Below are 72,089 nucleotides of genomic sequence, written 5' to 3' on the forward strand. Positions count from 1 at the left end.
ATGTAGGACTGAGTAGAACTGACATCATTAGAGAAGAAAGACTGCCATGGAATGTCAGCAAGATAATTTTTAAATCCATCCCAGTTTGCCCCATCAAAGTGCCATCAGGTCACCCTGACAGGTTCAGAACGAGGCTAACAAATGAGACTTTGATGAGATTTTGGTCAGAGGATCCAAGTGGTGACAGTACCGCTGTATTGATCTGTATTATTTATCAGGAATAGATCCAAGAGATAAGCATTATGATCAGCGTTACCTTGTACTCTGGTTGGTTGCTTTACCAACTGTGTTTGATTAAACGATACTGCAAACAGCTCGCACTCTAGACTAGCATCGTCAGTCCTGGCAGAATGCATTAACCATTCAATATTATGTACATTAAAATCACCCAAAATGGAAATTTCGGTGCTAAGGGCAACGTTAAGGTTACACAACTGTGGGTTATGGAGTCAAATTACACTGGGTTCTGAAGAAGCATTGAGGGAGTGGTAGATGACACGGATATATTTGGTAATATTGAGATAATTTAGTTTATACAGCGAGTAATCAAAATTCGTTGAAGTGAAATTTAAACAGTGTCAACTGTTTATTCGGATTTGATATAACAACATGTGCCGCCTTTGTTACGGAAGTTTGTGAGGAGATGGTAGCCAGGAAAGCAAAAGGGGGATATGTTGGTAGAGGAGATTTGTGATTCTGTGAGGAACAAGGCCAGAGGGGATATGCACTGTAGGAAAAAATGAACTGAATTTAGACCGATGCTGAGACCACGGATATTGGTGAATAATTAGGCCACACCTGAACTTCTTTGCTGGCAAGCATGAAAGGAATCAGCAACAGTCGCTCTCCAGAAGGCCATAAATTACATCCTTCTCAAACTGTCTGAGGGATGTGCTGGTCTGTGCAACATCCTTGTACAGAATGAAGGCACTCAGTACACAGATGTCCAGTACATGTAAGAATGCCTTCTTATACCACTTACAGCACCTCCTCAGACAGTCAGTGGTGCCAATCTGCATATCAGATTTATCGACAGGTTGCATGTTCACGATATAGTAGATAACGGCATCAGGCTTGAAGACTGGGTGCCTTGTTCTCCTATTGACCTTGCCTGTGTCAATCATCTGATCTCCGTGGATGGTGAAGAGGACATTTACCTTTCTCATATCATACCAGCAAATTGCAAGGAGTTTACCTGATTTCAAGGTCCTGCACTCCCCCTCACGGTGCCCTTGGGAAAGGATGGCCAATGTTTCTTCTTTGCATGGACAGTGCCACACGATCCAAGTATGTGTTCTTGCAGGTACTTTGCAAGACTTAGTGCAGTGTAATAATCTTTGGTGAACAGGATATGGTTGCCACCGAAGTACTTGCCCATCAGCTTCTTCACAACTGAGCCAACCTATGGGGATTGTCCCTCATTTATACCACATCACTCACTGTATACACAATAAAATCTAACATGTACCCAGTCTTGCAATCACACAAAACAAAAAACTTTATTCGAAAACAATGTCTCTTTGAGGCAATGTACTGAATGAAGGCAAAACGTCCCTTGAACAGAACAAGTGATAAGCCGATAACAACCTTCTGGAATGGCCTGAAATAGGATGGAAATTTCTCCTTCATCTTTTCCAGAATCGATTGAATCTTCCACAGCCTATCGTTCAGATGTGGGCCCATATTTGTGGAAAAATGCAGGTACCTGAGGATGTCAAAGTGGTGGTCCAGTGGCATATACTTACCGAATACGGGGGCTATCTGTGATATCATCCACGAGCCAATCATCATGAATATTGTGCTTTTTTATATGAGGCATCAATACAGCCAATGCTAGCCAAACAGACATCTCACTAACATTTGTCACTGTCCATTCTTTCATTTTTGCACTCTTATATGCAAGGTTTCACTCCAATTGCAGCAGAATTCCCTGAATGCATTAACTTCTCTCACAATGAAATCCATCACTGCTATTGTGAAAAAAGCAAGAAAGAATTTCACTGCAGAAGAAGTTTGATTGCAGAGGACTTCTGGCTGCACACCTGCAGTTGTGTCATCAAACACAGTTACCCCATGCAGATACCCCGTCCCTACCTCACAGGCAAAAGTTTTGAATCTACCCACCCGTGGTTCCTACCTAGTCTGCCGTGCACGTGGTCTGCCCCATGCCCTGCCATGGCCCACTTGCATGGCAGTATGGTGGTGAGTCTGCTGACTCATCACTAAATGAGGCACGTAATGGTGATGATGCTGCTGATGGTGATTGTGGTGGTGATGGCGAGATAGCCATGGACAGACATGTGCCTGCTGGCGTGCACCTGCTCCAACATAGTCCGACGTACTTGGCCGTGGTGATGAGGCACATGGTGAGGCAGGCCGGCATGGCAAGGCAAATAGTGAAGCAGGCCAGTGTGGTGAGGCACATGGTGATGATGATGATGCAGATACAGACCATGTAGAAGAGGCTAGTGTTCATGGAGGGTGGGTTGAAAAATCCGTGGAAGGCTATGATTCACACTCTGGTGCATGTTCTCAGCCTGCGGCATTTCCTCCTCCCGCCATCCTCCACCTCCTACCTCTCTTCACTCCCTACCTCCCCTTCCACCTTCTCCACTGTGTGAATACCCTCCTCTGCAGGATCATCAATAACATCTGACCCTTCTTCATCATCAGAAAAGACTGATGAACATGTAGATGGAAGGTATCACCACACTATGGAGAATTCATGGTCACTCTCCTCCTCTGATGCATACATTTCCACACTCAGCATGGCCAGGTTACTTATGTCGAAGAGGAATCACCTTCCTCATTCATTATTGGCGATAATGGCTGCTCCAACTCTCTCCCTATTGAACTGTCACTAAGGCCTTTCATTTTTGGATCTTCAGACCTCACTGGTGTTGGAGTCAGTGGCTGTGGGCACTCACCTGAGGGTCTAAATGCAAGGAAAACTTTTTGTATAGATCTGTCTATAATGGAGGTACACAGGCAACTGGAGCATGACTGGAATGTGTGCCGGAGGGTTGCCAGTCTCTGCGTGTGGTGGAAATAACCAGCTGAATATTCAAACAAGGGTGCAGATTACTAGATCCATGTCGCCCACATGGCCTTGGGAGGGCATGTATACATGACACCTGGACGGGATGGGTAAAATTACAACAATGTATTTACATTTTTAAAGTTTTTCAGCAGTGTCTAGTGGCATTTCTTTATGCATACAAAACACACCCTTTACATCAATAATTGACCATTCCAGTTCTATTTATGTCATTGATCACATACTATAACTGGCCCTGTTTTCAGTCAGACACTTGAAGTCAAAGTGTTATCAACAAGTGCAGATATAATTATATGGACCCTATTTCCCATCATTTCCTGATTTATGGACAACTACCTCCTTCAAAGAGTTTACTCTGTCAATGCATACTCATACCTGGGTTTGTGAATGTCAGAGATGCTCAGAAATCCCGTCACCACCTCTCAGGTTATATTACTGCAACACCATCACATCATACACTCCAAATGTCCTTGAAATTTTTCTGTTCTTATATTTCCTTTTGTTGTTCTTTCAGATGTTTCCCACTTTACACAATTGGGCTGGGTCTTGGTTCGGCGGTGTATCCTGATCATAGATTTCTGACATTTTATTTGCACAACTGATCTTTGACGTCAGTATTCAAACATTAATAGAATCATTCTTGTAAAATATTGCTCTCTCTCTCTCTCTCTCTCTCTCTCTCTCTGAGAGTGTGTGTAAATATGATTTTGTACACACACTTGCAAACGAATATTTCGTCCTTTTGAAGATAAGGAGAACCTCAAGATCCATACTGGTGGTGGTGATGAGTGACGACCCAGCCTTCCTTGTCGCCTTTGCTGAGTGGTTATTCAAGGGCCGCCTCAAGGTGTGGTCAACAAGGTTCCTTGTCCTCACCCACCATCCTCTCAACCGCCTCCCACACTTGCGCAGCACCCTGGCAAAGACCAACTCCATGCTTATCATCATAAACCATGAACCCTCTCCCAGGTAAGTCTTTTGCTGTGCATACTATTTTGTGTGTAATACTAATGCATGGTTCTCAAAATGCTGAACATTTTTTTGCAGCAGGCTCAGGAATGAATCCATATAATAGCAAAAAGCATTATATATAACTTGATAAGCACTCTACCTGTGTTACCAGCTTGTGTTGCAAACACAGCAAGTAAATACAAGTTATTTATTGGCTATTGTTTGAAGATGTGCTCTGTACATTAGCCAGTAAAGTGCAGGTCAATGATTAGGGTGAAAAGTGGGAGAGTTGGATGGAAACGTGTGGAATATATTGAATATAATTAAAATCTGGCGGCACAACTGCCAGGGTCATATGCCGCTGGAAAGGTGCAGGTAATATAGCATGAGTGTGGTGGTGGTGGTCAGAGTGGGACGAATATGCCCTCTGAAGACGGGAATGATATGAAGATATAGACTAATATTGGGAATGTTTAAGTTTTCTCATACACCACTGATGATAAGAGTGGTGTTCGAGTAGGAAACTAGAGCCATCTCATGGTGGGATCTCACGACCCACATAGATGGGAAATTTTTCCTTGATACATAATTTTGCACCTCCATTTCTGAGTTGATGCAAATTCGTGGTGTCAAACACACAAACAAAGGCAGCCAGCCAACCTCAGAACTGAAAACATTATCACTCCACTCACTTCACAGCGTGGGTGGTAAGCGAGCGGAGTGGTAATGTTTCCATTTCAGTTGTGAGGTTGGCTGGCTGGCTTTGTGTCTGGGTAAACAAGATATCTCATGAACGACCTGAGCTATCAACGTGAAACTTTCTCAGTGTGAAGATATGGCGTTGGACGAGTTCGAAAATGGGCACTGTACATTATGGTCAAGGTCACCAAAGGTCAACTGGTTGACCTTTGGCAGCCATTTTGGTGACTTTGACCTTGACCCAAAGTGCCCATTTTTGAATTTGTCCAAGATCTTGGCCATACCTTGATACCCTGAATGTTTCATGTTGATACCTCAAACTATTGTCAGGAGACATCTAGTTTATCCACACACAAACAAAGCTAGCCAATCAACCTTAAAACTGAAAACATTACCACTCTGCTTGCTTCATAGTTGGTGGTAAAAAGTAGCATGAGTGGAAAAGTTTATGAAAGTCGAGCTGGGATGACGATTTTTGGGAAACAGGGTGGAGCACACCAACAACAACACTTAAGCACACCTAGCTTCCATGTTCCTCATGTCTTAAGACAAAGGTAACAAATCCTGGTAATTGAATGCACCAAAGATCAACCTGTGTCAAGAAACGACATAACGGGATTAACTCCTTAACCGCGGGACGTCACTTTCGTGACACTTGGGAGCAAGGGATCATACAGCAGGGCATCACTTTTGTGATTCTGTGTTATTTTGAATTCGCCCGGGCTTTCAAGTGGTGGCTTGTATGATCTATCAGTACTGCCAATGTCCAACACTAGTCAGCACTCCTAATCTCATCTGTACTCCCATCCATTGTTGATAATTTAACCATTTCTCCCCATTCTTGACTCCCCTCCCTACCTTCCCTCCATTACCCTCTCCTCTTGCCTGCCCGGCCGTATTATGCCAAGTAAATCTTCCCTGGAATTTTCCATTGATTTCATCCATTGAAATAAGCCCTATGCCCTATTCTTATACCAAATAATATATACCAAAAAGAAATAAGGTAAGTGAGAGTGCCATACACCTGGAATTGGCCAATTATCAACTGACAACACCTCACGTGAGCTCGTTCGCTAATTTTTTTTGTTTATTTCCTCTTGAAATGTGCAGTATAATCTATTCTCGTAATAAAAATATATATAAGATAGGAAGGGAGAAGCCTAAGAGATATTTACATTCACCTGGAACTACCTAATTTTTGCAAGCCACCACACTGTATTCTACTCTTAGTAAATCTTCCCTGGAATTTTCCACTGATTTCATCCATTGAAACAAGCCCTATGCCGTATTCTTATATCAAATACTATATACTAAAAAGAAATAAGGTAAGTGAGAGTGCCATACACCTGGAATTGGCTAATTATCACCTGACAACACCTCACATGCACTCGTTCGCTAATTTTCGCCTTTTATTTCCCCTTGAAATATGCCGATTTCCCCATGAAATATGCCGTATAATCTATTCTCGTAATAAAAATATATATAAGAAGGGAAGGGAGAAGCCTAAGTGATATTTATATTCACCTGGAACTACCTAATTTATAATGTATTGTCTAGATTTCCTGCCAATCATTTCACAGCTATATATTAACAGCTCTCAACAGGCTGACGTTGGCAGTAATGCATTCTCACTAGGTAGGCCACCCCAGCCCACCACTATCAGTTTACTGTCGTCTTCCAAGGTGAAAGTACATCGGATTTGCTCCTGCTAACTTCCGGCACTTTTTAGCCCCATGCAAAGGGCCCTGTGACATTTACCCCCTACTAAACCTCGTGTGGAAAGAGGTAAAGGGCTGACAATTGATAGAGTGACTACGATCTTTCTGTTGAGTAAAACAGTGCAAGTGGAATTGTAAATAATGTGTAAATAATGTGTAAACAGCAAGTGAAAGCAATGAATGTAAATATAAGTGAAGAGTGGAAAACAGTTTTATAAGTTACTTCAAGTGACAGTGCATAACACAGTGTAAATAAAATAGAAATGTAAATAATGTAAATAAAATAGAGAACGTAAATAGAAATGTAAATAAGCAGTATTATAAGAATACGAGGATGTATACTAGGAGTAATGAAAGTGAAAGTTTCACTCTAGCATGTATGAATACTATGAGTTATGAGAGTGAAGGTGAAAGTGACATTGACTCTCAATGCTAGTATACAGGACGAGAAAGTGAATGCTACGTATTTTACTGAAGGAGAAATTGAATCCCTACAGTGACATTAAACTACTATTACTGAAGGAAACTTATGGATAAACTCTGTAGATATATATAAGTGCTATATAGTAATAGAAATATAAACTGTGAGTATTTTTTTGAATAATAAATGACAGAACACCAGTGGCAAACGATCGGAAGTGGAAAGGTCATATGCCCTCGTAATTTTCATTGCTTTCACAGTGTTTTTTTTTGGGAGTATGGATTCCAAAATATTTGAGAATCTAGAATTGTGTTTTTAGTGATAATGTCAGGGTGTGGTAATCATATTACGGGTTGTCGGGAAGTGTAAAGTGGAGACTTCATTACCCAACTTCAGAGGTCTCCACAAGTCCTACGGTACTCGACGAAGGCTCAACAAATACCCCAGGAGAAAGCTGACGGTATGTGCCATAAGCATATGCGATTTTAAAATTCTAGGACTAATAACTGATTTTTGGCAAATATTTTTAGAGTCTGTCAGAGCGCAAATATGCCCATGGGAGCTGCAAGAAAAAGCAAAACAAGCCCGTGGTTAAGGGGTTAAAGACAATAATGAATGACATCAAGGATCCAGTGAGCTATTTCTTATATTTCTTAAATGCACTTAACCCTTTTGCACACCATAAGTTTCCAATAAAGTTTGGAGCCAGGCACAAAATCAAAACCTCACTTAGGCTGCCTCTGCTCAGGAAGAAAGGAAAAAAAATCCAAGGCCAAATTTACCCTCGGAAAATGCATATATTGTTATAAATTGTAGCCCTTCATCTTCGCTGATGTTTATCCAGTACTATAAGAAAAGAAAAAAAAAACATGAATAAATGTACAGAAATAATGTGAGAATAAACCTTATTTAGGTGAAAACTAGCTTTTAATAACTTCCCATCATCACTGCACAAAATTTTTCCCGAGACATGCAGTTGCAAAGTATATATCTATATGCAGAATTTCACGAGCTTTCTAATGAGCCCAATGGCGATTTGATATACCCAATAGTTTTAGAGTAAATCGAAAATAAAAAAATGTTTAATTTGTTTATCATTTCGTATGTTATTATTGACACTGTAACAAACATATATGTAAATTATTTCCAGCTTTGTAGTCCAAAGGTTAAGGAAGCCCATGATATAATAGACATTGTTATAACCGTTATTGTTATTGAGAAAATGAATTTGGAAAAGTTAGGACAGGTTGCGCGTGGTAAAAGCACGTAATCTTTTGCCCGTATGCTTGAGTTTTGGAACTTTTCCCAAAATAATAATTTGCACACATAGGTTATTTTGCTTTACAAAAGAATGCATAAAAACTCATCAGCTTGCTCATGCTTTCTTGGGATGTTTTTTGCGACCTATACTTTACAAGTAAAATGTTTGCGAAAAAAACAATGAAATGCACCACATTTTCCCAGTGAGAATATATAGCAAACACACACATTTTATACTTTATAATACATAGTATAAAAACTAAATAAATAAGCTAGCTACTCACATCCTCTAGCAGTGTTGTAATGCTTCTGGAATGTTGAGATGGAGTTGCAGAGAGGAGAAAAGGTATGATCACAGCCTATGTGTGTGTGATTATTTGTGGTGTGTGTGTGTGTGTGTGTGTGTGTGTGTGTGTGTGTGTGAGGTGGCAATAAGAGGCAGCTGTCTTCGTTGTGATGGTGGTAGTGGAGGTGATAGAGGTGGTAGTGGTTATGATAATGAACGTGGCCTTGACCGTGGAGGGCGGAGGGAGGTTTATGATGTCGCCTCACTCTCTTTCCCTCTCCTCCTCACCCTAGTCAACCTCCAAATCACTCTCCCCAGATTCTTTGACTGTGTCCTCCTCACTCTTAGTTTTACTGAATAAATATTTTAGGTAATCCTCCTTGGATAACCCCTTCCCCGCTGTTGTGGTTACTTTCAGTATTGAAAGGGAATGGTCACAAATGGTTATAGATTTGAAGTTTGGATTTCTCTGAAAATATATAAAAACACATACACCTTCTTCACTGACACACTGCACTATATAACACATGATCACTATAATACACATAAGGTATCGACGGGTGACTAAATAGAAAATGAGGAATAAAATGGCCGGGCATGCTAGCACACACACCTTGCCTGACTGCCAAGAGGACACTGACATAATAACAGGCCGCTTGTCCTTGTGACAGGCTTGTGAGTGTTGCCATATATTTTGCACAGACCTGGCCAACCTCACCTATGACTCACCAAAATTTGACGCACTTTTAGCCACAGGAAAAGTTTCTACGATCATTTAGAGGGAAATTGCGTCATAGTGCATCATCGGTTTCCCTTCAAACTGCAAGCACTCTGACTTGTATTGAAACATCGTGTGTTAGGGCGTTAACTGTGAATCTAGAGGAAATGGCAACTTTTTACTAGGGGAAAAGACAAATTTTGTGAGTGCTTGACTTTTCTCCCACATAACCGTATAGCCACGTAAGCCAATCAATCTCTCTGTGGGACAATTGTAGGCAAATACACAGGACAAGGGAAGATCCGCTAATTTACTTGTATATGATACAGAATACTCATGATTAATAATTGTGATGCTTGTGAAACTTGTGGACTATGAAAGTTAAGACAAGGAGAGTTAGTGTCTTGAGTGCTAAGATGATTTGGAAAAAGTATAAGAAGGAGCTTTGCAATGTGGGTTATTCTTTAAGTGATACTAAGAAGTTCCTTGGATAGGCTTAGAAGTTAATAAGAAATATGGACTACATCACTCAGCATTCTGATGTTAACCATTTGAATCTCGTAATGTATTATGATAGCATATTCACACCATACTCGTCAGCAAAGAACCGAAGGTTTGGCCCTATACTTCACCAATATCTATGGTCTTGTACCAATTTGAATAGTTCACTTTATTCCTCAGTATCCCATCTAGCCCTGTTCCTCACAAAATACCAAATCTTTCCCTCTATTGAATATTTCCATGTTCTTTTCCTAGTTACCACCTCCTCACAAACTTTCATAACAAGGATGACACCTATTTTTATATCAAATCCGAATCAGCAATTGGCACCATTTTGAACTCCACTTTAACAAATTCTGATTATTCCTTATAAAAACTAAATTATCTAAATTATCTGTACAGTTTACTGTTCCTCCGATGCATCTTCAGAACCTAGTGTATTCGACTGCATATTCACACAGTTGACTACTCTTAACCTCACCTTTATCACCTGAAATTACTATTTCGGGTGATTTTGACGTTCATAGTGTAGATTGGTTATCACATTCTGCCAGGACTGATGATACTGGTCTTGAATGCAAACTTTTTGCAGAATCATATAATCTCATGCAGTTGGCAATGCAACGAACCAGAATACCAGATAATCCTGATCATTATGCCTATCTCTTGGATTTATTCCCGACAAGTAATCCAGATCAGTAGAGGATAGAAGTACTGTCACCATTTGAATCCTTCGATCACAATCTCATCAAAGCCTCATTAGTCAGTTCCCCCAAACCTCCTTGTTCTGAACTTGTGAGGGTGACCCAATGGCATTTTGCTAGGGCAGACTGGGATGGATGCAGAAATTACCTTGCTGACATTCCATGGCAGTCTTTATTCTCTAGTACCATCAGTTCTACCCAGTCTCACATTAAGGACTTATACAAGCTGATATGGAATTGTTAATACCATGTCAACATTTCAGTAAGAGATCGGACTCCCCAAAATGGTTTGATAGCTATTGTGACAGAGCAACAGTCCAAAAGTCATTAGCATATAACTCTTACTTAAAATTTAAAAAATGACTGAATCATTCAATCAATTTAAAATTGCTACAAACCAGGCAAAAGCAGTAATAAATCTTGCAGAATCAAACTTTCTTCACAACCAAGCATCCAAACTACTAAACGGTCCTAATGACAATAGAATATTCTGGTTAACTCTCAGTTCCTTCAACAGTAACTTTAACAAGTCATCACCCATTCCCCCACTAAAATCTTCAGACGGTACTACTACAAAAAAGCCGCATGGTAAAGCAAATATTATTTGCCAGTATATTTACCAGATATTCTTTGTTAGAGGAAGTCAGCCAGAATGTCCCAGTACTAGAACTTGACACTCTCGACACTGATCCTCTTAAAATACAGGCTAGATATGTGAAAACCATCCTAGACAACTTAACAACCAACAAAGCTACAGACGCAAATGGAATTCCTCCAGGTGTTTTGAGAAAGTGCTTCCCAGGACTTGCTTCTGTTTTAAGGAAACTATTTAGACAATGCATTCGTACTTCTTCGTTCCCTAATGCTTGGAAAGAAGCCAATATCCATCGAATTCCGAAGAAAGAAAGTTTCTCTGACTCCTCTAATTAGAGATCAATAGCTATCACATCTTCTCTTGGTAAAGTATTTGAAATCGTAACGAATAAGCACATAGTCAATTATCTTGAACCCAACAAGTTAATAAGTGATAGACAGGATGATTTTCGCCACGAAAGATCCACCATTGATATATGTAATCTCCTGACTCACACCATCCATCAAACAGTTGACCAACATTGAGAAACTCATGCAGTAGCCCTTGGTATTTCTAAACCTTTTGACAGAGTGTGCCACCATTCCCTGCTGTTCAAACTCCCTTGCTATGGACTAACGTCTTTTGATCCACTGATTTCCTGATATCTCAGCAACAGAAAGATAATACTAAAAGTAGATGATGTATATTCCAATTTCCACTCAGTTAACGCCGGCGTGACATAAGGATCAGTTCTGCTTCCAACGCAATTCCAAATTCATATTAATGATCTTTTATCTATCATCCATAATCTCATCCATTCATATGCAGAGGAGTCAACACTTCACAGTTCATTCACACTTAAACACCCATTCACAAAGTTCAATAACTCTCACTCACAACTCAGTACAGCCATTTCTATAAATCAAGTCTCATGTGGGATCACCGAATGAGGACAAAATAACCTTGTCTCATTCAGCGCTAGTAAAACCAAGTATTGTATACACAGTTTACTAATAGACAGATATTACTAATAGACAGATATTACCTTCAATGCTACAAATATTCCTATCTCCAGAAGTAATGAAATTATCTCTGTTTCAGTTAACAATAACCTCAGCTTGATCTCTCATGACAGATCACTTGCTAAAACCGCCTCAGAGAAACTTGGATTATTGTACAGAGTTCGTAGCTTCTTCACTGAGGAACAGTTGGCTATAGTTTACATGAGTCATGTGCACTCCCAGTTGGAATATTGCTCACAGTTGTGGAGAGCATGCGGGGAGGTCGCACTACGGCAACTAGAATATTTTCAGAAAAAAACCGTTAGAATAATTAATAACCATGCTAATATAAATAAACTACATAACCTACAGGTAAAAAGAAATGTTGCCTCCCATGCATTATTTTGCAGATGCTTGTGTGGTAAATGCTCAGACGAAGTTGCATCTGTTTTTCCACCTTTCCATGCCTTCCACTGTGCTACACGGGCATCTGGTAGTGCTCATGACTAGACTATCACACTGCCATATTGCAGAACTTCCGGCTATCATAAATCTTTTATTCCCCGGAATGCATCTCTTTAGAACTCGCTTTCCTAGAGTTGTTAACACCCAAACTTCAACCTACAGCTGTTCAAGTCCGACTATTACAGATTTTGTATGAATGGAGAACACCAGTAATCTGGTGTATGGATACCTTATCTTTTTTTTTTTTTTAGTTCATTTGTTTTTCCTTCCTCTGTTCTGTTATTAAAAGAAAAAAAATCTTCAGAAGGTAGTTTAGGAGGTACTCATCAGATTGGAGGCTTCTTAACATGAAAAAAAAAAAAAAAAAAACTGCCACTGGAATTTCCCTTACTAATCTCTTAAATCCCGTGACGTATTATAGCAGTATTCTCTCACTAATGCCAGGCGGTAGCTTAAGAGATACACATCATATTGGAGGGCTTCCTAACGTGAAGAAAATCGTCCGATTATAGGTAGAACAGGATACAAAAGACGCCAGAGCATCGTATGGATTAAGTGTTCATTCTTGTCTATGTTCCTTTTCTTGTATCTGTCTACTCAGTATACTGAACGGACATATTGAATGGGATGGAAGAAAATAATAAGATAAATTTGATATGCTTAAAGGATAAAGTCTTCAGTTCACCCATTAACTGCAAGTGTCAGACGATTTAACAACACTCAAGGACAAGATATACACACTCAAAACGTAAATAACTATCGAGATTAACGTCCGCTAAAGCAAAAGAAATATATTAATATTTGAGGCTTTTGTCTCTTTATTACCAGAAACCTTAATCTTGCAAGGGATGGACAGAAACAAATCACCTGCACATCGCCTTTTCCTCTACCGTTTGGCTGCCATCCCTCAAATTCCCACCCCATCGCATATATCTCTCCACTCCATCCCCCCCACCTCCCTTCAGCTAAGACAAAGTTCTGTTCAGCTTATGGAACCTCACCATAGCCAGAGAATTAATTATTTGTATTTACTTTCAAAGATGCAGCATGTTAGTGGAGTTGCCCTACAGCTCGGAAGACTCACAGCCACAGAAGGTTGCCTGGTGGACTCCCTCACGTGGTCTGGCTCCCACCTTCCGCCTCCCACTTTTTCCCGATAAGTTTTACAGGTAAGCGTACTAATTGCGTTCTCTTCATTACTAGGCTTTTACCTAAATTAGAGACGAAACTAACATTAGCTGATAATAGTAACAATCTTAACCTTTTCAGTATATTGAAGCGTTTATTTTTTTTTATACCTTCAGGCAAGTTTATTCAGCTTAGGGATCCACTTTTCTGTTAAGTGGCCTGTGAAAAAGAGCTATAACTGACCCTTCTACGAGGAACCCAATAAAACAGGATAAAAACGCATGGGGATGAGAAAGTTAGTGTATAACTTAAATAAAAACTCGAGGCAAAACTGCCAGGGTCTTGTGTTGCGGATAACTATGAAAAAGGCGACAATATAAAGAATACAGTCGATATTATCATATGATAATGGGTAAAAGTAAGACACTAAAACCACTAAATATAATATCTCATTAAGGAATTTGGGTACCTCCACAAAGAAGAATGTTCCCCTTCCCATAGCACAGGCATCATCCTCAAGCGCCTGCAAATGACAGTACAATCCCTCACCAACTCTGTGCTTTGAGCTGTCTGGAGATGGCAAGGAAAAAATAAAAAATAAATAAATGTCAGAAAGAAAAAAATACAAATTGTGAACGTGTTATGACGAAGTGGCCAGGAGGTTTAGTCAGATAAACTTAAAAATCATTGTAATGACCATTATACTTATTCATGTCACTAAACATGTATTCAGTTTAGCAGACTTCTTCTTTAAGGCCTTTGAGATATGTTGGTACTACGTTTAACAAACTGGAAGAAGGGAAAAGATGGAGTAGGGATGTATAATGATATAAACCCAATTATGAAGAAATTATTTAATCAGCAGGAGGTCAGTAGTACAGATATGTATGTGAGAAGTTGGTAAGGGGTTCTATGGGAATATTAGGATAGAAAAAATGACTTCCTTAATAACTCTTGCAACCAATAGGCATAAATCTGAGACATATTTATCAAACTGGTGACAGGATTTTAAAGGTAGGTAAGGACTTGGCAACATTTGGTTGGACATGGCAAATACTGATCTTTTTTCTTAATGTCCCTTGCGCAGTCGAGCCATAAATCTAAGTCTTCCCCTTCAGATTGGCAACGGGTCCACGTCTGCTGGTGGGTATGGTTCCACTAGCGGTGTTCAACAAAACAAAGGTGGTCGACGACCCCGATGCGCCTGGGGGGAAGCGGGTCATCTTCTTGATCCCCAGAGCCAGAATGCTTGAAACTGTTTCAGACGCTATGAACTTCACGTAGGAGATCTGACATGCAATCAAGTGCGTGTGAGCGGGTGTGAGTGTGACGGTGACTGTGACTGTGAGTGTGTGTGTGTGTGTGTGTGTGTGTGTGTGTGTGTGTGTGTGTGTGTGTGTGTGTTAAAGTAATAGCATGAGTCCATTATCTTCTTCCTGTAGAAATACGTAAATATTATAGATGGTTGTACTGTACATGAAAACACCCTCATATCAGCATGTCAGACACCAGTATTGACATATTCACACCTTTGAATGAAAAAAAAAAAACGTTTTTTGAATTTTTACTTGCAATCGAGCTCCAGATACATCTGTGAAATAATAATTCCCATGACAACCCTATTGAAAATATGATGCCACATCTTTGGCAAGTGCTTCTTCTTACTTACTTCCTCCATCCAGTTTCATCCTCCTATCAGTTTCTTAGTTTTTTCATACATTGTTTTCTTGCTAGGACATCCACGTCGTCTAAATTGCTTGAAACACTGAAGCAAACATTTATCTACATGCCAGAAACTTGATGCCAATTCGGCACATGTTTGTAGCAGTGCTTCAGTTTTATCGGCAGGAGAAATTCTGTTGTTTCCTGCGGCTGCCACGATGGTACATAGTGGACAGGAAACAAAACTTCTGGGCCGATATTAAGTATGCCAATCGTGAAGTGGTAGAAGTGGGTACAGACACAGTGTAATCAGTGATATAATACATGACGATGCTGTATGTGTGTTGAACATGTAAATGCCAGTGGGTTATTCAGTTTTTTTTTTTTTTTTAACGGAAGTTCAGCATCTAATGTGGCGCGTGGTTTATTTTCATCCAGCAGGAAGCTCTGGCTTTTAGAGGAAACATGAGCCCCTATTTGTGTCGTCTGCATCCTGCCATGGTTTTCTGTTTATTTTCTTTTTTGCCGGAACTGTCCATTCAAAATATGGATTTTCTTCATGACATCAGCACGATTCACCCACAGTATGTCACTGATGTCGTTCCATGTGTCTAGTTTCTTAATCTCTCTTTTGTATTCTGAGTCTGTCAGATCTCAGAAAAGATAATGAGCCTGATAAAGTGTTTTTTGTAATCATAACGCTTGGTCCCTAGCCCACTTCATGATGTTGAGGCAATCCCCACCCACCATTTGTGGTACTCAGTTAACTATCTAGCCAGCTACATTCATGTCCAGTGCAGGAAGCTTCCACGCCAGGACTACCAACATGTTTCTACACAACGTTATGAACATGTCCATGAAAATGGTGCTTCAGACATGCAAGCAAACTTAATCAAGGCAAAGTTCCTTACTTGTTCCATGCACATGTGTTGAGCACGGGAATCTGGCCATAAATTTACCATATTCATTGACCTTCATGGTGTTCACTTCTCCTATGAGTAATGTGAGTGAATGGTGAGCTCCCCTACCTATCGCGTAAGAGGCTACTGTATTGGGAACCTGGTGTCGAACTCAAAATCATGAATTGCCAATCAGTGTCCTTAATGTCTAACATTAGTTCACACACACACACACACACACACACACACACACACACACACACACACACACACACACACACACACACACACACGTGCGTGCGTCTACACTGTCATTATTGTTCTCAATCTATATCCATATATATATATATATATATATATATATATATATATATATATATATATATATATATATATATACATTATATATATACATTATATATATATATATATATATATATATATATATATATATACATATATATATATATATATATATATATACCGGTATATACAGTATACAGTATATAGATAGATAGATAGATAGATATAAAGTATGATGTTAATGTGCAAGTGGTGTTAGATTCTTTCCCTGTCACAAATTTTCCAGATATGACTATGTGACTCCCGCTGACAGAGCATGGGGCGTGGAACAGCCTGACGGGTCCTGGACTGGCATGATCGGAATGGCAATGCGACAAGTAGGTCCATTTACGGTCTTGCATCATTATGTATCGGATGTGGATTATATGACTTTATTTTCTTTATATATTGCCATTTTCTCAGTTCATTGAAGATCATCTTGAGTAAACTGGTATTAGAGATGCATAACCAGGCTGATAGATGGATAGACAGAAAGATAGACATAAAACGACCAGGCGAAAAACAGACAAAAAGTCGTCAGAGACTGATATAAAGAAAGGTAGATATGTGTGACTGAGTTACCTGACAGTATTGCACTTCAGATACTAATTAACTCTTCATTTCAGGAAGTGGACATCAGCCTTGGCCTCATCGACATCACTGCCGCGAGAGCCAAGGTAGTGGACTTCACCTTCCCCGTCGACATCATGTACAACAGAATGATCGTGGGTCGTGGCAAGCCTGAGGTGAACCCCTGGAGCTTCCTACTACCCCTGGGTCGTCATGTCTGGGCAGCGCTTCTGATGGCTTTGGTGGGGGTCCTTGCAGTAATGACAATACTTCCCTCCTGTTTACAAACCCAGACTCGTCATTATACAGGGCTAATGGTGAAAGCATCCAGCTGCGTTCGAGTGCTGTTACAACAAGGTTAGACCTTCAGCTTTTCCTAATATTGTGGTGGAAGTCGTCACTTTTAGGGAAGCATTGCCATCCTCCCACAATTTGTGGTCATACAGTTATATTAGACTATAGATCAAGGCATCTAGTTGCATTCACTCGATCTCTTCCAGCAAAGTTTTAACAACAATATCTCGTTACTTGCACTATTGCAGCAAGGTGTACCACTTCTGTGTCTTAATAATAACATCTCTTTCCCAGCTTTTTGTTACCTTGCCTGGACAGAGTCCGCCAGGTATTGTTTTTGGTCTTTTTTTTTTTTTTTTTTGCAATATTACGGAAAAACCGCAGAACGAAATTACATGAAACTTTTAGGATATGTTGCCACTGGTCTCAAAAGAATGTGTTTAAATTTTGGAGGTAATTAGATTACCCATAAAAGTCAAAATCAAGGTCACGGATTTTCAAAGGACTATAACTTGAAAACGGTTGAAGTTAAAGATATTTACTATTATGAACGTACAGGAACTCGTAATATTGACTTTCATTTGGCACCAAGATCTTTGACCTTGAATGACCATGAAAGGTCACGGATATTCAAGTCACGGACCCAAGGTCACGGATATTCAGGGGGCTCTAACTCGAAACTGGTTGAAGGTAGAGAGATATTTACTATTATCAACATACAGGAAATCCCATATGGGTTTGTAACGGAGCCTTGACCTTTGACCGTCAGTGATCTTGAAAGGTTATTCAAGGTCATGGATATTCAGGGGATTATAACTTGAAGCTCGTTGAAGATAGAGATATTTACTAATATCATGCTATAGGAAAGTTCATATGGTCTTTCATTTGACAGCATGACCTTTGACCTCAAGTGATCTCGAAAGGGGAAATGCAGGATCTAGGATTTTCAGAGGGCATAATTTGAAAACATTCGTGCCATTACCTTAGACTTTATTTGTGCACTGACACTAAATGGCAGAAACGAGTCAGTATTTTACAGCAATAAAATAACTGCTGTTGGCCGAGGTTCGTTGTGCCTGACACCACTTGTTTTGTTTTGATATCACGTGGTGGCAGGGATAAGGACAGTTATCATGAATAACCATAAAATTTTACATACATATCTATGCAGTAATGAATTATTATAAAAAACTATTTCTACCACCAAATTATACTACTGACAATGAGAGATATTCCTCATGAAAACGCTCTCGGGATGGCTTCGTAGGTAATACTGGGAGCTATTTTCACACAGGAGTCCTGAGCTCAAAATTACAAACAAACTGCTCTGTGTGCTGCAAAATACCTTAATATGTTGCAAGCCAGCATTGATTTATGGTTGCTACTCAGCAACGTAGCGGTACAAAACTGGTGACAAAATTTGTAGTATTACAATGCTGGATGGTAACCATATAACCAAACCATACGTGCTCCCTACGTGTCAACAAGTGGGTTGCTGGAGGGTAAGTGCCCCTCCCTGTAAAACAAATAACTCAGAGTCAAAAGGCCACCCCTTATGGGATTATGGCGTCTGGCAATAGATAGATAGATAGATATTATCCATCAGAAGAAATTTCGAATTGCACTTCCAGACCTGAAATATCATTCACTTAAATAATAATGATGTATCACGTTAGTTTGTCTGAAGCCGCCTGTTACCTGTTGATTTACATCAGAACGTATATACATACAAATATTACCAATCATTATTAGGCTCTTTATTCACCATTCATGACCAACCCCAGCATTCAAAGGAACGTTGTCTTTGAAGGCCATGCAGGATGGGAACCTGAGAGCAAAGGAATATTCTGACGCATATATGGGGCAAAGATAATTCAGTTACATATTACAACAAACACAGTAAGGAAACACGATACCACTTGAAAGAACTAACAGAGTGATGTAATAACTCAGTAATACGTTAATTTGGAATAATTGCAAGTGCTTGTTTCAGATGTCAGTCCTGTCAGGACATGGTGGGTATGGGAGCGTGTACTGTTGGGTGTGTGGATGCTGACAACTATGGTGCTGACACGTAGCTATGCAGGCAACCTGGTGTCCCTCCTGGCCGTCAGACGCATCCCAATGCCTATACAGTCTCTCAGGGACGTGGTCGATAATCCTATTACATTTTTAGTGCAGAAGGGAACTGTTCAGGCTTACACTATTCAGGTTAGTATTTATCCCATGAAGGCTCGTATAGTACCACATAACGTCACTGGGCATAGATGTATTTCTTGGCTCTCTCAGTCAACGGGCCTATTGTGACTAAGGCCAGAATCGGACATATTCTGAGGTAATTTGTCTGATCGTGCAGGCCAAGATAAACATAAGAAATTTAACACACTCCGTAACAATAGGTCATGATCTGGGCAAACCGTTTCTCAATACCAAATTTACTGCAGGGGACATTGAGAAGCCGTATGCCAACGCCAAAAACAGACTATAAGGGTTATTCATCCAGTTCTGATATAAGCTTACACGGTCGAGGAATGTGTCATAGTATGTCTGATTCTGAGGTAATTTTAGATAGCGTATATAAATCACACATCCATACGGTTAAGGTTGATGCTTTCCGCGACATAAATACATGATTGAGCACTTTATCTGTACGTTACAATATGTTCAGATCTAGCCTAGTATAGATGGGCCTTATAAATACAGCCATTAACCCTTACACCGCGGGCTTGTTTACCAATGAATTGCGTGTGCCGCGGGGTTATTTGGGCTCCGACAGACTCTCAAAAAATATTTGCCAAAAATCAGTTATTAGTCCTAGAATAATAAAATTATATATGCTTATGGCACATACCTTCAGCTTTCTCCTAGAATGATTGTTGAGCCTTCGTCGTTACCGTAGGACTTGTGGAGACCTCTGAAGTAGGGTAACGAAGTCTCCACTTTACACTTCCCGACAACCCGTAATATGATTACCACAGCCAGATACAAACACTATAAACACTATTCTACAATTTTCAAGTAGTTTGGGATCCATACTCAAAAAAAAAAAAAAAACACTGTGAAAGCAATGGAAATTACGAGCGCGTCTGATCGTCGCACTGGCACTAGTTCGCTCTTGGTAGTCTGTCATTTATTATTCATAAAACCCCTCACACTTTATATTTCTATTACTATATAACACTTATATATATCTACAGTCTTTATCCATAAGTTTCCTTCAGTAGTATTAGTTTATTGTCACTGTAGGGATTGAATTTCTTTCAGTAAAATACGTAGCATTCACTTTCTCGTCCTGTATACTGGCATTGAGAGTGAATGTCACTTTCATCTTCACTCTCATAACTCATAGCATTCAGACATGCTAGAGTGAAACTTTCACTTTCATTACTCCTAGGGTATATACTCGAATTCTTATAATACTACTCATTTACATTTCTATTTACGTTCTCTATTTTATTTACGTTATTTACATTTCTATTTTATTTACACTGTGTTGTGCACTGTCACTTGAAATAACTTATAAAACTATTTTCCATTGTTCACGTATATTTACATTCATTACTTTCACTTGCTGTTTACACATTATTTACACATTATTTACAATTCCACTTGCACTGTTTTACTCAATAGAAAGATCGTAGTCACTCTTTTATCAATTGTCAGCCCTTTACCTCTTTCCACACGAGGTTTAATAGGGGGTAAAGGTCACAGGGCCATTTGCATGGGGGTGAAAAAAGGCCTTGAAGTCAGCAAGAAGAAACATACGTACTCTCGGTTCGGAAGATGAGAGTGAACTGATAACGGAGGACCAGCGTGGAGGCCTGCTAGGGGTTATTCAGAGTTACCAATATTACTTCTTGAAACAGCTAAGTCTAGCACTGATATGATTGGCAGGAAATCTAGACAATACATTATAAATTTGGTAGTTCCAGGTGAATGTAAATATCACTTAGGCTTCTCCCTTCCCTCCTTACATGTATATTTATTACGAAAATAGATTAGAGGCCTACTTAGGAGATATATATTCAGAGCCACCAATGTTATATCTTGAAACAGATTTGTCTAGCACTGATATGATTGGCAGGAAATCTAGACAATACATTATAAATTAGGTAGTTCCATGTGAATGTAAATATCACTTAGGCTTCTCCCTTCCCTCCTTACATGTATATTTATTACGAAAATAGATTATACAGCATATTTCAAGGGGAAAAAAACAGCGAAAATTAGCGAACGAGTGCACGTGAGATGTTGTCAGGTGATAATTAGCCAATTCCAGGTGTATGGCACTCTCACTTACCTTATTTCTTTCTTGTATATATTATTTGGTATAAGAATAGGACATAGGGCTTATTTCAATGGATGAAATCAGTGAAAAATTCCAGGGAAGATTTACTTAGCGTAGCACAGCTGGGCAGGCGAGAGGATAGGGTAATGGAGGGGGGGTAGGGAGGGGAGTCAAGAACGGGGAGAAATGGCTAAATTGTCAACAATGGATGGGAGTACAGATGAGATTAGGAATGCTGACTAGTGTTGGACATTGGCAGTACTGATAGATCATACAAGCCCCCACTTGGAAGCCCGGGTGAATTCAAAATAACACAGAATCACAAAAGCGATGCCCCACGGTATGATCCCTTGCTCCCAAGCGTCACGAAAGTGACGCCCCGCAGTTAAGGGGTTAAGACAGTAATTTTGCTAATTTCAGACGGCTGAGAGTGGCGTTCTCCGCGACATATATAATCTGCAGAAGGAAGGCAGATTTCAAACCTTCACCTCGTCGGAGGTGGGGGAGAACCTGGATGTCAAAGTGAGGAGGGGGGACCACACCCTAATGGCCGTGGTGGAGCTGACCAAGACGAAGATGGCACAGGACTTTTCAGTTACAGGTAGGTTAGAGAGAGAGAGAGAGAGAGATTGTGTGTGTGTGTGTGTGTGTGTGTGTGTGTGTGTGATAACATATCAATTAGGTAATGGGAGTGTCATGTACCTCAGAACACCTCCATAATGATCCAGGGACCTTCATAAGCTGCAAAAATTGGCTCTGCGGTATCAAGAACAAACGACAAAAAAGGTTATCTTAACGCAATTGCCATAGAATAGAGCCTTTGCAATTTTCTTTTTTTAATTATATTTTGGGAGACGTAAGACAGTTTTCTGGTTTACCTTAACCTGGAAATATACTTGTCCCCCTTTGTTATTTACAATTAAGACAATGGAACCACAATGAATGAACTGTAGTCAGCATTATTCCGAGACAATGTTTGGTAGTTACAGAGTCAGTCCGGCTTCTATTTTGTTGACCAGGATTACATTTTATATCATCCAGTATTTTACGATGATCTTATTTCATATATCGTAAGACCACTGACAGATATACCGGAATGGTCAAACTGTGTATTCAAGGTACTAGTTGTGCCTATATTTTACTACTTTCTTGGTGTCAACAGGAAAGTGTGACTTCTATCTAGCACGTGAGGAGTTCATCACCTCGATGGGTGCCATGGCGGGGCCCAAGAACAATCCACTCATCAACGCTGTCAGCCGCAGGTCAGCTATCATACGTCAGTTTTATCTGCTTGATCTGGTAAGTTACTCCTAAGGTGATTAAGATCATTCTGCTTTATCAAGATTGGTATTAAGTTTATTTGGATGAACAGCTTATTATTTGGCTATTCTGTTTTTACCTTAACATGGTCTAAAATTGTCATCTTTTCATTTTGAATGAGGAATTGTAATAGTTGCTTATCATTAGAATTGTGCTAGTCATGATGTAGTAGTTACGTGAACAATGATACAAAAGGTTGGAAATCTGGGCCAAGTTAAGGTGAAAAGTTTATCGTAACATATGCATAATCACGTGTTTCCAGGATCATAACGGTGATAGAAGCAGGTATCTACAACCACTGGCTCAACAGTTACACCCCCAACATGACCACCTGCCTCAACCCACCCACAACCATGGCCGTCAGATCCCCACTCAGCCTCTCCAATATATGGGTAACTTCCTCACTGTGTTCTCGTGAGCCATACTTTCTACTCATCCATCCATCTATCTGTCTATCTGTCGTTCCATCAATCCATCCATCCACGTATCCATCCATCCAAGTATCCATCCTTTAACATATCTGTTCATCCACGTCTCTCTCTCTCTCTCTCTCTCTCTCTCTCTCTCTCTCTCTCTCTCTCTCTCTCTCCACATACACTGTAATAAGTGAACCGGTAATACTTGTACTAAGTATGTTGCAGTTTCCTAAGAGTATATTCTCTCACATTGCAGGGAACACTGGTGGTTTACGTGGCTGGCCTGGCAATTAGTTTTCACGTGTTCTGCTTCGAGCTCGTCTACTCACACCTCCGGTGATGTGTCCGTGATGAAGGGTGTGAGGCTGTTGGAGTGGCAGAGTCGAATCAGTTAACCACCGGCGTTTGGGGTTTCACATTGCAAGTTACTGACCAGGTTATGTACTAGATACTTTGCAGACCCAGTTACTAATATTGCAAGTTCGAGTTCATAAATAAAAAGAAAGAAACTTATTTCTTCGGGTCAAGCATCATTTTTATTTCATTTTTGCTGTTAAAGAAACTTTCACTGGAAGAAGAGGAGGATCTGGAATTGAACTGGATACATTCTGAAAGTCTTCGAGCTGATGGAAACCGTCTAGAAATGACAAAAACAAAATAGGAAAGATATCAATGCATTTAATCAGTTTATATTTCATTCTTGCTGCAACGATTTATTCACCTTACAACAAGCTTTTCGAAATGAAGTGGGTTACATATGAACTACATTTACCACATTATCTTCGCCACGTCTCCCTGAAGCTGAATTATCGTCTAGTGATAGCAGAAATAAAACATAATAAAATGTCACTGGACTGAAAAAATTAAAACATTAATGGATGTTGATTGTAACGTATTTGGTACACGAAATGTTGTAGATTCCAAGGTAAATAAAATCGTGTAAAAATAACAAACATTTAATGAAAGACTCCATAATAAAGAGAGAAGAGAAGGATACTTTAGATTCTCTACAATTCCTTCCAAACGAGAACTGTCATAAACTTTACAAAGGAGACTCGTCAGAGGAAACATCTATCTACCTATATGTCTGTCTATCGATCTATCTGTCTATTGCCAGAAGCGTCGATCACTTAAGGGGTTACCTCACTCGGATAGACTCTTCTAGTCAGTCTCCCATTGATCATTCTCTCCACATAGACATAGGGTACAGTGAAAAATACAGGTATGTTAGTGTATTTCCTTATAAACTCAAAGTATTTTCCTCTTCAACAAGAAAAGCCTTTGCTATGCTGCATGGAAGCGTCTCGAGAGGGAAAGAATAAACTGTGGAAGGTAATAGCATGCTGAAAACCCAAGCATTCTCTAACCCTTACCTGCTTTGCTCTGGGGAAAAGTAAAGTTGTACTGTAACTAATTTTGTACGTTTTCAATGATTTTGCATGTTTTCTTACGTTGATTTATTGTACATACCGTAATTATTTCTATGTTCAAAATGTTGAAACACACACACACACACACACACACACACACACACACACACACACACACACACACACACACAAATACGAACATTTGTAATATACAGTACTATACCCGGACTACCAGAGAGGATATTTTACATTAGTCGTCGAATTACGGAACACAAATATCAAGGCAAACGGTCTTAGCAAGGCCACTTCTTCAAACAAAAACAGGGACTCTCAATATAAGCTCTTCACCAAGTATCAGTTTGTTTATGAAGAAGTCTAGCAATGATTAAGGTTTTTGTATATTCAGTAAACATTGCAAAACCGAATGCATGTCTTGATCCCGCTGTTTTCCTAGGCTTTTCAGTATACCTCCAAGTCATACAAATCATGTGAAGTTAATCATTATACGTAAGGTAATATTACTAACTACCTACATTTTATGGAGGCCAATTTTGTACAAGGCTTGTTTGAATTAATAAGGAAAGAGTATTTGTGTTGGTGTTTAAGGATCGTGTAGTAAGTCAAGAGGCATCATAACGCCACTTCCTAAGCGATTTATTTGACTTATTACACCCAAAAAGTCTTGCCTGTGCCGTTTATATAGCTTTCTAAATCAACATGCTTTCCATCAACGATGTACAAGATTATGCTTGGGTGTAAGGTGAGGAACAAATCGCTATGAAAAAGGAACTACTGAGCCAACAGGGTAACCTGGGCCCATATTCTTGTCAGGTAAGGAGGCTTCGTATCACCTCTTCCTTAACTATTCATCTTTGGATATGGCTGGTTAATATCCTTTTGTACGCAGTTTATGCACAGTATGGCGAAGGATTTATGTAACAGAATAGGGCTTTAAAGTGTAATAGGCAAAATAAATTGCTTAGGAAGAGGTGTTAGGAAGCTCCCTAAAATGACGAGAATTCTGGCCTAGATGACATTGTTGGTTTCGTAATAAGTTATACTCAGCGATTTGTTCCTCACCTTACACCCCATTATCCTCTTGTACGTCACTGATGCATAGTATATCAATATCAAAATGATGTAAAAAGCACAGAAGTTTTATCTATTTATTTATTTTTTTGAAAAAGTATGATTTTTAGGAAAAGGAACAATTTTGCAATATACATTGATCCATTGTTGACGGCTGCGTGTTGGCTGTGTGGTAGGGGAGTGTGGGTGTGCTGACACAGATAAATAATGAGCCTCTGGCCTGTCCCCCTCACTGGCCGCCTGACCCTGCGCGGCCGACTGCCTCACCTGCCGCTGCCTGACCATCGCCTCTCTGCTGGTAAGTCTTGAGAGTGTGGCGCCGTGCTTGTGTGGCTGATGGTGTTAGTGTGGTGGTGGTGTGGCTGAAGGTGTGTGGTGGTGGTGTAGCTGACGGTGTCAGTGTGGTGCAGGGGTGGCTGACGGTGTAAGTGTGATTCTGGTGTGGCTGACGGTGTTAGTGTGGTGGTGGTGTGGCTGACGGTGTTAGTGTGGTGCTGGTGTGGCTGATGGTGTTAGTGTGGTGCTGGTGTGGCTGACGGTGTTAGTGTGGTGCTAGTGTGGCTGATGGTGTTAGTGTGGTGCTGGTGTGGCTGACGGTGTTAGTGTGGTGCTGATGTGGCTGATGGTGTTAGTGTGGTGCTGGTGTGGCTGATGGTGTTAGTGTGGTGCTGGTGTGGCTGATGGTGTTAGTGTGGTGGTGGTGTGGCTGATGGTGTTAGTGTGGTGGTGGTGTGGCTGATGGTGTTAGTGTGGTGGTGGTGTGGCTGATGGTGTTAGTGTGGTGGTGGTGTGGCTGATGGTGTTAGCGTGGTGCTGGTGTGGCTGATGGTGTTAGTGTGGTGCTGGTGTGGCTGATGGTGTTAGTGTGGTGCTGGTGTGGCTGACGGTGTTAGTGTGGTGCTGGTGGTGACTTTAGTATGAAAAAGCTTTTAATGCAATACAGATATGGCTTGGAGTATGTGTGGAATATTTAAGTTATGAATGATATTTGTGGTCAAGATACATTATTTAACATAAGCACATATGAAACGCATTTTAATGTTATTTGCTCTTGTTATTATTATTTGCTATTTATCAGCTACGTATTATTACAAGTATCAGAACAGAGAAATTTATTCCTCAGATAAAAATAGTGTTTCTAGTTCAAAGTTCACTGACAGCAGCTTAGAGGACTGTCAATATACTCTCCTTACTCTAACCCAGATTTTCGCACCTTTGCAGTTCAATTCACGTAACTCAGAAGCAGAAAAATACAATATTACGGTTCTACGTTCTTTTCAAAGTACTTCTTTTTGACTCACGCCGATTTCTTGTGTTCATCTCTTACTGTGTCTCAGCAGTCAGGATGAAGAGAGGGCAATTAAAAAAAAAAAAAAATGAAAAACAAGGGTATAGTCAATAAATGTATTAGTAATCAATGTCGAAAAATATATAGTGCCTCACAAAAAGTGTAAAAAAAACTTTTGGAACTTGTTATAGGACTGCTTTGGAGTAATAAATTCAATCAGCACATGATGGTCCACTTTTGAAGAGAGTTACTTTTACTGCTGGCATTATGGAAGAATTTTGAGAGCGATTTCTTCGCGTGATTCATAACCATAATACCGATTTATCATGGACATTGTAGTGAGTGGTGGTTGCGATATCAGAACCATACTCAGTCGCAGGAAAGAGGTTCCAGGTTCGATTGCCGAAGAACCATCAGACCTTTAGACAGGGTTGCCTTTATTCTAGTCTGTTATGTCTATAGCTGAATTAAGGACCTGGATGTAGAGCATCGGTTGCGTATCTTTATGTGGAGAAAGGTTTTGGTGCTTTCTTTGTCATTCTTGCTTATGTGGTTGTGTTTGTGCCTGACCCACAAAATACTGTACAGACAGATAAGTGTAATAAACCTAGTTCTTCCCCTGGCATCCTCATTCCTTCCTCCATTCTTGGCTTCTGGGGCTATCCTTCTTAGAAACAGCAACAGTGGTGTAATCGGGAGCAAACCGGGGCTCGTATTGTCAACGGTTAAGGAAGCTCCCAAATACCCCTTCCTTAGTGACTTATTTATGGTTTTGGCTAGTTAATACCCTATGGTACGATATTTATGGAGAGTATGGCGATACTTGAAATATTCATCGCTTAGTTAAAGATGCTAAATTGCTTCCTCAATCGAGAATATGGGCCATGATCCGTAACACAATGGTCCCCAGTACGATTTCGCTGTTCATCACGAGACCAGTGGGCTGGCTTTCCTTTCCCTAGGCTGTGCGCACTTAGAACTGTAAAAAAGACATGAATTTCTATAGGAACGTTTGCGTATCGAAGTGTGAGGGAATGATTTTTTAGTGTTTTCCTTATCACACATGCTAGTATGTAACTGTGTGTGAATGCAGCTTACCTACCAAATGCTGTCAGTGCAAATGGAGTTAAGGTCTGACACTCGTCCCCTCTCTTGAAATTCACTTCCTATCCAACTAACTCTTCCTCTAACCCCGGCCTTCCTTCCGACTTGGCGGCAAGTTTCCTCCACAGTAACATTCTCTTCGGCAGGGTCTCTTTACCATACCCTGTTAGAACCTAGAACTAAAAAGGGATCTAGTTTTTATACCAGTGTTTTTGTGTTGTAGAATGATATGTTTGTCTGGTGATTCCCTTGCCATTTACACAGTAACGTTAATCATTTACGAAATTAAAGATCGTGTCCTAATGAGTGAACTGGATAATTATGAGGAATATTTTTGCCCATAACGCAATCAATAACTGTAGTTCCTTAATAGCAATGTATGATTCACGCTCATATAGCATTTATCACCCAAAAATAGTCGTTACAACATCGAAGTCGATGCGTGTTTCTCCCGTTCTACTTGTACATCGACTCTAAAGTTAGAAATGTAAGCCCTGACTGTCATTAAAAGTGTGTAGTGGTAGTTTGTGCTTTCATATGCTTGTATACGTTCGCACTCTATTGTTTCATAGTGATCACACACACACACACACACACACACACACACACACACACACACACACACACACACACCGCCATTCCAATATATCAATTTCCATATTTATGATTCACACTATAGACACCAAGCCTCCTTTCTCAATGGGCCAGCTTTGGAATGAAAATTTTGGCAACAACTCTCCCTTCAACCAGGTTTGGTCCTGAAGCAAATCTCATAAAACCTGTTACAGTACCATCATAGTTCATTCAGAACTGACCGATGAAAACCGGGTTATGCTTGATACCTTACACTTTCCACAGGATACCCTGATATACATCTTCAAATTAGTTTCATGTCCGAGTCATATATTCAGTAACGATTTCTAGTGCACGTGCTTTGGTTTACACAAAGGAGGATGGTACATCGACGCGCCCATAGAAAAACCATGACTGCTGAACGAGAGATGTTTATACTTCTGTGGCTGAGCGGGATGTCATTCCGAATGATAGGGAAATGGATGAGAACAAGCGCCACCACTGTGCGGAGGTGGGTGAGGCACTGGCAGTCGGAAGGGGATTTGCAATCTTCACGGGCAAAGAAGTCAAACAACACGTCTTCTACTCAGTATCATTATCAGTCTCCAGGAACACCATATTATTCTGTAATATGAATATTGAAGGAGCTTTTGCTTTATATTCCTGTGCAAAGGCCAATGCTTCTAATATTTGTGCTTACTATTACAAACGCAATGCAATCGATATGAGGTTATGTTAGGTTTCAAGTTTCAACACACACACACACACACACACACACACACACACACACACACACACACACACACACACACACACACACACACACATCAGGACACTAAAATATCATAATACACTACATAATAGCTTGTGTCATATATGCTGTTAATATTATATAATATAGAAGTTTGAAGAAAGTTGTGCCTAAGCTCCAGAGAGCTAGAGGAAACAGCAGAACAGATTCTAGCTAGGGAATTTCACATACAGCACAGTATGACACCTGATGGAAAACTCCACAGGTGTGGAAATCACCACACATGCCCACAGACATGACCGAACAAGTTATATACAGGGGAAATCGGAGAGACAGGACAGAAGGGGTTAGGACGTGATAGGAGAGAGAAGAGGCACGGTGGTGAAGGCATGAGTAGAGGGCACAGAGTTAGCATAAACCGCTTTCACCTTAGTACTTCTTTTGTCAAGATAGCTTTCTCTTGAGAATAGAACTGCACTCATCCTCAGACTCATCTTTAGCTTTCTTCTGCCATCCGCGACAAGACTAACTTGAAAATTCTGTCTTCTTACTGTACAACCCCAACAATCTAACATTTTTGGAAATGCCTCGGTGATGGCTACGGGAATTTTTTTTTAATTTATTTACCTTTTTAAAAACATCCCTGCCTTATTATATGTTGAGCGTCTAAGTGAGCTGATCCTCTTTCTGTATTGATGAGAATCCATGGTATAATCCCCCTCATTGTTACCTACAGAAAAAATCTACTAATTAGCTAATCCAATCATGCTGAGGCCGATGACAGTGATGATGCGCATTACAAACTGACTCTTGGTGATCAGTAACTTTGCTCATTGTTTCACTTATAGAAGGAGTTCAGATCGATACCTAGATCATGTAAATGCTATACTGTGGCATTTATAGCCACTGTTGCACCTATTTTTTTGTTTGTTATGCGATCTTAATTTATTTATGTATGTATCAATTTCTTCAAGTTTATTTTCATCGTTTGTGTTCGTTTTTTCGATGATGTCCTAGGTTACATGATTGCTGGCTAAATTCTTTTAGGCCATTTTAAATTATCAGCATTCATTTGCTTTTCTTCCCCATTTGACAGTGACTTAATTACTTGACTTAATTACTACCTGATTGGCTTTTCTCTTAATTACTCTGTATGAGCCTTCAAATTTCGGTGATAGTTTGTTGTCTCTAGTGTGAATGATGCCATAGACAATGTCTCCTATGCTGATAGTTGGTTCTCTTGCTTTTTTATTAAGTGACTCCATCATTTCTTCCCTGGAAAACGATAATTGCATTTCCACCATTTAGTGTATCTCCTGAAATTCAAGCAAATGGAGTTTCTGATAATCATCATAATTGTATACAAGCAATTTTTCTTCTTCCAGAATCTCGTACTGCAACTTTTTGTCTGTCCCGTAGATAATGAAATGGTGTGTCTCTCCTATAGGCTTGTTTATTGCACAATTTATTGATGCTTCCACTCAGGGAATCGAATTATCCCAGCTTGCATAATTTTCACTGAGAATGTGTCATAGCACATTCAACACTTTTTTGTTTTGTCTCTCTACCAACCTACTGGGTGCTGGGTGGTAGGTTAAAACACTGACCTATTTTTTTTTTATTGTATTGTTTACATATTTCTTGTAAGATTTCGGAAATAAATTCATCTCCATTACAACTTATTAATGTTTTGGTGTGGTGAATCTACAGATAATATGGTTTATGATTACTCTTGCCACTGTTTCTGCTGTCTTATCCTTAAATGGGACCAAAATCACATATCTTGAGAAATAATCTGGAGCAACAAAGAGATATTGATTATTACTGTAAGATAAGGGTAACTTACTGTAAGTCAACTGCAACAACGTCTCACAGTAGATTAGGTACAGGATATTTCCCTATAGGTGTGGGTTATAACGTAGCCTTTCTGTCTCACACGTGACTTGCATCTGTCTATGCGATTATGTGTCTTTGCTTAATGATAGTCAGTAGTATAACATCCGGGATTGTCTGACCGTCCTATCTTTGCCAAGATGTCCTGCATGTGGCCTATCATGTATCGTCCTTAAAATGTGAGGTATCATGTAATTAGGTACACTAGTTGTCTGTTATATCTTCTATGATTTGGTTGTCCTGGGTTGATCCTATATAAGGCATTGCCGACTGTTGTGAATTGTTCGAGTGGTATATGTAGCCTGGGTAATTGTATGTCCTCGCCACACTCCAACTAGTATATAACTTTAGACCACGGTGGATCAACTCTCAGTGCTTTCGAGATATCATCGTGGCTGGAAATTTTATCCTTTAGACCTAATGTTGCGACATGAGCTGTCATTCGGTTCCTAGATAACGCATCCGTGGCTATAATTTTTTTTGCCCTTTATATAGTGAATATGTACATTATAATTTTCAACCATACATTTCCATCTTGCTCACCTCCCAGAAAAGAGTTTTTTTGGAACATGCCCACAAGTGGTTTATGGTCAGTGAATAGGTGAATTTCGTAATCATGTACCAAACCTTAAAACTTTTGTAATGCAAAAACCATTGCCAGTGCCTCTAGGTCTGTAGTGCAATAATTTTTCTCTGCACCTTTTATTTCTCTGCTAGCAAATGCATTTGGTTGATTTTTTCTTCTTGCATCAATACGGCCCCTAATCCTGTAAGAGATGCATCTGTGCTAATTATAAATGGTTTTGTGAAATTAGGATGGACCAAGCAAGGTGCACACGTAAATTTATCTTTTAACTCGATAAATGCTAGTTTTTGTTCCTGTCCCCACTGAAATACAGCTTGTTTTTTCAGTTGGTGGAATAATGGTTCTGCTGTACGAATGATCTGTAATATCCTACTAGTCCTAAAAATTGACTTACTTTATCCACATTTTTGGGTTCTGGGAAATCCCATACTGCTTGTATTTTCTCGTCTGCGAAATGTATTCCTTCTGCATCAAGCCTGTGGCCTAAGTACTTTACGTTAAAGCAAAATTTGCATTTAGACAGTTTATTTTCAAACCAGCATTGGCTAACTTGTCTAGGAGCTGGTCTAATTTCTGTAAATGCTCTTATTTTGTGTGTGTTGCAATTAAATGTCCAAGTACACAAAAATACCATTTCCTTACATTCCTGATAGCATGCTATTCATTAATTATTGGAATGTGCCTGGAGCTGTCCTTAACCCCCTCGGCATTCTTTTACACTGATAATGCCCTGTATTTGTGGAGACAGCGGTGTAATTGTGTGACTCATCAGGCGGCACCTGTTGTTATATCAAATCCCAATATGCTGTTGATACTATTTTAAACTTCACTTCATCCAGTTTTGATTACTCATTATATAAATTAAATTGCCAAAACATTACCAAATATATCTGTGTAGTTTATCGTTCCCCCAGTGCTTCTTCGGAACCCAGTGTATTTGATTCCATATCCACTCAGTTGGGTAACCTTGACCTTGCCCTTGGCAATGAAATTACCATTTTGGGTGATTTTAACATACACAATGTTGAATGGTTATTGCATTCTGCCCGGACTGACGACGCTGGCCTAGAATGCGAGCTGTTTGCGGAATCGTTTAATCTCACCCAGTTGGTAAAGCAACCAACCAGAATACCTGATAATCCTGACCATAATGCCCATCTCTTGGATTTATTCTTGACAAATAATCCAGATAAATACAGGATAGAGGTAATGTCACCACTTGGATCCTCTGACCACAATCTCATCAAAGCCTTATTAGTTAACCCTCCTACACCTCCCCATTCCGAACCTGTCAGGGTGACCCGATGGAACTTTGACAGGGCAGACTGGGATGGATTTAGAAATTATCTTGCTGATGTTCCATGGCATTCTTTCTTCTCTAGTGATCCCAATTCTACCCAGTCCCACATTTGCGACTTAATATTAGCTGATATGGATTTATTCATACCAAGTCAACAATTCACTAAAAGATCAAACTCTCCAAAATGGTTTGATGGCAATTGTGCCAGAGCAACAGCCCAAAAGTCATTAGCATATAACTCTTACTTAAAATCAAAAACATCTGAATCACTCTCCCAATTTAAAATTGCTAGAAATCATGCAAAAGCTATATTAAATCTATCTAAAACAAAATTTCTTCAAAAGCAAGCATCAAAACTACTTAACAACCCTAATGACAATAGAATATTCTGGTCAACTCTTAATTCTTTCAATAATAACTTTAACAAGTCATCTTCCATTCCCCCACTAAAATCTTCAGATGGCAATATTACAAATAACCCACGTGGAAAAGCAGATATCTTTGCTAGTACCTTTGCAAGAAACTCTACCATAGATGATACCAGCCAGAATGTCTCAGTACTGGAACTTGATTCTCCCGAAATTGCCCCACGTAAAATACAGACAAGATTCGTAAAATCCATCCAAGACAATTTACCTACCAACAAAGCTCCAGGCCTAGATGGAATTCCGCCAATTGTTTTGAAAAAGTGTTCCCCTGAACTTGCCTCTGTCCTAGCCAAATTATTCAGACTATGCATACGTACTTCTTTATTCCCAAATTCATGGAAAGAAGCCAATATCCACCCAGTTCCGAAGAAAGGAAGTTCGTCTGACCCCTCCAATTACAGACCAATAGCTGTCACATCTTCTCTTGGTAAGGTATTTGAAACTTTAATTAATAAGCATATTGTTAAACATCTTGAATCCAACAACTTAATTAGTGATAGACAATACGGTTTTCGCCACGAAAGATCCACCATTGACATACTCAATCTCTTAACTCATACCATCCATCAATCAATTGATCTTTTTGGAGAAACTCATGCAGTAGCTCTTGATATCTCTAAAGCTTTCGACAGAGTATGGCACCGTTCCATGCTGTCCAAACTCCCTTGCTATGGACTAACGTCTTTTGTTCCTTTGATTTCTTCTTATCTTAGTCACAGGAAGATAAGAGTAAAAGCAGATGATGTATATTCGAATTTCCACTCAGTTAACGCTGGTGTGCCGCAGGGATCAGTTCTGGCGCCAACCCTATTTCTGGTTCATATTAATGATCTCTTATCTGTCACTCACAATCCCGTTCACTCATATGCAGATGACTCAACACTACATAGTTCATTCACACTCAGACATCCATTTACAAAGTCTAATATCTCTACCTCTCAACTCAGTACAGCCATCTCCATGAATCAAGATCTAGCTACAATCAGTGAATGGGGACAAAACAACCTTGTCTCTTTTAATGCTAGTAAAACTAAATATATACAGTTTACTAATAGACAGATATTGCCAGATTCGTACATTACCTTCAGTGCTACTAATATTCCCATCTCCAAAAGTATTGAAATTCTTGGTGTCTCACTTAACAGTGCCCTCAGCACTTGCTAAAACCGCCTGAAAGAAACTTGGATTATTGTAACTTCTTCGCCGATGAGCAGTTAGCTATAATTTATAAGAGTCATGTGCGCTCTCAGCTTGAATATTGCTCACCCTTGTGGAATGGTTGTGGAGAGGTTGCATTAAGACAACTAGACAAAATTCAGAATAAAGCTGTTAGAATCATTAACAACCCTGCCATTACATATAAACTACCTCCCCTGCAAGTAAGAAGGAATGTTGCCTCCCTTGCATTACTTTACAGATATTTTTTTGGCAAATGCTGAGAGGAAGTTGCGTCCATGGTGCCACCTCTCCAAGCCTTCCCTCGTGCTACACGGGCATCTGGTAGCGCTCATGACTGGAATGTCACTCAGCCATATTGCAGAACTTCTGCCTATCAGAATTCTTTCATTCCCCGAACTGCATCTCTCTGGAACTCGCTTCCCCAGAGTTGTTTTCCTCCAAATTTCAACCCACAACTGTTCAAGTCTAACTGTTACAGATATTTTATGAATAGAGGACACCAGTAATCTGGTGTATGGATAATTTTTTTTTTCCCATTTGTTTTTCCTTCCTCCGTTCTTTTATTTAAAAAAAAAAAAAAAATGTACTTGATAATAAGCATTAAGCAAATCGATTGAGGAAAATACATAATTTTCTGGTCCATTATTTTGCAAGATGTTACTTAAGCATGGCATAGGAAAGTGGTCTGGATTGTGTGTTTAATTTGCGATAATCAATGAATGCAAGCATTTCACTGTTTCGTTTGACACAAAAAATGATGGGGCATTCCACGGGGAGACTGATGGTTCAATAAGATCTGTTTTCAATATTTCATCAACACTGCGACTTTACATTTGCTCCAGACAAACTCACCAACCATCAGCACATCGAGCATTCACAGTTTTTCTACTGCACTTGCATGCGCAATTTATCCAAATACACCACCATCTTATACTTTAGCATCAGGACTATACATAGCACCTGGCTATTGTGCTGCATACACCATTTTTGTCCACATTAGCTACAAACAATCACAATGCCATTCTTAATCACACACATAGACACTTCCAACCACTCCTTAAGATGGCTTTAATACAACCACAAATATTAAGTTGACTTCACCTAAGTTTGAAGCTATGTAATTAATCAATCAAACAATGAAACCCTGGAAAGAATTGAATATGAGTATGTTCAGTCCAAATTATGTGTATAGCCCGGCTCCAGTTATCTTTCTAATCTTCTCCATTATATTTAGTATATTACTATTGGCTACAGACAAAATGCAAGCAAGGATTGAAAATTTGGAACCATTATTTGCGGGAGGAAGCGTAAACATTCAAGTGAGACCAACTGAGTGAAATGTGTATATTCCATTTTATATAAAAATACAGCATTAATATATCTCATGTATATATATATATATATATATATATATATATATATATATATATATAGATAGATAGATATAAATAGATAGATAATAGGTACATTACTATGAATGATTCTTACTATAGTCTTGGCATGGTACTGCTATTATATTGCCATTGTATAAATACATGTATTCATTATAATTATCACCGGAATGCAATGTTCTATACTCAATTTTCACTACCATGTATGTACTCCATAAAACATATTATGGATTTACAATATTATTGTGCCTATAATATATTGTAGTAAATACCATGTACACCATGTATTAATAACTTATGACACAATATGTAATTTGTTACTACATGCTGTCGTAGGTACAACGGATTGGCGTGACCGAGCGATGTCAGGACACTAAAGTATCATAATACACTACATAATAGCTAGTGCCATATATGCTGTTAATATGCAATACAGAGGTTAGAAGAAAGTTGCGCCTAAGGTCGAGAGAACTGGAGGAAACAGCAATGTAGATTCTACCTAGGGAATTTGGCACACAGCACAGTATGACGCCTGATGGAAAACTCCACAGGTGTGGATATCACCACACGTGTCCACACACATGACCCAACAAGTCATATACAGGGGAAACTGGAGAGACAGGGCAGAAGGGGTTAGGACGCGACAGGAGAGAGAGGGGGCACTGTGTAGAAGGCAGAAGTAGAGGGCATGGAGTTAGCAAGCATAAACCTCTCTCATCTTACTACTGCTCTTGTCAAAATAACCTCCTCTTGAGAACAAAACTGCAGTCAACACAAGACTCATCTTCATCTTTCTCCTGCCATCCACGACAAGACCAACTTGAAATTTGTCCCTTCTTACAACCCTTACAATCTAACATTTTTGGAAACGCATCAGGCAACGGCTACAAGACAGACAGACAGAAAGACACACACACACACACACACACACACACACACACACACATACACACACACGTTTGTAATGTTTCACCAGTACATAACTAATATTTGACAACAGTTAATGACAAATGACTGATTATTATACAGAATAATCACCCTACATTAATTATTAATCTTGGAAGTTTTGTACTGATATGGCAATTAATGAGTAATATTTTTTATCTGACCTAGGGAGTGTGGCCTACTTTGTAGGAACAAAGAAACATAAAAGAGGACTATAACAGTTACAAGTAATTTTCGATTGTGATACGATTTGATATTCAAACTGGAAGCCATCTCATGATGGGTTCTCACCGTCAGCGTAGCCGAAAATTTTTCCTCGGCACATAATTTCGCATCTCCATTTCCGATTTGACGAAAAATCAGGATGTAAAACACACACAAAGCCAGCCAGCCAACCTCACAACTGAAAATATTACAGCTCCACTTGCTTCGCAACGCGGGCGGTAATCTAGAGTTAATGTTTTCAGGTGTGAGGTTGGCTGTCTGGCTTTTCTTGTGCATGGGTAAACAAGATATCTCATGAACAGCTTGAGTTATCAACATGAAAGTATCAGGGTATCAAGATATCACCAAAATTTTGGACGAGTTCGAAAATAGGCACTCAGGGTCAAGGTCAAGGTCACCAAAAGTCAATAAATTGATCTCTTGGAGCCATTTTCATGACGACCTTGACCCCGAGTGCTAATTATCGAACTTATCCTAGATTTTGGCCCTATCTTTATACCTTGAATGTTTCATGTTGATACCTCAAGCCGTTCAGGAAAAATCTTGTTTACTCACACACAAATAATGCCAGCCACAACTGGAAACATTACCACTCTGCTTGCTTCGCAACGCAGGTGGTAATAATTGATCAGCTAAATGACCAAATTGAGGGCCGTCATTTCTGGTTGACGTTTTAAAATGACAGACTCTTAGTTCCCTTAGATCGATAATAAGGCTAATGCCTTGTGAAAGCATTACCAGGATGACCCGATCATTCAGTCGTACCAACGGATTTTCACATGCAAAGTAGTGAAGGTGGTGCACTCAAACACAGGAGTTTACACAAGGTGATGTATTCTAATGCAGGATTTTTACACAAGAGGTGATGTACTCTAATGCAGGCTTTCTACACATAAGGTGATGATATTTACACACAAGGTGGTGCACTCTAATGCTGGATTTTCACGTGCAAGGCGGTGCACTCTAACGCTGGATTTTCAGACGCAAGGCGGTGCACTCTGATGCTGGATTTTCACATGGAAGGTGGTGGACTCTAACACAACCCAATAAAGTTATTCACTATATCCCTGAGGATTTTCACATGAAAGGTGTTTCGCTGTCAGTCCATAAGGTGCTTAATTTTAGCCCAAATAATGCTTAACTTTAGCGAATCCCTTTTTAATCCCACTTTATCTAATACTTGTCTACCCATTGGTCCTGTGGTTGCCCCAGACTATTATGAACCACAATAAAGGATAGTTTAGGTCATCTGCCCGTCATTTAATAAAAATTATTGTAATAAGAAGGAGGTACTGCTGGCCACATAAAAATCTTTGACAGTTTGTGTGAAAAGGAGGCCTAAATACAATTTCCGTCGTTCATGCTTCACAGTTATTTGGTAATTTCAACTAATATTTGAAATATCAGTGTCACCAACAAACATGTGATTGTCAAGGTTGTCAAGTGTACCATATGACCATATGCTAGACCTCTATTACACACTGATGCTGTCCCAACTTCATATGTTGCCATCTGTACATGATATTAGTGTATTATGTTAAAAGAAACAGCATGACAATGGGAGAATTATGTGTGGGATGTAAATTGTCTCAGATCTGGCGTAACGTCTGTCAGTAGTGCATTAATAATTTCAGCTAGAATGAGAGACTGGTGGCTAGTACATCCGTGGAAAGGAAATATGTTCAGATGTCAAGATGGGGTTGAGGGAGTTAAGGAAGCCTAGGGCCTGTATCACTGTCAGTTAAGGAAGCTCCCTAACGCCTCTCCATATGCAATTAAGTTTGCTGATTTTACTTTAGAACTCATGTGATGAGGCCCACATTCTGGTCTGATAAGGAAGAGCCATATAACCTTTTCCTAAGCAATTTATTTTACTTATCATACTGTTGAGAAGCAGGATTTGCTAGTTAGGTAGTGCTGGAGTATTCCTGACGATTCTCGAAATTTTCTGCTATGTGTCAGAACTGCCAGTTAGCCTGCTCTTTGTGAGCAGAAGTATTTTGTAAGTTGTACATTAATTTTTTGCTATTTTCTCTGTATGTTTTATCTACGTGATTGCTTGTTAAATTATGTAATTTTAACTCAGTTTGTATGCTAAATAATCTAGGGTGTTATGCGGTGTAAGAAAATTGTGGATATTTTGGATGCCTCCAAGTTGGCAACTGTTGGTTTCCCGAGAATGTAGCAGATAAGTCTAGTATACAGGAAGCTTATATAAGGATGAGGGAGGATCTAGAGGGGCTTTTAGCTCAGTTTGAGTTCTGTTCAATTTCAATTTAGTGTCAGTGCAGTTAATAAAAATTGTATAACTCCAGCACTTTTCAAAACACTGAAGTGAAGTTGGCAAGCATTAAGTGTAATTATTTAGTGAATAAAGACCACGAACTTTAGAAGCCAGTGTTTATCTACAAAGCTGATATTGTGTGCTGCACACCGAAAGGCTGACCATAAGAACTCACTGGGCAATGTCCATCCTATACTGAACTACTACTGTTGGATCCTGTGGCAGTGTGGGGCGCGAATGTAACAGTGATGTCAGGAGTGTGGGATCTTTAGAAAAGTGCAGCAGTGAGTCTAACCTTGGATACTGAGGCACATGGTATACAGACGAGAAGCCAAGCTAAGCAGGACGAAGTATCATAAGCTAGGCAGGACGAAGTATCATAAGCTAGGCAGGACGAAGTATCATAAGCTAGGCAGGACGAAGTATCATAAGCTAGGCAGGACGAAGTATCATAAGCTAGGCAGGACGAAGTATCATTGAGTGCAATTATGAAGCTATTACAAACACAGAATGAAGGACAGAAAGAACTCAAAGAACAATTACAGGCACAGAACGAAGGACAGAAAGGACTCAAAGAACAATTACAGGCACAGAATGAAGGACAGAAAGAACTCAAAGAACAATAACTACAAGAATAAAGTGAACAATTACAAGCACAAAGTGAAGAACAGAAAGAGCAGTATGAATGACTTCAAAAGGCATTACAGAAACAACAAAGGGAGTTACTACTGAGGATGCAAGGACAGCTAAATGCTTTCAAGGGGGAAATGAAGGAAGAACAATAGTAGTTGATGGAGGAAGTATAAATGCTGAGCTACGGCAGCAGAAGTATGAGGTAAGCAATGTGATAGAGTGCAGACAGCATGTAGACAACCATCTGAAGATTAGAGAGGGAGTAGTGATGGAGTGCAGACAGCATGTAGATAACCAGTTGAAGCATGTAGTCAACCATGTGAAGATAATTAGTGAGAAAATTGAGGCTGTAGAGAATATTGCACTGCTGAGCCTCAGGTTAGGGTACAGGGAGTATATGAAAAGAACAGACAGTGCATGGTGAATCTTGACGAATCCCAAGCATGTAAAGGTAACATTAAAGGGTTGAATAATCAGAATGCAGAGGTTTTAAATCTTGGACTTAATCATGATGTCCTAGTTTTTAGGCCTCAAACCAGTGAAGTACATGGCTATTACGTGGATCCAATAAAAAAAAAAATCAGGAACTTGATGGTTGTGTATCTTCGGAAGCTTACCATGCGCAGTCTGAGCTATTTGCTGATCAGAATGGTTGGGATGATCGTCAGAGGGCAGTGCAGCTGGCTACTAGCCTCAAGGGAGCCACAATGGAAATTCTAGGAGAGATGTTTGTAGAGGAGAGAACAGTTTTCAGTCCTTAGAAGAAGTGCTGGAGTGCAGATATGGAACCATGTACCAGACTGAGGTTTAAAGGACAAGATTCCAGACCCGTGTACGGGCTCGAAACGAATCCCTACAGCAGCTTGCTCATGACCTGGAGAGTATGACATACAAGGCATTCCTTGGAGCAGCACCTAATCTGTTGGCTGTTTTTGTGAGGGACCAGTTCTTTGATGCTTTTGATAGTACAGAGTTGAGAGTGCAAGTGAAGCAGGGAGAACCCAGAAGCATGCAGGAAGCACTAGCCAGGACTCTAGAGTTTGAGTCTTATGTCAGGTCCAGTAAGTCCACTTTTCAGGCAGGTCATAGTGCAGGATTCAAGGCAAGAAAGGGGCAGGTACGTGAAGTGGAAAAAAAATTGAAGGATGTTGCTGGTACTGTGAAAAGACAGAACAAAGGAAAGAGAACTGCCACAAGTGAAAGGAGGAATGGGAGAATATTGGAGGAGGTTGTTTGTTCTGCAGGAAGCCAGGACACAAGAAGGTGGATTGTTACGAATGTAAGAAGCAAGAACGGAACATTGGAAGTAAACCCATGATTGCAACAAACAGGTGTTGGAGATGTGGTGAACTGGGACACTTCAGCTATGATTGTCCAAATGAGACGGACAACAACAAAATATGCTGCAGCAGACAAGAAGGATGAGAGTAAAATAGTGAAAGATGGTGACAGGAGGCAACAACCAGCCAGTTTTTTTCCCAAGAAGCCCCACAATTCAAGAAATGCAAGAGAACCTTGCTGATATGTGCAAGAAGACGAAAGACCAGACAGCAAGAAGAGTAGTAGGAATGAAAATCTTTGCAAGAAATGCTGCTGCACTGTAATGACAGGGCCTGTGTCAGCTGAATAAGACCTGAAGTGGATGCAGATGCAGGATGCAGATTTACAACCAGTGCTAGAGTGGCTGCAGTGAGTATAATGCGACCATCTTGGGAAGAGGTTTCCAGGTTCAGCCCTGTGACTAAGAGCTACTGGAGTCAATGGGACCTTCTTCGTTTGATCAATGGATCACTGGAGCATCAGTGGGAGACAACTGATGACCTCAGCAAGTATTGGCAACTGGTGGTTCCAAAGAAAATGAGGTCTGAGATATTGGATGAGTCTCAAAACCAGATCACTAGTGGGCACTTGGGAGTGAAGAAAACTCTAAGTTGGCTGTAACAGAGGTTCTACTGGACTGGAATGCATCAGGACGTTGAAGAGTGGTGTCGGGCGTGTGACGTATGCTGTGCCAAGAAGGGACCCAAGAAACATGGTTGCGCCCCTCTTCAACTGTACCAAGTGGGTGAACCTATGGAAAGAGTTATATTGGACATTCCTGGACCTCTTCCACTCACTGAAAAAGGAAATTGGTATTTAAGAATTGGTAGGGACTTCTTCACAATGTGGTCAGAAACGTATGTCATTCCCAATGAAGAGGCTGCGACTGTTGCTCAGGTGTTGGTTGACCAGTTCTTCTGTCATTCTGGGACGCCACAGGAGCTACATTCAGACCTGAGAAGAAACTTCGAGTCTGCTGTGCGTGTTCCATGAGTGCTTGAAGTTACTGGGGATCAAGAAGACCAGGACGACCCCACTAAGGTCAGAGTCAGATGGGATGGTGGAGAAATTCAACTGGATCCTAGGACATGAATGCACAAAGTACTGAGGGACAAATGAAATGGGACCAGAAATTACCTGCATTGCTGATGGCATATTGGTCTGCATCCCATGAATCTACCAGCTACCCCCCTGCAAAACTGATGCTGGGCCTCGAGTTACGTTTGCCCGTTGACTTGTTAATGGGAAGACCACCTGATGAAGAGCTGCCTACAGACATCTCCCACGATGCAAGACATCTTCTGGAAAGGTTGGCTAAGGTACATCATCAAGTGTGAGGAGCCCTTACATTTTCAGGTGAAGTGATGAAGTGCAGGTATGATGCCAAGGCACGCAAGATGAGCTTCAGAGATAGTGACAAAGATGGGTTATACAATCCTCAGCAGAAGAAGGGACTGTCACCAAAGCTGCAGAAACCATGGGATGGGCCTTACACTGTGTTGGATCGCCTATGAGATGTAATGTACTTACTGGATTCGGGGAGGCAAGAAGTCTCGCTCATAGTTGTTACACATGAATCATCTGTGGCAGTACCATGGTCCAGGACAGAACAGCTGGGACATCTCCGAGGAATCATGCTTACCTGCAGCTGAGGCTATTGAGGAGGACTACGGAGCTGAAGTACAAGACAATGGTGACAGTTTCCCAAGGGAAGATTTGAATCAGGAAGAGAATCAAGACATCACATGAGGAGTGGACCGTGTGGAGAAGCAGGGACATCTTTGGAATTGGCATAGGAGAAGACATGATAAACTGAAAGACTATTTTGTGTATAATTAAATGTCTTGTTTGGATTAAGTGTTATGTTTGTATACTATACATTGCGTGGTTTTGTAAGGACAACAACGGACTAGAGAAGGAATAGTGTTGAGAAACGGGATTTGCTATTTTTTTTTTTTTTTTTATGTGTCTGACTCTGGGCATAGGCCTCACAGCCTGCTATCAAGGCCCAGCAGTCCTCCTACATACCATACACCTCTACATGTCACCACTTCGGCGCTAACACCCACCGTCCATATTGAATACATGCTAGGGCTGTCTCATGCAGGACTGGTGTATTGGTATTAGCGGGGGTATTTTTACGACATGTCGGCGGGTCTTCTGGTAGATCAGTAAAGCCTGATTTAATGAAATTCAAATCCTTAAACTGTTCCCTGCCCTAGCCGGGATTCGAACCTGGGTCCGTCATGACTGCAGGCCACCTCTCTACCGATTGAGCCACCGCTGGAGTATTCCTGACGATTCTCGAATTTTTCAGTTACAAGTCTGGTTCTTGCGAGTGGAGGTATTTTGCATATTGTACATTAATTACTGTCCTCTTTTTTTCTTTATAACGTTTTATCTAAGTGATTGTTAAAGTGTGTAATTTTATCTCAGTTCTGTATGCTAAACAGTCTAGAGTGTTATGCGGTGTAAGAAAACTCTGGATATTTTGGATGTCTCCAAGTTGGGAAGTGTTGGTTTCCCGAGAATGTAGTAGATAATTCTGGTACACAGAAAGCTTATATAGGGATGGGGATGGGTCTAGAGCAGCTCTCAGTTCAGTCTGAGATTAATTCAGAGTCAGTTCAATGTCAGTGCAGTTAATGAGGATTGTATAGCTTTGGTAATTCTGAAAACAGTGAAGTGAAGTTGGCAAGCATTAAGCATAATTATTTAGTGAATAATGACTGCGAACTTAAGAAGCCAGTGCTTATTTACAATGCCTGAGTTGATCTTGTGTGCTGTCCACTGAAAGGCTGACGATAAGAATAACAACTCACTAGGCAACGTCCTTCCTATACTGAACTAATGCTGTTAAAGCCTGTGGTAGTGTGGGACTGGGACGTAACAATATGTTGCTCTCCTATTCCTTGTGTTACGGAACAGAGAAAGATAATGATTGTACACTTTAAGTGAGAATACTAAAAATCACTACTGTCCCGTAAAGTTCCAGGTTCAAAACAAAAGAGTTAGGTAAAATTAAAAGTTAAAGTTTAATGCTCAAACTAACAACAAAACATTCAGTACTCATAAGGATAATGTAATGACAAAAAACAGGTTAAATATATGGTTAACTGCAATAGCCTCTATTAACACGAAATTAGCATGAGTAAATTTATCTAAGTCAGCCCTGATAAAATGACAATACCAGATAATACTCAGTGAATGCAAGATATATTATTACAGATACAAAATATTATTAATAAGGGCTGACACCCAAAACACATGAATCACAAAAACCTTACTAGGCCCAAGAATTAACACCTGACGCTACACAATACAAGAAAAAATGCAACAACAGTTATACTCAAATTACACAGCTGCTAGATGGTTGGAGACTTCCTGAGCACTCACAATAATAACAACTGTACAGGGGAGGACAGAGATGTGAACAAAATGAGGAGCAGATGTAATGGTAATAATGCAGAGACTGAGCTCATTATATAGGGGCCGGCAGAGCTTGATACAACTTGTAAGAAGGACGCGCAAATGAAGCCATGGGGACAAAGAGTTGACAATCCTGCTCTGAACAACAGAAAGAACGACTTACTCTACTATAAGGGAGGAGGGGGGGAGTGAGGTAGAACACGCTCGTGATCAAACATGCAGCATACTGTACGTTAGAATTACACAAAGGATGATGAAACCATAGGCTATGTAACACCTCCCCACAAAGAAAAAGAAATTTACAAAGGAAATTTCTTATTACTCTAAAACAATCTGTCTAAAGTCTAGATAAGAAATCTGCAATAACATTTTCTTTCCCCTTGACATGTTGTATGTCTAATGAATACTCCTGAAGAAGTAGACTCTATCTTGTCAATCTCTGATTTTTATCTTTAAACTTACTAAGGAATTTCAGTGGGTTATGATCGGTATAAATGACTATGGGGTCAAAACCAGAACACAAATAAAATGAAAAATGCTGTAAACCCAAAATCAAGGCCAAAAGCTCTTTCTCAATAGTTGAGTAGTTCTTTTGAGGTGGAGTGAACTTCTTACTGTAATAAGATACAGGGTGTTCAATACCCTGATCATCCTCTTGCAGCAAAACAGCCCCAGCTCCTGTTTCACTTGCGTCAACAGCCATCTTAAAAGGCTTAGCAAAATTTGGAGTAGCGAGCACTGGCTGACTTAATAGGATAGCTTTAAGTTTGCTAAAAGAGGATTCACAGTAATCGGTCCAGACAAATTTAACTCCCTTTTTCAGTAGGTCTGTAAATGATGATACAAGAATTGAAAAGTTAAGAACAAATCTCCGGTAATAACCAACCATTCCCAAAAATCTTTGTAGCTCATTCCTACTTTTAGGTCTGGGAAGATCACTTATAACCTGAACTTTACCTCCTGGTGGTGCAACATGTCCATCACCAATTACATACCCAAGGTACTGAACTTTAGCTTGACCAAACTCACACTTTGATAAATTAGCTACAAGATTAGCCTGAACCAAACGCTCAAGAAATTTACTGACATGGCATAAGTGATCTTTCCAGTTGTCACTGAAGATTAATACATCATCAATATAAACAACACACCCTGCCAAACCCTCTGTTACAACATTCATGAGCTTCTGAAAAGTGGCTGGTGCATTCTTCATACCATATGGCATTACAGAACATGCAAAAGTCTTTCCTAGTGTTACAAAACATGAGATCTCCCTAGCACGTTCAGTCATAGGTACTTGCCAGTATCCCTTTAACAAATCAAACTTACTTATGCACCTAGCCTTTCCGATCTTGTCTATGCAATCTTCCACGCGAGGGAGAGGGTAAGTGTCTGTTTTGGTTATCTGATTAACACATCTGTAGTCGATGCAAAGCCGCTGTGACCCACCTGGCTTAGGGACTAGAGTGACAGGAGAACTCCACTCGCTCTGACAGGGCTCAATCATCTTGTGGTCCAACAGGTAGCCAAGCTCCTTCTGGATGAGAGGAACTTTCACTGGGTTCACACAGTAAGGAGGCAATTTAATTGGCTTTGCGTCTCCAACATCGATATCATGCATCAACACAGTGGTTCTTCCTGGAGTGGCACGGAACACTTGCGGGTACTCCTGCAGTAATGCCGAAAACCCCTGCCTTTCCTCTGGAGCTAGATGAGAAAGCTTAGTCTGGAGATCATTCATGATATCAGGATTCTTCCCCAAACTATCACTCAGGCTCATGCTGCATGGGAGAACTTCACTTGCAGACTCGGTGGAACAGCTACAGTGCAGACTGGGTTATTTTCGTCCCGCCTGTGATATAACTTTAGCATGTTGATGTGACAAAGTTGTTTGTTCTTTCTATGATCTGGTGTGGCGATGACATAGTTGACATCACTGAGTTTCTTCTCCACGAAATAAGGACCACTAAACTTAGCTTGAAGAGGTTGCCCATGCACCGGTAGCAGAATCAAAACCTGATCTCCTGGCTGAAAGTGGCGTAACCTGGACTTCTTATCATACCAAGTCTTCATCTTCTCCTGAGCAGCTCCTAAATTCTCTCGCGCCAGTTGTAAAGCAGTGGATAGCCGTTCTTTGAACTTCATCACATACTCCAGCAGGTTGACATCATCTTCCTTCGACAGCCAGCATTCCTTGAGTAGCTTAAGGGGTCCTCTTACTTCATGGCCACACAGTAGTTCAAAAGGTGAGAAGCCCAGTGATTCATTTGGAGATTCTCTTGCTGCAAATACAACAAATGGAAGACCTTTATCCCAGTCTTTCTGATGTTCCAAACAGTTTTTCTTGAGCATCGATTTGAGTGTTTGATGATATCTCTCCAACGCTCCTTGGGTCTGAGGATGGTAAGCTGAAGACGTGATCTGGGTGATGCCCAACTCTTTCAGAGACTGCTTGAAAACATTTGACATGAAATTACTTCCCCGGTCTGACTGTACCTCCTTGGGCAGACCAAACTTTGTGAAGAACCCTAGCATTTCCTTAACCACGTTCTTTGCTGAGATATTTCTAAGTGGAATGGCTTCAGGATAACGAGTAGCCATATCAATCAGGGTCAACACATAAGAAAATCCTGAAGAAGTCTTAGGAAGAGGGCCCACAATATCCACCAAGACACGGGTGAATGGCGCCTCAAAAGGAGGAATGGGAAGTAGAGGTGCAACCTTTTCGGTCTGATTACACTTCCCCACAACTTGACAGGTGTGACAAGACTTACAATACCAGGAAACATCCCTGAAGATACCTGGCCAGTAGAAGTGTTTTAAAATGCGTGCCACAGTCTTCCTCACTCCAAGGTGTCCTGCCAAACTGGAATCATGAGCCACTCTAATGATATCCTGCCTACGAACACGAGGGATGACAACTTGATGTACAACCTCCCATTCACAGTCAGCTGATGCTGTTGGGGGTCTCCACTTCCTCATAAGTACTCCTGACTTTATATAATAACAAGTAGAAGCACCAGCTGACTCTTCCTCACTGCAAGCAGAGTTAGCTAGACCTTTCAACTCAGGGTCAGCAACCTGCAACTCAACCAACTCTTGACGAGACAAATTATCAACACTACGGGGTACTGCCTCATCTGGTGAGTGGTCCAAATTAGCAAGAAAAGTGTCAGCTAGGATAACATCATCATCATCATTATCCTCTAAGTCACCAGTAACTTTAGACTTAGCCCTAGTGACAGCACATGCAGAGAACACATCAGGGACATCACAATCCTGGGCCGCAGCCACTGGCTCACTAGACAACTGAGGAGCTGGACACACTTGACTTCCACCAATATCATTTCCAAGCAAGAAAGTTACACCTGACATTGGGAGTGTCTCAACCAACCCAACCATAACAGAACCATTAACAAAACCAGACTCTAAATTCACTCTGCACAGAGGGACAGAGAAGTAATTATTCCCTACACCTTGTAAGATTACAGTTTCATCAGAGGAATTAACATTAGAGCCTAGAACACTGGTCAGCATAAGGGATTGGCAAGCACCTGTATCACGATATATTTGAACTGATTTCCTGTCATTACTGTCCAGAGGACTGACCAAACCATCAGACAGGAAATTAGCACATGAACTCTTGAGAGTGTCACCCACGTTACTGCTCAAAAGAAGAGCTTCATCATGAGAATTTAATTTACCCCTCAAAGCAGGTTCAGTTAACTCAGTTAAAGAATTCTGGGAACTCTCAAGGGTGGACACTAGACCAATTGACTGAATATTTAAAGACTCCTTTTTGTTCACATCACGCTGTCTCCTGAAACATTTCTCCGTAGTATGACCAAGCTTACTACAGTAAGTACATTTACTTTTCTGAAATCTAGAGGTGAAGCTGGTATTTACTTCCTGAGAAACATCATCTTTATTCTCTTTCCTGTTACCTGTACTCTGAGTAGAGGCAACGTACTTACTCTCAGCTTTCCTTTTTTCTTTAGAATATCTCTTGTGAGTAAGAACATATTCATCAGCTAAAACTGCAGCATCAGACAAATTATCTATTCTTTTCTCATCAAGATATAGGCTTACATCTTTATTGATACACCTTTTGAAGTCCTCCAGCAAAATCATCTGCTTAAATCTGTCAAAATCAGAATCCACATTCTTAGAATTTAACCACTGCTCTAACAGATCTTCTTTGATTTTTGCATACTCAGCATGGGATTGCTTATCTTGCTTATAAGTTGTCCTAAATTTTACTCTATAGGCTTCAGGAACAAGCTCATAGGCCTTAAGAATCAAGCTCTTAACTACATCATAATTATCAGATTGATCCTGAGGCAAAGATGCATAAGTTACTTGAGCTTTACCGGTGAGAACAGTTTGAAGGAGTACTGGCCAATGCCTTTTCGGCCAATTAAAACCTGTAGCTACCCTCTCAAACAACTGAAAATACTTTGTTAAATCAGATTCATTAAAAGGAGGGACAAGTTTAACATTTTTAGCCACATCAAAATCATCAGAGCTAGATGATCCAGTTCCACCTTGTTTCATGCGATACTCATGGTCTGCCTGAATCCTAGCTAGTTCAATTTGTGCCTGAGCCTGTGCCTGTGCCTCCTGAATACGAGCATTTGCCTGAAATTCAGCCTCCTGAATACGAGCCTGAGACTCCGCCTCCTTAGCCTGAGACTCAGCCTCCTTAGCACGAGCCTGAAACTCAGCTTCCTTAACACGAGCCTCCTACAGAGCTAGCTGTAACTTAGCTATTTCAATCTGCGTTTGCTCACTTGGGGGAGTTACATTAAACAAGCTTTCATTAATCATGCCATCAATTTGATCTTTAGAATGATGAGAGTGAACTGCAATTCCCAATTGTTGAGCAACAAGCTTAAGTTCATTCTTTGTTCTGTTTTCTACATCACACACTGTTTGCACATTTGACAAAAAATCTTTGGCTTCATCAAGTGTAGTAATAGTAGACATCATGAATAAATCACAGTCACAAAATATCAAGCAATATCCTTATGATAATATCCTGAATATCCTGATAAGAGGTTGCCAAATTTATGTTACGGAACAGAGAAAGATAATGTACACTTTAAGTGAGAATACTAAAAATCACTACTGTCCCGTAAAGTTCCAGGTTCAAAACAAAAGAGTTAGGTAAAAGTACAAGTTAAAGTTTAATGCTCTAACTAACAACAAAACATTCAGGACTCATAAGGATAATGTAATGGCAAAAAACAGGTTAAATATATGGTTAACTGCAATAGCCTCTATTAACACAAAATTAGCATGAGTAAATTTATCTAAGTCAGCCCTGATAAAATGACAATACCAGATAATACTCAGTGAATGCAAGATATATTATTTCAGATACAAAATATTATTAATAAGGGCTGACACCCAAAACACATGAATCACAAAAACCTTACTAGGCCCAAGAATTAACACCTGACGCTACACAGTATAAGAAAAAATGCAACAACAGTTATACTCAAATTACACAGCTGCTAGATGGTTGGAGACTTCCTGAGCACTCACAATAATAACAACTGTACAGGGGAGGACAGAGATGTGAACAAAATGAGGAGTAGATCTAAGTGGCAATAATGCAGAGACTGAGCTCATTATATAGGGGCCGGCAGAGCTTGATACAACTTGTAAGAAGGACGAGCAAATGAAGCCATGGGGACAAAGAGTTGACAATCCTGCTCTGAACAACAGAAAGAACGACTTACTCTACTATAAGGGAGGAGGGGGGGAGTGAGGTAGAACACGCTCGTGATCAAACATGCAGCATACTGTACGTTAGAATTACACAAAGGATGATGAAATCATAGGCTATGTAACACTTGTTGCTTAAACCATTTTAACCCCCTCACGCACCATAAGTTTCCAATAAGTTTCGCTTCCATGCACAGAGCAAAAACCTTGCTCAGGCCGACTCCGTTCGTGCGGCAAAGGAAAAATTTTTGTCCCAATTTACCCTCGGAAAGTGCTTATAGTGTTATAAATCGCTTCCCATCATCTTCATTGATAGTCATACTACAAGAAAAAAAAAAAAACATAAAACACATGAATAAATGTACAGAAATGAAGCCTAAATAAAACTTATTTACATGAAAACTAGCTTCTCATAACTTCCCAACATCACAATGAAAAGTTTTCCCGTGATGCGCAGTTGCAAAGGACATGCCTATATGCAGAATTCCACGATCTTGCATCTGTGAAAGTTTCAAGTTGATACGTCCAATAGTTTTCTAGGAAATCGAACAAAAAAAAAAAACTACGAAAATTGCCTAAAAACGTCTGATTTGTTTATTTCATATGTTGTTAGTGACACTGTAACAAACATATATGTAAATTCTACCCAGTTTTGTAGCCCATAGGTTAAGGAAGCCCATGATGTAATTCTCATGGTTATAACTCTTACTGTTACGGAGAAAATGAATTTTTAAAAGTTACGATGGGTTGCATGCTTATGACAGCACCTAAGCTCCGGCCCGTAGGGTATGTTCGTCTTTCGTAACTTTTCCCTAATTATTTTCACACATAGGTTACTTTGCTTTACAAAAGGATGCATAATAAATCATCAGCTTGATCAAGTTTTCTTCAGATTTTTGATGCGACCTATATTTTACGAGTATAATGACTGAGAGAATAGCAATGAAATGCACCACATTTTCCCCATGAGAAATATATAGTAAACACATTTTATACCTTACAATACAGTAGTATAAAAACTAGACAAAAAAGCTGGTTGCTCACGTCCTCCTGCACTGTTGTAGTGTATATTCAGAGAAGATGGAGTTGCAGAGAGGGGGACAGGTACGACCACAGCCTATGTGTGTGTGTGTGTGTGTGTGAGTATTTGTGATGTGCGAGTGTGTGTGTGCGTGTGTGTGTGTGTGTGTGTGTGTGTGTGTGTGTGTGTGGAGTGATGGTAGTGATGTCAGTTGTCATAGGAGTGATGGCAGTGGTGTCAGTTGTCATAGGAGTGATGGTAGTGGTGTCAGTTGTCATAGGAGTGATGGCAGTGGCGTCAGTTGTCATAAGAGTGATGGCAGTAACAGAAGTAGTAGTAGTAACACCAGTGGTGGCAGTGGTGAAAAGAGTGGTGGTAGTGATGGTGCTACTACTACTCTCTGTTGTGCTTATCTCCAAGGCCTTGACGGTGGTTTTCCGCTTATCACCACTTGGGTCAGATTTCACCCTCGCTCTTCTGCTCCTCACTCACTCCTCAGCATATTCACTGCCTGTTTCACTATCACTTTCCTCGCTTTCACTGCCACTGAACAAGTAATTCATGTACTCTTTTTGAGATAACCCCTTGCGCGACAATTTTCCGATAGTGTATAAAACTGCAGGGGAAAGGTAAAATCAGATATGAATATTCAAATCTGGCTTTCTCTGAAAATATATAAGAAACACTTATAAGCGTTCTTCACAAGCACACTGCACTATATACAACACAATATCACTAAACACACGTAAGGTATGGATGGTGCGGTTCCCGGAACGTCCATCTCAGCAGTTATTTCAACAAACAAGGGGTGAGGCTATGGCACACCTAATGTCTGACTTGGCTCGTTTTTCTGACTGGGGTAAAAATAATCTTGTTGTTTTTAATGCATCAAAGACTCAGTTCTTACACCTATCAACCACCAAAATCTTCCACGGGAGTACCCACTAATGTCTAATAATATTCAGCTTAATCCTGCATCATCCTTGAACATGCTTGGGGTTTCATTCACTCGGGACATGTCTTGGAAAGGTCATATTACATCTCCTGTAAATTCTGCTTCCAAGAGATTAGGGGTGATAGGCCGACTCTGTTCCTTCTTTACCCCTGCACAGTTGTTGACTTTATACACAGGTTTTATCCGCCACTGTGTAGAATACAACTCTCATGTGTGCAAAGGCTCCCCACATACAGCTCTTCTCAGTAGGGTGGAGTCAAAGGCTTTTCGTCTCATTAACTCCCCTCCTCTTAGTGGCTTCCTTCATCCTCTGTCTCTTCACCACACTGTTGCATCTTTATCCCTTTTCTATCGCTGCTTCAATGGTCACTGCTCCTCTGAACTGTCTGCATGCATCCCTCCACCTCTACGACAGGCACGTAGCACCCTTTTAGCAGCAAACTCTCATCCCTTTTCTGTCCAACTCTCTAATGCAAGAGTTAACTGTTACTCCCAGTCCTTCATTTATGCAACAGGTCATCTCTGGAACTGTCTCCCTTTGTCTGCATTTCCTGCTAGCTATGATCTCCAGTCTTTCAAACACAGTGTGTCCAGGCATCTTGAATTGATCGGATCTTGCATTTGGCTCTGTCTTGTATTTTGTTCTCTTGGAAGGAACAGTATTGTGGGCTCATGGTCTTTGGTTCCTTCTTTCTAGCATAAAAAAAAAAATGTATAGCCGCGCACTCACACATCCTCCCAGCCTGACTGACGGGACAATACTGAGCTAAATATAGACCGCTTACCCCTCTAATAAGGTCCCGGGTGTTGCCATATATTTTCCCTAGATCTGGCCACCCTCAGCTTTGACGCAACCAAATTTGACGCAAACCCATGCACAGGAAAAGATTCTATGACAGTTTATAGGGAAGTTGCGTCATGGTGCATCATCGGTTACTCTTCAGATTGCAAGGATTATGACTTACATTTTGTCATCGTGAGCGAAGGGGTTAATACCTCCATACTCAGCATAAGTAAGGTACGAAAGGAAATTAACTACCCTGAATCCAAAATTAATCGCAGAGGAGGAGGTGCTAAGGAACCTCCTTAACCGACGAGAATATGGGCCAAAATCTAAATCGTCAATTTGAGGGGTGATTCCGAAGCTGAATAAAATCATATGGAAAGAACAGAAAGTATAGTTACAAGATTTCTGTGTCATGAAGGGGGCATTGCAGTCAGAATATGAAGAGATGAGTGATATTCTTCACACCAAGTACCGGTACATCCTCTTTATGGTGAAGATAATTGCTTGTAGGTAACAAGAACAAACAAAAGACATGGTGTTGGAAGAGAGTGTGTAATCGTAGTAGTAGTAGTAGAAGTAGTAGTAGTAGTAATGGTAGTTGTAGTAGTAGTAGTAGTAATAGTAGTAGCAGTTACTGTATTTATGTTGTTTTTGTAGTAGTGGTGGTACTAGAAATAGTAGCAGTAGTAGGACGAGGAAGCCCAGGTTCAATTGAAACGTGAAACCGGTAGGCTGGAGGCGGAAATTACCCTCCTGCTGCTGCTTACCATCTTCCTTTCGGAGGACAGGGAAGTTGCTGTTGGACGTTTGTATAAAGGAGGAGCTCCATCACCTAGCAATATCAGTGCCACCACGTGAAGGCACCCTTCTTCAGCACCTATTGACATGAGTAGTGACGACAACCGATTTCCTTTTCTTCAATAGGTCTCTGCAAATGTAAATAAAAACTGGGTCTATGAAAGTTTAAATAAAAATCATGTGTTTTTAGCCAGAGTGAAGTTTGAAAAAAAAAAAAAATCTATCTATGTATGTTTGTTTGTATGTATGTATGTCTCTCTCTCTCTCTCTCTCTCTCTCTATATATATATATATATATATATATATATATATATATATCCTTTGGCCGAGGATTCTTGAAACCATGTAGTATGTGGATGTTTGAGACGAAATAGATAGAATAGTGTGTGTGTGTGTGTGTGTGTGTGTGTGTGTGTGTGTGTGTGTGTTTTGGATCTGGGAAAGGTACACGTGGAATGAACTGGCAAATAGTGTGGATGATTCTGATGGTGTCCCGTTCCCAGTCCCTATGAACTCATGACTTTTCAGTTAAGTATTTCCAGGACTCGATCTGAACGGGGTTTTGATTCTGGCTTTCTTTTGATCAATTTTCTATGAAGGGAGAGGTTTTGCAGGCTCTCATTTTTTTTTTTTTTCATACTACATTAATAATTAATTTATACATGGAGTGCAAAGTAGGTATTTATAATTTTTAATCACTTATATGACTTTTTGTTTAGCCCTGTTAGTGGATGGTTTATTAAGTGAAAATTTTCTTTCATAATTACAGTATCTCCAGCAATTCATTTAGTCAGAGACCATCTTTTCAGTTTACTCTAGCTAATGTCTGATACTAATCGTTAAAAAGATAATGAAGGAAGAGTCTAATCCATATCACTTTTTGGAGGGTTTCCAGAGACCTATAGAGATGTAGCTGGAGATACCTAACTATAACAACAACTACAACAACAACAATAATAATAATAATAATAAAAATAAAAGTTCCCGTTGCAAAAAACATTAACCCTTTTAGAGTCTCATGTCCATTTTTATTTTTCCAGAAACCAGTATGCAAATGCAGAGGATCATAGCAGCAGCAGTTGCTCTTTGGTTTATTTTTGTTATGGTGGCATTAAAGACTGTGGATTGTGATCAGCTGTATCCAGGTTAGCATAAGTACACATTCTAGTACATGAGACGATTTTTTTCCTAATTCATTCCAATATCACTAAATACGTAAAAATTTATTCAATTTCAGCTAAATTGTCATGGATGGTAATGCATATAATATGACAATTAAAATCTGATGTACTACGTTTTGGGCTACATTCTCAGGCACAGCACTGAATAATGCATGGCACTGTTGCATTAATCCGCCACGTGCCAGTGCCGTTTTAAAACGGTCTGACATAATGCCGCGGTGAGTGCCAGTGCCATTTTAAAACGGTTTAAAATAAAAAACTTCACTGTGACCGCATTTTTCAAGATTCGTGGGTAAAAATTGGCAGGCATGTTAGCTAACTGTTCTTCTACCATCCACCAGGCTGTCAAGGCCATACACTTACTCGCTACCCCCCCTCACGCTCGCTCTGCCTCACTCTGCCTGTACAGTGTTGTACATAGTGAAGGCATTTTGTGAATGTTTTCATGTAAGTGTAAGTTGCAGATATTTTCTTGTAAGTGTAAGGACTATATAGTGAAGTCAAGTTGTAACCTTCTTGTAAGTGCCAAGACTGTACGTATGAAGTCAGGTTGTGCCTATCTTCAAGTAAATGTAAGATAATGCATTCAGAGTGAGAAAGACACACAAATTGTGATAGATGTTGAAGTAATAAGTAATCAGAAAAGTGTACTGAACAATGCTATACCTTCCCAGCATAAACACCTGAGTATACCTTACATAGAAAGCGGCTTTCTCTCACGTATGTGGTGAGCGTAAGAGAGCGGTTATACCTGTACAGGAGTATGCAGGACTCAATAAAACTCACGTCCGAGCCTCGGTGAGCATTTTAATGGCGAAATTCGTTGTTTTCACATCAAAATCTATCATTTTAGCCCCCTTAAAAAGGTCAAAAAATGGTCAGCTCTAAGGTGACCCATAGGGCTAAAAATAGCCGGCACGCAGCGTGTCAAGGTTGTGCTTTGACAGTGCCATGAATAATTTACTGGAAAATGATACCCACATATTTATGTTGTTATATGATGAAGATAGAAATGTTTCTGCCTGACTTTATTCCTTATCAGGTAGAGGGTCAAGGTTGGTATGGAAATGTTAAACACTATTTCAGAAGTTTTTCGTGTTGAACCCCATTTCAATAAGTTCATTTCATTTCGCTTATAAAGGCTCCTATATGCTTACATGCGTTGGCGTTGGTCACCTGATGGTGGCGTTCCATGCTGCTCAATCTCTGGCAGCCTCCTTATTCAGTCATTTATCCCTCAGGTCGCACTCAGTTTCATCCAAGGTCTTTTTCAGTCTAACTCTCACAGCCCTAATGCTAACATTAACACTTCTCACTTTCTACACCCAGTTGCCAACCCCTATCCTAACAACATGCCCAAACCATGTCAATCTACCTCCCCTCATCAAAACACTCCTGTCTCATCCATCCTCTCTTTTTTTTTTTTTTAATAACAGAACAGAGGAAGGAAAAACACATGAATAAATAAAATAATCCATACACCAGATTACTGATGTCCTCTGTTCATAAAATATCTGTAAGAGTTAGACTTTAAACGCTGTAGGTTGAAGTTTGGAGGGAAACAATTCTGGGGAAGTGAGTTCCAAAGAGATGCAGTACAGGGAATGAAAGAACTCTGATAGGCAGAAGTTCTGCAATATGGCTGAGCGATAGACCAGTCATGAGTGCTATGAGATGCCCGTGTAACACGAGAGAAGGCATGGAGATATGGCATCATGGAGGCAACTTCGTCTGAGCATATGCCATAAAAATATCTGTAAAATAATGCAAATGAGGCAACATTCCTTCATATTTGTAGGGGAGAAAGTTTATTTATAATGGCACGGTTGTTAATAATTCTAACAGCCTTGTTCTGAATTTTGTTTAGTTGTTTTGATGCAACCTCTCCACATCCACTCCACATGGGTGAGCAATATTCAAGATGAGAGTGCACATGACTCTTATAAATTATAGCTAACTGCTCGTCAGTGAAGAAGTTACATACTCAGTACATTAATCCAAGTTTCTTTGAGGCAGTTTTAGCAAGTGATCTAACATGAGAGGTTCAGCTAAGGGCATTGTTAAGTGAGACACCGAGAATTTCAATACTTTTGGAGATGGGAAAATTAGTAGTACTGAAGGTAATATATGGATCTGGCAATATCCGTCTATTAGTAAATTGTGTTTACAGTATTTAGTTTTACAAGCATTAAATGAGACAAGGTTGTTTTGTCCCCATATACTGATCGTAGATAGGTCTTAATTTATGGAGATGGCTCTACTGAGTTGAGAGGTAGTGATATTAGACTTTGTAAATGGGTGTCTGAGTGTGAATGAATTATGTAGTGTTGAGTCATCTGCATATGAGTGGATGGGATTGTGGGTGACAGATAAGAGATCATTAATATGAACCAGGAACAGGGTTGGGGCCAGAACTCATCCCTGTGGCGCACCGGCGTTAATTGAGTGGAAATTGGAATATACATCATCTACTTTTACCCTTATTTTCGTGTCACTGAGATATGAGGAGATCAAAGGAACAAAAGACGTTAGTCCATAGCAAGGGTGTTTGGACAACAGGGAACGGTGCCATACTCTATTGAAAGCTTTAGAAATATCAAAGGCTACTGCATGAGTTTCTCCATGTAGGTCAATTGATTGATGGATGGTATGAGTTAGGAGATTGAGTATGTTTATGGTGGATCTTTCGTGGCGGAAACCATATTGTCTATCACTAATTAAGTTGTAGGATTCAAGATGTTTAACAATGTGCTTGTTAATTAAAGTCACTTGATGGCGACCGGGAGGACCCTGTGCCACCAGCCCTACCCTGCCAGTGGTGGCAATCCGGGGTACCACCTCTTCCTTCGTAAACCTAGCCCCCCCAAGTCTCGCATTCAAAGACATACTGCACATCCACCTCATTATTCCCATTTCCGTACGTTTGAGCCTCCGAATATCGTCCTCCTTTACTGCTCAGGTCTCACTATAGTAGACCATTACACTCATAACGTGTGCTGCAATCAAAGGAGAGCCCTGTCACCGTCAGGAGGCAACAGCTCCCTGGACTTCTTCCAACCATTCCTTGCTCAAGCCACAGAGCTAGCTCCACCCCCACCTCAAGCTCATATGTCTCCCAAATAACAAAACTCTTCCATACACATGAGAGACTTAACAGGCAGATCAATCTCTTCACGCCTGAATATCTCCACATGCTCTCCCTAACAGACTGCACACATGAAATCAGCATTATCTCACAGTCTACCACTAATATCACATTTTTAATGCACCCACTTATCTCAAACTCTGCACAAGATGGAATTACTTCCCACACCTTTGTGACAAACCACACATAGCCACCAAACCTAAATAGTGTACCATCACACGTCCGTCAACGAAGTTGGAGGAGGTTATGTATTCACTTATGTTCTCTGTTTTGTCTGTCTGTTGGTTCAGACATTATCTCCGAAAGCTGTCATTGAATTTCATTGTAATTTTGTGGAAGAGTGGGCCATGGACAAATAAAGATTTTGTTAAAATATGGGGCAGATCCAGATTGGGATCCCATCTTCACGGATCTAAATTCTTTTTAATGGCAATGGAATTGACTGCGGTATGTGCTTTCTGAGTGCTTTCTACTTATATCTGCATTTTCTCTCAGGTCTATGTGCCCCATGCAATCTCTCCACCGCCTAAATCTTTCCTCCATCTCCCTTACATTCTCTGCAATCAACACCAAATCATCGGCATACATCTCTCACGGAGGTCAATTTCTGAAGTTAACGTGAAAAGGTTTCAAGCACCATGATAAACAACAAGTGGCTTAATACTGACCACTGATGCACACCAACATTCACGGAAAACTCATCATTCATATCTTTATTCACCCTTACCTGGGTGCAAGCACCCGCATACAAGCTATTATAAGTACTTTAACCCGCCCCGTCCCGTCGACATATGGGTATGTTGCAACGATTTGCATTTGCCAGTCCCGGCGACATACCAGTACGTCGTGCAATTAATGTGCATAATTTCGACAATTTTCAAATTTCGTGCTTGATTTGCGGTACATATCCTTGCATGACCTTCCCCTACCTGCCACCAGGTGGGGACACTCGGTGACCCCGCGCGACCCACGCTAACCCACCACTCATCCACTCACCTGGCAGCAACGGTCCTGCTCAGACATGGCTAAGAGAGGTCTCTCAGACAGCGAAATTCAAGCCGCCCTGGACACCTCTACAGGCGACAGTGCTTCCCCACTGGACAATGAGATTGTGGATAAGGATTATGTGCAGCCAGAGGAGGAAGAAACCACCAGCAGTGATGAGGAAGTTCCGTCTCCCACGAAGCGGCATAACGTGACTTACCGTGCTGCTAGAGAGGGGCAGCAGGCAAAGAAGGCACGTGCAACATCCTATCCCTATCCCCAATGTGATTTGGAACCAGAATTCGAGGACGAGGACGATGACGATGACGGAGCCATGGGACGTGCTGCCACGTGGTATGGACGTGAGGTCATAACTCATCGTGGCCCAGAGCGCACACCACGTCGAACGAGCAGGTATGGGCCTAGCATTTTGTTTGGGAAGTTAGGAAGTGAAGTGGAGGGAGTGGGGAGTGAAAGGGAAAGTGCAGGGAGGATTAGGGAAAGTGAGAGTGACGTGAGTGAGTCATTGCTCTCCCTACGTAGTGTGAGGCGGCGTAGTGGATCACGTGAGCGAGTGCGGGTGCATTCATTATCACGTTGGGTTGTGAGGGAGGGGGAAGGTGGGGAGGAAACACTCCCAAGCACGTCTTACGTTCCCCAATATCCCCTAACACGTGATCGAGGTAGGGTGCGTGAGAAAGCCCGTGGTGTTGTCATGGAGGGGGAAGGTGGGGAGGAACCACTCCCCAGCACGTCTTCTGCTCCCCAATATTCCCCTATTTCATCCCCACAGCCCCCTAATGTTCCTCAAGGCCGTAAGGGTAAGGGAAAGGGAAAGGGTAAAGGCAAAGGGAAGAGGAGTGACAGTGGGGAAGCCCTCCGCACTCCTTCTCCCCTGTCATAAAGACTTTGCAGTTACTTGTAGAGAAGTATATTTTAGACTTGTGGTCGAGCGGCTTTTATATCTTGTAGTAGCTTCCCCACCAAATGTCATGTAGTGACAGGAGAGGTAAAGAATAGTATGGGACTATTTTTATTTGTCTTGTAAATATTAACAAGTCCCTCACACGGAACGAATATAAGTCCCGGGTAGCTACCTCCCTGTCTCGCTATCAGTCTCTCTCTCAAATTGCCAAGCCCTTCTCCCGTCACCTGTCTCCTCTGAGGCCTGTCTACTGCTCTCTTGCCTGTTCGGTGGCTAATCTCCGTCTGAGCTCTCTTTCCTAAATTCTGGTGTAGCAGGGGTGTGTCACGTGTGTTCCTCGTGGATGGAAAGTTCCCGTAGCCTGTGTGTGAGCATATGTGTATGTGTGTATATGGCCACTAGACGCTGTCTCAAGACATTCCTCGCATCAGAGTGTGTAAGCATGTTTAGCACTGCTCGATTCTCGCAGACACAACACCTCTCATCATCTGACTCCCTGCTTCTATCTATCTATTTATCTATCTATCTATATAATATGTAGTCTTTACCACACTGCTCGGTCGCGCGAAAATGGCGTACCATCGACATTTAATAGTCATAACATATTAATACATATATATACATTATAATGAACTTATAAGCTAATTAAGTGAAATACATAATATTGTAAAAGTACTCGTAACATAATTGTATGAATATTGTATACATGTAATATTCATAGTAAATAGTGATTATTCAGTAATAATACATTTAAACAAGTTGTATACATATTTGAATAAATGCAATGGTTGTTGTATAACACTTTGTAAGACGTGCATGTACAACAGACGTAAGCATATAATTGTGCAATGGTAATACTGCTAGGTTATACATTACATATTTGAGTTATCACTTTAGTAATGTCTAATATTTCACCTAACGTGTATGATGATACTGGTAATACAGAATTGTGCTATAATAGTATGACTTAATATTGTACTAACATTGCGGTACTACATAATTGTAACATTTTATGAATTGTTACAAAATATTGTGTTAATGCATAATTGTGTTGGCCTTATAATTGTAGTTACATTTTGTTAATGCAACTATTACATAAATGTCTTGGCCTTATAATTGTAGTTAAAGTTACATAAAAGTTACATCTTGTTAATGCAACTGTTTTGTCGTTACATAATTGTTACATATTGTTTGTAGGTACATAATTGTAGTTAGTGTAACATAATGCAATCGTTTGTCGTTACATAATTGTTACATATCGTTTGCAGTTACATAATTGTAGTTAAAGTTACATAAAAGTTACATCTTGTTAATGCAACTATTACATAATTGGCAAAGTGTAACATAATGCAATCGTTTGTCGTTACATAATTGTTACATATCGTTTGTAGTTACATTATTGTAATATGGAATAACATGATTGTAATAACTGCAGTCCTAACATATGCTGCGGTCTATGATAGTGATGATGTGTCATGCCACTTGTTTGTGGAGACACAATTTGCTTTTTTGTTTGTAGTTTATGTGGTATTTTGGCATATATAGTAACATTTACACTTATTTTCATTTGTTTGTTATGTGATCTTACTCTATTTCTCTTTTTTCCTTCTCACTCTTCTTTCTTTCTTTCCTTTCCTTTTCTTTTCTTTTTTTTTGTATGTATTAATTTTCCATAGTTGGTTTCTCTTTGCTTGTGTACACTTTTTCCATGTTGTTCATGGTTACATAATTGCTGACTAATTTTCTTGGGATACTTTTTTAAAGTTTAGTTTATATTGCACAGATACTACTGAAAATGATTTTATATAGTCCCATATTTTATTTTATATAAAAAATATATATATATATATATACACTATATACAGTATTAACTATACACACTGATTTGTTGTTCACCTGTACCTATCGTGAGTAATAAGTGTGTCAGCACTGTGTGGAAATCATTGTCTTCACGATTGTGTTGAAGATGTTCACTCTTGCTAACGGCATTTGTGTTGGCCATTTTTTTTTTTTTCTCTAGTTTACCTTGTAACTTAATTTGTCTGTTTCCACTAGGTAGCTTTAATTAATAAATGTTTAATACAGTTCCTTTAATTGCTCACTGAGTAACTGTGATTGTATATTTTCTTTATTACTTTGTAGATGTAATAATGTATAGCTGTCTGTATGAAACACGTATTTTATGTAGGTATAAATGGTAATACTCGTTGGTAGTAAATAAATGTTATAATAAATGAATGAATATATACTGTGTAGAATATTTATTGTTGGTGATTATTTAATGTTTGAGTTATGAAGATAATTGAAGTAGGTATGTGTATTTAAGCTGTAACTATACAGCACGTGTTATATGTTTGTGCAGAAGCTTATTGTCTATCACTGTGTATTGTATAAATGAAGTAACTACGTAACTCACTAATTTTTACCGTGGTGGGAAATGGTGTGAGTGGTGTTGCACGTGGTGATAGCGTTGTCCTTCGCGGGTTGATTGGCATGCTGTCGTCTCAGCACATGGTGACGTCGGCTTCCCACACTGGTAGCTGTGGTGAGTGAATGAGTAGCGATGAGTAACTTGAGTGAAGACGGGTGAGTAAGACGAGTTGTGAATATGGACTTGGTGTTTTGCTGCGTGTATTGACCTCTTCACACCTGCGTAAGCGGTGGGGGTTGGGTGGATGTAGCAGAGAGAGGAGGGTGAGGTCTGGTGGTTATGAGTTGTGAGTCGTCTCTCACTCTTCGTTTGTTTGTTTGTTTGTTTGTTTGTTTTCTTTCTTTCTTGATGTATTCTTGGTCCTTTTTTCTTGTGATTTACTCGTTGTAGGATGAAGACTACCGCTACTTGTAGGTGCGTGTAGAAGATTATACAGACGACGTAGAGTTGTTAATTGCAGTTGATTGTAGATGGCTGTAGTTCGCTGATTCGTCGTAGACTTGTAGACTATTTGCACTGTAGGCTGTATTTTGTAGGATTCAATGTAGAACTGAAGCTAATCTTGTAGTCTCGGTTGCTTTTGTAGAAATTTGCTTTTAATTCGGAGACGATGTCCGCAGATTTGCTGGTTTGTCGTTAAGCTACTTGCAAGGCGTCGAGTGATCTCTTGACCTCTGCATCAGCGTAATGATCTGGGAGACGGAGGGGGCTGGATGGAGAGAATACCGTCAGGAGCTGATGTTGTTGGTTGTTTTCAATCTTGATATTTTGTAGGAATTTAATGTTGATTCGTAGACGAGGTTCGTATACGTTCACTGCTACCAAATGTCATAAATGTCTGCGAGAATCGAGCAGTGCTAAACATGCTTACACACTCTGACTCCCTGCTTCTATCTATCTATTTATCTGTCTATCTATATAATATGTAGTCTTTACCACACCCCCACCTCCCCAACCAGGATCTCCTCCCCACCCAGACGAAGGAGGTGATGGGGATGATGGGGACGAGGGATTTGTGGCGTGGAATTGGGAGGATGGGAGTGATTTTTCTCCCCTCATTCACCCCTTCACTGAGCAGGGGCACTCTGGCTGCATTGCTCCAGGAATTCACCGTAATTCCACCAGGTTGGATTTTTTCCACCTGTTTTTTATTGAGGCATTTGTGGACCAGATTGTATACCATACCAACCTGTTTGCAAGCACCCAGCGCTTAGAGAGTGAAAGATTGGGAACAAGGAGTAGGCATTCTATCATCTATGATTACCCTGTCTCCCTTCCAGAAATATTTATATTTTTTGCCCTGGTCCTTTTGATGGGTATTATACGAAAGAACAGAATTCCTGCTTACTGGACTAGGGACCCTGTTATGTTTACCCCAATATTTGGTCAAGTGATGAGCCGTAATCGGTTTTAACAAATTCTAAGTCTCCTCCATTTCTATGATGCTCACGATCCTGCAAATGCAAACAACACTGATAAAATGAGGCGAATTAGGTTGATCTTTGATCACCTCAGGCAAACCTTTCGTTCCTCATTCTATCCCTACAGAGACCTCGTCATAGACGAGAGTCTCGTGTTGTGGAGAGGCAATATTTCATTTAGGCAGTATATACCCAGCAAAAGGCACCGTTTTGGGTTCAATATCTTTGTTATGTGCAACTGTAGGACTGGATACGTGCAAGACATAGTCTTGTACACCAGTGCACAGACAGACATAATAGAAGATCAAAGTATTGGACTGTCGGGAGCAGTAGTAAAGACGATGATAGAAGACTACCTTCATCGTGGTCACGTCCTCTACTTGGACAATTGGTACACTGGCCCTCTTCTCGCTCGTTATCTTCACACGCATGAAACTGGAGTCTGTGGAACAGTGAAGGTGAACCGGCGTCACATGGCCAAGGTAGGGCGGAAACTTGCAAGGAATGAGGTTGTCTTCTTCAAAGCCAACAACATCCTTGCAACTGTGTGGAATCACAATAGAGAGGTAAGCCTATTGTCAGATTGTTCACCGCCCCTTGATGCGCCGTACTGATTCAGTTGATTACCGTAGCAAGAACAGGCATCGTATTTGGAAACCTGAGTGTGTCATGGACTATAATATAAACATGCGCCTTGTGGACCAGTCAGACTCCATGATATCGACGGTAGAATGTGCCAGGACCACGATGAAGTGGTATAAAAAACTGTTCTTTCACTTGCTAGATATCACTGCTCTGAATTGACACCACCTTCACGCCATGACAACAGGAGTTCAGGAAACATTTGAAGGGTTTGTGAGGGAGCTCACAAGAGAAATGTTAGCACGGTATGCTGTAGAAAGGCCCCAACATCGCATCCGCACTGCCCCTATTGCACAAACTCCCCTGAGAATATCCGGCCGCCATTTCCCCACTCCTATCCCTCCCCAGCCAAACAGACCTAGGCCCCAATGCAGGTGTCACGTGTGCAGTAATTCCCAGGTGAGACTCACGACACAGAGGAAGGACACCCGCTATGAGTGCGTGCAGTGTGACGTGGGTCTCTGTATTCACCCATGTTTCAGCGAATATCACACGTTGATGCAATTCTGATATGGTGTGAATGCGAAAGGACGCTGAAATTATGAGGTAAATGCGACAGACAGACGCTCAGTGAAATTATCAGTCATGTTGATCTCCAAATATTAGTATAAAGTGCATACGGGTATAACACAAGTGCAAAAATTGTATGTAAGTGTATAAATATGCCGTAAGTGGAAACATACATAGTGAGGGTTTTATGATGCGATATTCTGTCGCTCAGTGCAATAAATACGGCCCGTAATTATATAATTATTATTATTGGAAATGCTTACAAATTATTGTAAGTGCCGAAATATATTCTAAGTCAAATATTCATAGCGTGTGTATAGAGATGCGATTTCCTGACGCTCAGTTGAATGAATAAGGCACGTAATAGTGAAAATAAAAGTCAGCAAGTGGTAAAGTGTGTAATATATGTGAAGAATTAGTATATAAGTGTGTGAGTATTATGTTGGTCGAAACATTCATTGCGAAGGTATTTTCATGCGATATTCTCACGCTCACTTGAATAAATAATGCCAGTATGTACAGTCTAGTATAGGGGTGTAAACGTGTGTAATGTAAGTGGGAAATTATAACTGGAGTGAATAAATAAAGTAGATGATGAAACACGAGTGTTTGAGATCGTGGTTGCTACATGAATTTGCGCTAGCATATCGCTAAATGCCCTCGTAATGAATGAAAATAATTGAAAACATTTACAGTGGTGGAGGAAAGGTTCTATGTAAAGGAAAAAATAATAGGAAAGTGATAAAACAATTTGGTATGTTGAAATACGAGTCATAGCGAGTGCGCTTACTAAGCTGATGTGCGCTAGACTTATGCTGCATGTCATCATAATGAATGAAAACTTCTGAAAACACTTACAAACAGTTGTAATTGGTAAAATGTCATTGAAACAGAAGTATACAAGTAGAAAAAATGATAGGTCGACTGATACAAGAAACTTAGCATATAGCATGTTACGACTCGGACCTAACTCGCTATGCTCACGCGATGGTACAATGCTTATTTTTCATATATATGTGTCAAATCCATCATATTGTTACTGTTATTGTTTATTAGTTCAAATTCAATAAATATAGAGGTGTTGTGTGTTGTTTCTCCCAGTATTCCTTACCATAGAAAACGTGAGTGCCTGGCACGTCCGTTACAAAACACGACACCTGGCTCGGGGGACCTCACCTGTATGGACCACTTATAGACTGCGGGAAGCCCTTTCTTTGTGATTTTCCTTCGTTTCTCAACCTAAGTGGAAGTTTTAGCCAAAAGATTTTTTTTCCAAAACTGGGGGATGTCGGAGGGGCGGAAAACCTCGGGACGTGACGGGTTAACCAGCTACTTATCGATCCCAAACTTTTTCATTGTCCACTTCAACACCTCCCTATGGACTCTGTTAAAGGCCTTCTCGAAATCAACAAAAACAAAGTACAGACCCCTTATCTTTCCTATACAATTTTTCTGAAGTTGTCGAATAATGAATATGACATGTGGTCCCTTTACCTGACATGGATCGAAACTGAATCTAATCAATATTCACTCTTTCTCTAATCATAATTTCTAGAACCCTCCATTACCTGAATTACCTGGCCCAAAAGTTTTATAACTATAATTTCCTCTTCCCAGGTCATTATCCATCCCTTGTGCACATTTACAATCACTCTCTTCAACCAATCATCTGAGGCAACACTCTCTGTCTATCTATAGCCCGACACCCTAATCCCGCAAAGGGTGGCCACAGACAAAACGCCTCCAAGTCGCTCTATCACCCACCATTTGACTGCCCTCCTCCCAGCTCACTCCCCCCTCCCTCATATACCTCTCAGCTCCATCCCTCCACCTCATCCTCGGTCTTCTCCTCCCTCTCCCTCCCTCCACTTCACCCACATACACCCTCTTTGTCAGTCTTTCATTCTCCATTCTCTCGACCTCAGTTTATTTCTCCTAGTTTTCTCAGCCACATCCACATCCACCCCACAACGTTCCTTCACTTCATTCGTCAACCTCTCCCTCCTTGTCACTCCACATGCTTCTCTCAAGTAGCTCATTTCCACTGCTCTCAGTCTTGACTAGTTCCCCTCAAGCAAGGTCAATGCCTCTCTTCCATACATCAGGGTAGGGATCACAATACTATCATGCAGTGACTTCTTAACTTTCATACCCACCTCCCTATTTCTCATCACTGCATTCAGTGAACCAACAACCTTCCTTCCCTGCTGTACCCTTTCAAGCACTTCATCTCCAAAAGTTCCATCCTTGCGCATCACACTACCCAAGTACTTGAATGCAATCACGTTCTCCATATCCTCACCATCCAACCTCACTGTGCATTCTGTGACTTCATTCCTCTCAAACACCATAACTTTACTCTTGTTTACATTGACTTTCAGATTCCTTTTCCTACACACTGTCCCAAATTCATTCACCAAACCTGGCAACTCCCATTCATCTTCACTTAACAACACTGCATCATCAGCAAACAGCAACACCGGAATCTTCCACATCTCACCCTTATTTACTAGAGCCACCCCCACATCCATTGCCCTACATTTCACCTTCTTTACAACCCCATCCATGTATATTAAACAGCCATGAAGACATCACACATCCTTGTTTCAGTCCCACATTTAGATCAAAGAACTAACTCAGCTCACCATCCACTCTCACTGTAGCCCTAGCTCCTTTGTACATACTCTTCACAGCACTCAACAATTTCCCCTCCACTCCATATATTTTTAATACCTTCCACATACCTTGCCTATCTGTTCTGTCATAAGCTTTCTCCAAGTCCATAAAGGCAGCATGCACTTTCTTTCCCTTCTCTAGATACATCTCCACTAAACATCATAGAACAAGTATCTGATCTACACACCCGTTTCCCTTCCTACATCCAACTTGTTCTTTTCCAGCTAGCTCCTCTGTTATATGCCTAACCCTATCAATGAGTATTCTACCATATATTTTTCCAGTCACACTAAGAGGGCAAATACCCCTATGGTTACCACATACTTCTCTCTCCCCTTTTCCTTTGTATAAAGGAACAATTATACCTGATTTCCAGTCCTTTGGAACCCTTCCCTCTTCCCAAGCCAATCTACACAACTTCCATATCCACTCCACAACAATCTCACCCCCATACTTCAGCATCTCACCACACACTCCATCAATACCTGGGGCCTTTCCCGTCTTGATCTTTTTCATTGCTTCCACTACTTCCACCCTACTGATCTCTTCCCCCCCTCCTCTCATCTCTTCTTCTCCCAGCCATTCCCCAACCACTATACTCGCACTGCTCTCACTCTCTACATTCAACCAATCCTCAAAGTGCTCCTTCCATGTCCTCAATTTGTCTCTCTTCTCCACCAAGAATCTATTATTATCATCTTTCACTCCCCTAGTATTTTCCCTTTCACACTGTCTTACTTTCTTTACCTCCTTCCAAAACAATTTCTTATTTTCCCTCCAGTTTACACTCAGGTTCCTCCCAAACTCTTCATCCACTTTCTTCTTACTCTCCTTCACCAATCTCTTCACCTCCCTTCTCCTGCTCAGATTTAAAATTGAAAGGATTAAATTTATGTGGGACGCAACACCCAGGAAGCGAATTCCAGAGAGTAGTAGTTCGGGGGATAAATGAATTTTGATAAGCAGAGGTTCTGCTATGTGGGGGAGAGAGTGTGAGTTCACGGGGCACGCCCAGCTGCCCGAGTATTTCGGGAGAAAATGCGAAGGGGAGGCACAATTGAAGCCAGTTCGTTAGAGCACTTACGGTAAAAATATCAATAAAATAGTGCTAAAGAAGCAACATCTCTACATACTGACAACGGAGGAAGGTCCTGCGTTATGGCAGGATTATTGATTAATCTAATGTCTTTATTTTGAATTTTGTCCAAATGCCTCAATGCAACCGCTCCACATCCACTCAACAGTGGTGAACAGTATTCGACCTGAGAACGCACATGACTTTTGTACATTGTGGCCATCTGCTCGTCAGTGAAGAACTCATGAACTCTGTACATAAGTCCCAGTTTTTTAGAAGCATTTTTAGCAAGCGTAGTGACACAAATTTAATATTCATGTATGTGTTTAAAGGTACTGTAATTTTTAAGTTAGATAGGGTGTAACCTGAATACTAGGCTATGAATTCCTATCCTAAGTAGTAATTCATATGTTAATGATTAATGTAGGGTTAACTTTATTTTTATATGTATGTATATCTGTATCTATGCATTGGGTGATGTAATTGTGGATGTTGAGCTACGGGAATTCCTCCGTCTGGTCGAGTAATGAATAACAGATGTGCGCAGCTTTTCCCCTCCTTTGTGCGTCGTTATTGGGTGCCGAGTTTAAACCTTAAATAGAATAATGATGAGTATACAATTCTTTCCGTATCCTAGTTGTGAAATGTTTACTAATGAAGCTGCTGGAACCCAAATATGTGAGATTAACAGTCAAAAAGGCCTAAATAATGTATTTGTGAGGATTTAATAGTCCCGCTTACCTTAGCCGTCACTAGATGGCATAAGCTACCCCAAAATTCAAGGCAGGATAGTGGTAAAATCAGTATCTAAATTAAGTAAGGATTGAATCCCAAATTTTCCCCAGTTCAATCAAAAGTCCTGGCGTCATGGGTACACTGCTAAATAAATTGTGAAGAGAATTGTAACCCACCATATTTCAAAAACACCACCTCATTTGACCTAGCAGTGGATCCCAAGCGTACCCAGGAAGCCACACTTGTTGCCCAGACGTCGTGTATAGTGGACGTTGGTTCAGGTGAGCTGTCCACATTTCTCCTTTCCCCCCCCCCTTTTTTCTTTGTTTAATCCTTACTTGGCATGGACCATATAAAGTAATATTGTTGAAAGCTTAACGTAGACTTGTTGCCCAGACGTCGTGTATAATGGACGTTGGTTCAGTCCCCAGACACCCGCGACGTCAGTGTGAGCACGAGGCCTTCCCTTGGTATTGTCCATAGACTAGTCTGCACACACACTTACACTACCCATGAATTATTTTATAAACCAAATGTAATTGAAATAGTATCATTGATCTATCAAGTGAACATTTTTTTGTAAATAAGGAATAGAAATTTAAAAGTGATGTGATCTGGTAACGGAAAGGCGAAATTTAAATCCATTAACCGTTTTCTTTCTCTTAAATTAATGTTAGGAAATTAGAAGCGTGGAAGGGAACTAGTGGTTGTGAGCAATAATGTAATTTTGAATTGTACCTCGAGGCTAAACAAGCCCGAGTGATTATGTATTCTTGGTGATTATGCAATTTTTGAATTGTACCTCGAGGCTACACAAGCCCGAGTGATTATGCATTTTTTTGGTGATTATGTAGTAATGACAATTATGAACTATTAATAATTCTGAATTGATAGTGTTTGTGGATTATAGAGAATTACATGATGAGAGTATACTATATGGACGAAATAGAACACGAGTAATTATTTTTATTGGTTCGAGATTATGCCAGCCCGAAAAGACAACCCAGGCTCGTAAAAAGGTCCCTGTCTTGAGGCTATTGTCGAGCCCAAGAATAACTGACAAAAAGAACGTAAGGTACAATGACCTCATAAATCGCTTGTATGTATCAAATTGTTTTCGCCTGGTGACAATGTTGGAGGAATGATCATCCAAACCATGGTTTTAATGTATAATCTTTCATATGACAAAGGGTCATGTAATTAAAAATGTCTTTTTTTTGAAAACCAGCATAAAGTTATTAAAGTAGAGTAAAGTATATATCATCTTTCTTTTTTGGTGTACCTACTCAAGGGAATTAAGTCCTCATGCCTAATTCACTCCCCTTTCCAATTCAAGATTCCTTCGCTGAGGGAACGACGACCACCTGTGGTACTGACTAATTCTAGGCTCAGCCAAAAATTACAAACGCTACCAAAATTTTCTTAAACAATTATCATCTACCATACTAAGTCAAAATACCACCCCCTCCCCCCTTTTGTTTTATTGAAGTGAATTTCTTGTTTTTATTAACCAAGGAGCGGAGACTAAGTCGAGTACCACCTGTATTATCAATGGGTAAGATTATAAATTTCCTGGTATTACACTGGTGTCAGCCGGTGGGGATAAAAATACCTACTATTACACTGGTGACAACCGGTGGGGATAGAAAAAATCTATAATTACACAAGGGATTTAACATAAGCTGTCCAGCTTAGGTTGGGGTTTAGAGTAACACCTAGGATATCAATTGTAGTGGATATGGGAATACTGACATCATTTAAAATTAGGTGAGAGTCTGAGGGATTCTTTCTATTGGAGAAATTAATGTATTTAGTTTTCTGAGCATTAAATGAGACCAGATTTTTTTGTCCCCATTGATTAATTTTAGAAAGGTCCTGGTTCAGAGAAATCGCTGTGTTTATTTGGGAATTTATAATATCAAATTGTGTAAGGGAGGAACCAAATGTGAAAGAACTATGAAGGGTCGAGCCATCAGCATAAGAGTGTATTGGGTTGTGCGTGACAGATAG

The 72,089-nt window shown here is 40.3% G+C and overlaps 1 protein-coding gene across 1 annotated transcript; it reads left to right on the top strand.

Moving 5' to 3' along the window:
* Positions 1-2,165: 2,165 nt before the first annotated feature.
* LOC145396955 (putative glutamate receptor) lies at positions 2,166-23,615 on the top strand. The gene is made up of 12 exons (XM_080270188.1): positions 2,166-2,414; positions 3,807-4,027; positions 13,397-13,525; positions 14,603-14,764; positions 16,662-16,725; positions 17,014-17,199; positions 17,546-17,579; positions 19,245-19,462; positions 21,960-22,140; positions 22,702-22,801; positions 23,122-23,251; positions 23,532-23,615. Exons 1-12 carry the CDS (start codon positions 2,166-2,168, stop codon positions 23,613-23,615), a joined length of 1,758 nt encoding a protein of 585 aa, XP_080126314.1.
* Positions 23,616-72,089: the final 48,474 nt, after the last annotated feature.

The sequence above is a fragment of the Coenobita brevimanus genome, chromosome 40 (assembly GCF_032717465.1).
Source record: "Coenobita brevimanus isolate Jiangsu-jjx chromosome 40, ASM3271746v2, whole genome shotgun sequence".
Lineage (NCBI taxonomy): Eukaryota > Metazoa > Arthropoda > Malacostraca > Decapoda > Coenobitidae > Coenobita > Coenobita brevimanus.

Coding starts and splice junctions, on each gene's coding strand:
- LOC145396955 (XM_080270188.1), top strand. CDS start 2,166: ATGCCCTGCCATGGCCCACTTGCATGGCAGTATGGTGGTGAGTCTGCT. Junction 2,415..3,806: donor TAGTGAAGCAGGCCAGTGTG/GTGAGGCACATG, acceptor GTCCTTTTGAAG/ATAAGGAGAACCTCAAGATC. Junction 22,141..22,701: donor ACAGGACTTTTCAGTTACAG/GTAGGTTAGAGA, acceptor TGGTGTCAACAG/GAAAGTGTGACTTCTATCTA.